Consider the following 72,089-nt stretch of genomic DNA (forward strand, 5'->3'; position numbering starts at 1 on the left):
CTCCCCCAGTCCCGTCCATATTGTTACTAAAGTTGGGTATACATTCTTTCTGATGGAGGCATAATATTCCACTGCATATACAGACCATACCTTCTTTATTCATTCATGCTTCTTAAGAGTCTTCAGGTATTCTTTTAAATGTTGATGTAACCCTGCATTTTGTTGTTGGCTCACTTCTCCACACTACCCACCTGATATTTCCAGGGCACAGTTGGTGTGGAGTGACCTTAGCCAATTTCTTGATTTAAACTATCATTTATAAGTGGTCATATCAAAATCTAGTCCTACAGTTCTAACTTGAATTTCATACTTTAAAAAAAAAAAAAAAAAGTGCCTACTGAAGATTTTCACGCATATATTCCTTGACTACTTAACTGTGTTTCAAGCTATTCTCATTGCTTTACTATTAATTCTGAACTCCTCAACCTGAGATACCATTGCTAGCCATTAGAAATTCCCTTCATTATCATTTTCCAGTCCTTCCTGGTTTTGAGTTTAGGCTGGTGTCAGGAGGATGTGAGGAGTGAGGAAAAGCTATGAAAAAAGAGAATCAGGAGCACATGGTGGCTCAGTGGTTTAGCCTCTGCCTTAGGCTCAGGTCATGCTCCCATTCTTGGGATTGAACCTCACATTGGGCTCTCTGCTCAGCAGGGATCCTGCTTCCTCCTCTCTCTGCCTGCCTCTCTGCCTAGTTGTGAACTCTATCTGTTAAATAAGTAAAATCTTTTATTTTTTTTTTTTTTTTTTTTTTTTTTATTTTTTTATTTTTTATTTTTTATAAACATATATTTTTTATATACATATATTTTAAAAAAAGGAAAAGAAAAAAGAGAATCATAAATACAGATCTCCACTCTGAACTTACTAAACATATAACCTGACAAACTGCTTAACTTTCATGAGTTTTAGTGTTTGTTTTGTTTTTTCATCTGAAATGTCATTTTTAACACCTAATTCATGGAGTATTTATGTGAATGAAATGATATAACTTAAAGAAAGTGATAAAAAGTTTATAAAAGGCATTTAATAAATATTGGTGTAATAAAATTATTTCAATAAAATGAATTCCTTAACAGGTGTCTTTACTAATATTAGTTGACAAAACAAATGGAAGTGGATTTGAAAAATATGAGGATATATATTCAGTACACATACTAATCTTTAGATCACTTGCTACAAATCTGTGGTTCTTTGGCGGTGGGCTCAGCTATAACACAGAGAACAGAACCTCTGGTTTTGGAACACTATACTGCTTTCCCTGGATTGTTCTTGCAAATAAATTACCAGAACTAGAGTAGCTTGTCACCAAAAGCATAGATATTAACTTAGGGCACTGGGCCAGGGATCAGAGTAGTTTCTCAGAGAACCACATCCTCTTTTGCCAAAGACACTGTTTTTCCTTCCTCATGTCCTCAAGAATCTATATTTTCCTTTTTCTCCTGTATCTTTGGTCGTCCAAAGGTACCAAATACCAGCAAGGCACAAAGAATCACCAAACCTGACTCTGAAGAGGGTTAACTTATTCTAGTGTGTTAGAACCAAAAGTTAAACATATTACAACATCTGGGATATTTCTGATTAATAAAGAAGGGAAAACTTTAGGGAATAATATTCTCTAAGGTGCTAATATTTTATATCATTATTTCTTAAAATATTCCCTCCAGGATGCAGAAAAAGGCATTTCTTTTTTTTTCTGTGTTCCATGGGAAGGCTGCTTTCAAAAATGGATGGAAATGTTTGGCACTAATTTATGGTGTTCTAACAGGTAAGTGACAGGTTGCTTACACCTTTGTACTCAGAGAGGCATCATTATAAAATAATTCAATATATTTAATTGTGTCTTGTGACTATTGCTCTCATATTGTCTGAGAAGGGAACACGAGAAAAATAATTTTTCAAAAGTTTACTGTTTATATAGTAAAGAAATAAAATGAAATGTAAGATTTGGAGGAAAATAATCTTTTGCACTCAGTAAATATTTTATGAGTACCAGGTAAGTGAAAATCTTTTTGTGCCTTTCTATTGTTGTATGGGGGTGGAAGGATGGATTTCATGTTGTAAGGTTTATTATAGTTTCTTGAGATAGTAGAATGTGTAAGGTTCACAAATGCTTTCCATATAAGATAGCGGAGGAGGATAGGTTCTCAGTATGGATACTAAAATTAGAAGAATTTAAGCCTGGTGATAATCTGAAGAAAGGGTCAATAGAGACAGTGACTTTTACAGCTTTGTGAGAATGCTAACTTTCTTATCTCCAAGTGACGGTTTCAAATAGAAAGTTGTGTGGTACCTTGGTGACTCAGCTGGTTGAGTATCTGACTCTTGATTTCAGCTCTGGTCATAACACCGGGCCCCTCATTGAGTGCCACATGCAGCTCTATGCTCAGTAGTCAAGGTCTCAAGGTCTGCTTGATATTCTCTTTCTCTGCCTTACAACTCCCCCCTGCTTTTTCTTTCTTTCTCTCTAAAACAAATCAATAAATCTAAAAAATAAATAAAAAGTGGTACATCACAGCATGAAGTTATTATTCTTTGTATGTTTCCAAAATAATATTGTAAGAATTTAGTTTGCATTTGACCCACATTTGAGACGTAGTCTGATTGCTGAACAACTGCTTCTCATGGAAATTTGGGGGAAACATGACAATGTGGAGGCAACATGACATCATGAGATTGAAAAGTGCCACCGTATATGTGGGATGGTTTCTTTTTTAGTCCTTCTTTTGTTTAGGCTTTTAAGGGATAAAGAATCTGGAGACAGTTTATTAACCTTCACAGGTGGATTTTGCATAGAAATGAGTATAGGGGTTCTGCCAGAAATGGAAGTCTAGTGTAACCAATCAGGGAGGGTTAGGTAGTTGAAGGAAGCCCTTCAGCAAGCACTGTGGGTGCTGCAGAAAAACAGATTTATGGGGTAGAATTATTCACCTGACACTATATTCCACTCGCATCTATTCTCCACTTTTTTTTCTGTGTGCTTTTCTTTCAGGTCTTCTCTGTTACCTCCAAAACCAACATGTAGTTTGTTTGTTACTGTGCTGACAGTTTTAGACATTCCAAAGTTGGCTACACTTGTTTGAAAAGTTGAGGTAAGAGCAATACATTTTTAGAAGATGTGTTATTATTCTAGGGCTATTTGTCCCTAGGTCATTGCAACTAATTTTTATATCATATTTTGTGGAGAACCAGATGAAAGTATTAACATGTCCTTGAAAAAAAAAATGGACCTGTGGTCATACACTAAGATTTGGACAAAAACATACCTCAGTTACAAGAACATAAGAAAAGAGCCAGGCTGTCCTTGCATTCTTTGTGGGTTAAAGAGTCTTGTAGAAAATCCTAATGTTTAAGACAATGATTTTTATGGGTGTCAGTGTTCCCAAAATCTTACATGGCTGTGTGATGCTCTTCATGGAACTCTTTCTGCTCCATGTTACTACATTGTTTAAAATCCAGCTCACTTCTTAGATTTATAAGTTAGGATAATATTTGTCTGTCGGCCACACATAATAGAAACAGGGGATTAATGATGTGGATGTATTCTGTAATCCGAATATTGCTAAAACCACCAGATAACTATATTTTAAGAAGCAATTGAGAAAATTTAATTAGGATCTACTAAGTACCTATGTGATACAAGGCGTTGTGGTTGGAACTTTGGAGAATAAAATCCTGAGAATAAATAGTTTTCAAAAATTCCTACTCAATATATGATCTTACAAGAAAGGCTATAAAGGATGGCATTGGAAAATAGGAGTGAGAATTTTTGTGTGTTTGTTTGTTTGTTTTTTATCATAATGTAAATACTGAAGGCCTCCAGAGGAAAATTCTTTGAATTGCATCCTAAAGTTTAGCGACAACTGAAGAAGGTAGAAATGTTGGAGGAATGGAGGAGATTATTGATTAATGATTACAGATTAAATATTTGATGAGAACTCACAGTTACTAACAAGTTAATGAAAACATATGTATTTATGTTAAATTATCTTAAAAATATATGCCCACATGTATATATAACTTCACTTCAGGAATGAATAGTCTAAAGTGTTGATATCATAGAAACCTAAACCATACACTCAAAAAAGTGGTCACAATCAAGTAATATAGTTCCAAGTTTAAATATTTTGTGATGGATCATGCTTTCAAATGAACTAGGAAATAATGAACTTATTATACTGATTAAGACACCAACTAATTTCTTTGTAGTTTAAAATCTTTGACAAAGATTACACTATCCAAAGAAAATTAAACAACAACAACAAAAAAATGGAATTCTGAGGTAAATAACCTCAACAGACACTTTCCCAAGAGTGGTTTTTGCTTTGGAGGAAGATAAGGTTCAGTTCCAGTATGTTGTGGAGAAGAAATTTTATGAAGGGAGAGGAGAAGATATATAAGGAAAATTTTCTGTCTGTTTAGTTTATCTGTGCTATGGCTACTCACAGCTTTCAAGACAGACATCAAAGGTATAGATGACTTTGAGAAGGAACACAATGGGATAAGTAAATCTTCCAAGTTACATTTCAACCCATCACATTTCAGGTTTTTTTTTTTTTTTTTTTTTTTTTTTTTTTTTTTTTTTTTAAATTTTTTATTTTTTATAAACATATATTTTTTATATACATATATTTTTATCCCCAGGTCTGTGAATCACCAGGTTTACACACTTCACAGCACTCACCAAATCACATACCCTCCCCAATGTCCATAATCCCACCCCCTTCTCCCCAACCCCCTCCCCCCGGCAACCCTCAGTTTGTTTTGTGAGATTAAGAGTCACTTATGGTTTGTCTCCCTCCCAATCCCATCTTGTTTCATTTATTCTTCTACCCACTTAAGCCTCCATGTTGCATCACCACTTCCTCATATCAGGGAGATCATATGATAGTTGTCTTTCTCTGCTTGACTTCAGGTTTTATTTTTACTTGCAGGTAGTGCACTTTCAACATCATCTTGACAGTAAGATCTAGAGAAAAGATTTTGTTCTTGGAAGTGAAGTCAGTGGTCATTTTTTCCCCAAAATTTGAAAAAAGGAAATCTTCATTTGAAAGGAATGAAATTTGAAACTTGGATGATCATTGACTTTGCCAGGTTAGAAAACAAACTGAATGAAGTCAGTTCTGACTCTTCCTCTTGTCTAAAACTGTATCTGACTCACTCTTCTGAATTTCTGCTCTGTTACAAGGATGTGGGATTTGGGGTACCTAGATAATACAGACCCTACTGGGAATTATGATCATAATGATCTGGTCCTACATGAACTATCTGGTGACATCTCCCCAAATGACCTCAGACCCAAAGTGCTGAAACTAAAATTTGGATTAGTGAAAGCATGAGCTGTCGAGTGATCATATCCCCTTTTCATTTATACATAACCTCAGGGATTTGGGGTCCACTAAGGAGTGTTTTATAGAAATGGGAGGGAGAAATTTAGAAATGCAGATATTTGAGATATAACCCACTATCAAAGAACATTCATTCACTTATCTGCATTAGTGTCTGTCAAATACTAAGTATCATAAATGTGTATCAAGGTAATAGCATATTATTTAGAAGGTGAGATATTTCCTGTTCCTCTTTTCTAGCTGTAATATCAGGGAGAAAATATTTAGTTAAAGAGGGCATGGTATATAGTTATAAAATTATATATTTTTAATGTATGTATATAATATATAAAATATACAAAAATATTCTCCATAAATATGTATAATAAATACAGGCTGATAAACATATGCATAAAGAAGATATTCTTTATAGGATGAAAACCAGGTGTGATATTTTTTATTTATACCATGAACTCTAAGGGCAGTCAAATATATCCAAAATGCCAACTAATACACCATCAAAACATGAGCCCAAAGATATGTTAAATACATAAAAATAATGACATTAGTAATAAAATGGAGTCATATCTTTTAAACATATTCATCAAATTGGAAAAATTAATGAGAATCACTTAAATGCTACAAGTTTGTATGCAAAGAGTGCTCTAGGGAGATATAACCTTCACAAGATTGTTAAGACTCATAATGACCTTATGAATTGATCATTAAAAATGAAGGAAAAAAACTATTGCCGTGACTTGTAGAAACTCATTCCTAAAATATTAATGATGAGGAATATTTAGTTTGCTGGAAATATTCCATAAAATCACACATCACACCATGAATTAATTCCTTTATTTTTTGCAGATCAACACATTTGTACTCAAGCATCTCCTAATTGAAGAAATCATGCGGCTGAATAATGTGACTGAGTTCATTCTGCTTGGCTTAACCCAGGATCCTGTTAGAAAGAAAATAGTGTTTGTCACTTTCTTGCTTTTCTATTTGGGGACGTTGCTGGGTAACTTTCTGATTATTACTACTATCAAGACCAGCCAGACACTCGGGAGTCCAATGTACTTCTTCCTTTTCCATCTATCTTTATCTGACACCTGCTTCTCTACTTGCATAGCCCCTAGAATGATTGTGGATGCCCTTTTGAGGAATACCACTATCTCATTTAGTGAGTGCATGATACAAGTCTTTTCACTACATTTCTTTGGCTGCTTGGGGATCTTCATCCTTATCCTCATGGCTGCTGACCGCTATGTGGCCATCTGTAAGCCTCTGCACTACACAACCATCATGAGTCGAAGGGTCTGTACTGTTCTAGTGGCTATGGCCTGGGTGGGGTCCTGTGTGCATTCTTTAGCTCAGATTTTTCTTGCCTTGAGTTTACCTTTCTGTGGTCCCAATGTGATTGATCACTATTTTTGTGACTTGCAGCCCTTGTTGAAACTTGCCTGTGCGGACACCTATGTGGTCAACCTACTGTTGGTGTCCAATAGCGGGGCCATTTGTACAGTGAGTTTTGTCATGCTGATGTGCTCCTATGTTATTATCTTGTATTCTCTGAGAAACTACAGTGCTGAAGGGAGGAGAAAAGCCTTCTCCACCTGCATCTCTCACATCATTGTGGTCATCTTGTTCTTTGGTCCTTGCATATTCATATACACACGCCCGGCAACCACCTTCCCCATGGATAAGATGATAGCTGTGTTTTATACACTTGGAACACCTTTGATCAATCCTTTAATTTACACATTGAGGAATGCAGAGGTGAAAGATGCCATGAGGAAGTTATGGAGAAAGAAGTTAATCTTAGATGACAAAAGATAATATGGTATTGCAAAGTTTTCTTCATAGTTTGGATTTTTCTAGAAGTCCATTGAGAATCCTATCTTTTTACTGTGGTGTTAACATCATCAGGGGTCATGAGAATTCATTTCTTCAAGAATGAACATGTAGGGGCACCTGAGTGGCTCAGTCAGTTAAAGCCTCTGCCTTCAGCTCAGGTCATAATCCCAGGTTCCTGTGATCTATCCCCACATCAGGCTCTCTGATCAGCAAGGAGCATGCTTCCTCCTCTCCCTGACTACTTGTGATCTCTGTCTGTCAAATAAATAAATAAATAAATAAATAAATAAATAAAATCTTTAAAAACAAAAAACAAAACAAAAGATGAATGAACATGTACACTGGTTAGTGTTGAGCCATTTTCATATGCAGAAGAGACAGCACCGGGTACGGACATGTCAACACACATGGCTTAGATATTCACTGCTGTGTCTCTAACTCTCTTGCCTGTCTAGCATGGTTCTGGTTTTGACCTAGTGTTTTCCCTGCCCTTCTTCATGTTGTTTTGTGGTGTCTCTGTTTATAAGTTGTGTTTTATTTGCTTATATCCACAGCTTGGCAGGCTTTTCCTCCTTCAAATGACTTCTTTTGTATTAGACACTTCAGTCACATCAAGTCTGATCATGGAGCTTCAACTTGGTTGTTCTTTTTGGTTGACTGAGCAGAAAGCACCAGATTCAAATGATTGTAAAATCTTCAAGTTTTAAGGGACAAGCTATTACTTAGGTAATTCTCTTTTATTTCTTGGGGTCATACTTCAAATTCTTCTAATATTTATTTAGGTTCTTCTAGAAGAGTGGCAGAATGTAGTGTAAATATTTACCATTCTGAAGAGATATTTTTACCTTGGGTTGTTTCTCATGGTTGGGGTGGTACTCTTTGTATTCTTTTTGTAAAAACTTTTTGCTTCTTCAATGAGCACTTCTAATTTGGGGGAAGCATTAAGTTTTTCTTGGGTCATACAAATTATAAAATTTTATTTATACTTTTGGGTTATTATGATTGGAGCTTACATGTCCCAAATTAAGTAGATATATTTATGTGGGCTATAGGTAAAGCATACAAGAAGCCAATGATTTAAATAGGGAATTTGGATGTGATAACTGATAATATTAAAACTCACCAGGGACTTTTTAGGCTTTGAAACAAACACATTGCAGATTTGGGTTATCTTAGTGAGTTTTAATGTAATCTAGAAAAGAGGGTGACTTGAGAAAGATCAAGGTATTTGGATAAAAACTATATTTATGCAGTGGTGAGGGATATCACCTTTAGTCACCGTTGATCAACATAGCAGTATTGAATTACATGATCCCTAAGAATCTTTCTGATTTCAATCTATTTTATTATTTGCACTTCTAAAAATTTATTTTAATTTGTTTTCAATGTTCCAAACTTCATTGTTTATGCACCACTACCAGTGCTCTGTGCAATACATGCCTTCCTTAATAATTACCACCAGGTTCACCCCTCCCCTCCAAAATCTTCAGTTTGTTTCTCAGAGTCTTCCGTCTCTCATGGTTTATCTCCACTTCTGATTTCCCTCAACTCATTTCTCCTCTCCATCTCCCAATGTCCTCCGTGTTATTCCTGATGCTCCACAAGTTAGTGAAACCATATGATAATTGACTTTCTCTGCTTGATTTATTTCACTCAGCATAATCTTTTCCAGTCCCATCCATGTTGATACAAAAGTTGGGTATTCATTCTTTCTGATAGAGGCACAGTAGTCCACTGTATCTATGGACCATATCTTCTTTATCCATTCATCTGATGACGGGCATATTGGTTCTTTCCACAGTTGGTGATTATGGTCATTGCTGCTGTGAACATTGGAGTAGAGATGGTGCTTCTTTTCACTACATCTGTATCTTTGGGATAAATACCCAGTAGTGCAATTGCAGGTCATAGGGTAGCTCTATTTTTTTTTTTCAAAGATTTTATTTATTTATTTGACAGAGATCACAACTAGGCAGAAAGGCAGGAAGAAAGAGGAAGAAGCAGGCTCCCCACTTAACAGAGAGCCTGATGTGGGGCTCAATCCCAGGACCCTGAGATCATGACCTGAACCAAACGCAGGGGCTTTAACCCACTGGGACACCTAGGTGCCCCAGTAGTTCTATTTTTAATTTCTCAAGGAATTTCCACACTGTTTTCCAAAGTGGCTGCACCGGCTTGCATTCCCACCAACAGTGTAAGAGGGTTCCCCTTTCTCCTCATCCTCTCCAACACTTGTTTACTGTCTTGTTGATTTTGGCCATTCTATCTGGTCTAAGGTCATATCTCAATGTGGTTTTGATTTGAATATTCCTGATGGCTAATGATGATGAACATTTTTTATGTGTCTGTTAGCCATATAAAAAATTTAAATGAATATTTTTCTTTACCTTGAACATGTCTTTTATTTATAAATTACTAAACTATATCAAAATTGCTAAGTTTGTATTAACTTTATTGTACAAGGAATATTAGAACTTCTTAATTTGAGGGGCACCTGGCTGGCTCAGGAGTAGAGCATATGACTCTTTATCTCAGACTTGTGATTTTGACCCCTGTACTGGGTGTGGAGCCTACTTAAAATAAAAATTAAAAAGAAAAAAAAGAACTTTTTACCTTGAAAAAATCATCATCTATTTATCTCTGTGGGAATGGAATATTATAAATTGCACAATGAACACTAGTGACATACAAGCATCATTTTTTTTTTTCAGATTCAGAATTTATCCATCTCAAGCAGTTTATCATTGATCGCATTTGGTGATTTTCTTCTTGCAACGGTCACACTTCAGTAGATCTTAGTTGGCAGGGTTTTAGTTGATGTCCTCTTCTATTTCAAGACAAGGCATATATGAAAAGGAGCGTATGTTGGATCTAATTTAGGTACCTCCCCAGAGACATTATATTCAAAATACATCCTAGATATGCTTCTGATATGGAGTTCCTGTGGTTGCTGTTACCATGTGTATTGTCAATAGAGATTATGGTCTAATTTTAGCTCAGAATTTTGTGATAAAGATAGTGGAACTGCCAACGTGATGGAATGTGCAAACTCACCAGGATTTTTTTTTTTTTTTAATGTCAGTATCTTGATAGGGAAAGAGTAGGACTCTGACATCTACAGTAGACATATTTGTGTGGGTAAGAGAGAGAACAATGAATTCACAGATGAACTTGCAAACTTGTAGTTGTCATAAGTAACTCTCCCTTAAAAGATGGCAACAACAGTCTTCTCTTGCCTAGACACCTTGTGATTACCTCATTTGAACAAACTGTCAGACAATGATATCTGGTTTCTTCCTGAGATTCCTCCCACACCCTTCATTGCTTCTAACCAGATGCACTTCACAAAGGAAGGCCAAACAAGAAAGTCAAATCTTTCTCTATGAGGACATGTCATACATGAGGAAATTGTAGGATTCTATGGCTACTATGTGCAAATGTGACCTTGGGGAACACTTAATGATGGGGTGTTTTCAGTGTAGTAAAATAGAAGTTTGGGGTTGAGGTCTATCCTGATCAACCTTTTCTGCAGACCCATATCATTGGAGATGACCTTGTTGTTTGCTTACTCACAGAACAATTTGTTAGATCTGTGGAAAGAACTGTAAAAGAGAGTTGCCAAAAGTATGAAAGACCTGATTGTCCATTTTTTTTTTTTAATCTTATGTATTGGCATGTCTTCAAAGTCTGTATTATTCTTGGGTTTGCTAGTTTAGGAGTGAATATGATTTAAACTCAATTCTTATTCAAAGGGCCCTAATGTAAATTGCTTGAAATAATTAGATCCAAAGTTTCTAGGCAGAAAAGTATCCCATCAGGAAGTCATCAGTGTGTCCATATTCACAAAAAATATTCAGAGAAAATAAGCTCAACTGAAAGAATTGAAATGGCATGACAACTGAGGATTAAGCATAGGGTGTGTGTGTATGTGTGTGTATGTGTATATATGTGTATATATATACACATAGATATATATGTGGGTTTCTTTATTTTTATACCTCTTGGCATTCTTAGAAACATCTTTACTACAAGTTTTCTTGAACACTTCCTCATATGCATTGCAGAATGGTATAACTTCTATTACTGATACTACACTGTTCTCAAGACAGCTTGCAAGTTCTTATTTTTCTTAATGGCAATCATACTACAATATTATAATGTATCAGATAAACATGCTGTACACCATAAATTTACACAAGCTATTTCAATTTCTTAAAAAGCAGATACTCATTTTGAAAAGGCTATCTTGAAGATAAATTTTGATTCAAACATTGGAGGAACTAAGGAAACCTTAGTGGGCCATGAACATAATAATATGTGAGATCCCTTATGTAAAAATGTACTGACTTTAAATAATTTTGCCTATTGCTGCATGTAATGCATATGAACATACAATCTTTTGAGATGAAAAACTTACTTAGGACTTGAAAGTTGATATTAGGAGTTGAATTGTGTCCCCTAAGGAAAGAATATTTTGGATTCTTAATCTTCACAATGTGACCCTATTAGGAATAGTGTATGCGCCTGACAATTACACTTTTTATTTTAAAGATTTTATTTATGAGAGAGAGAGAAAGTGAGAGAGAGAGAGCACAAGTAGAGGAGCTGTGGACAGAGGGAGAAGCAGACTTCCCTTGAGCATGGAGCCTGATGAGGGAGCTGGATTCCAGAACTCTAGGATCATGACCTGAGCCAAAGGCAGACACTTAACTGACTGAGCCACCCAGGAGTCCTGAATTTTTTTAAATTATAATTTAAAGTACTAACATTAAGCTTTGATGGCTGGAGCATCCATTTCAAAGACTTCTCATCTGCAGTGAACACAGTGCCAGGGACACAACTAGGTGAGGGGTCAGGCTACCCCACCAGTGAAGTCCCTTTTTTGGAAAGCCCTGGGTGACCTCTAAGTGATCATTTGGTGACTCTGTGTTTTTCTTCCTGGATATTTTAAATTCACAAGTAGTAAACCCGCAAATAGTTGTACTCTTGATCCCAATAAAGACAGAATATCAGATTGGCAAGCTTTTACTGTCTCTCCCTGACTCTGCATACCTGTGGGGCCCCAGGCCTGTAATGTACCCTCTGTGACTTGGGAGTAATAAATCCTGTTTTTTCAGTGCCCCCTCATTGTTTCATGTGAGAAAAGGAGGAGAAACTGAAAAAGAAAACAGGCCACTATTTGGGGTCTCAGAATTGCAATTTGGGAAGCATCGATTTGGTGTAAGCAGGAAAAGTGTCGTGCTTATGTGGGGAAAGCAAAGGGTTTTTTAAGAGAGAGAAGAAAGGAGTAATCAGATGATTTAGATAAAGGAGAGAGAGAGAAAGAAACAAACAATTTCATTTGGTACTGACAAATGGTCCTGTTCTTGATTACTATCCTTTCATATCTTTCTTTCTTTCTTTCTTTCTAGAGAGAGAGAGAGTTCAGGGAGGTGGAGATTGTCAGAGAAGGAGGTAGGGAGTGAGTTCCAAGCAGGCTCCACACCCAACACAGGGCTGGATCTTACAACCCTGAGATCATGACCCTAGGTGAAGTTACGAGTCTATGGCCTTACCCACTGAGCTACCCAGGCACCCTGTCTTTAATTACTATCTAATTGATTATTATATTGATGCTGTCAAACAAATGTATTCCTGGTATGGAGTAGTTAACTTTTCTGTCCTCATGAAGTTCATTAGTATTATGGTCCTTACGATAGTTGTTCTTTTGGATTTTATGAGTAATTGCTTGTAAAAATAATTAGTGTTCTGTCCTAGTTCAAGAGTTTATTCGTTAGAAAGGAAAATAGATCCATTCATCTGTTGATGGACATCTAGGTTCTTTCCATAGTTTGGCTATTGTGGACATCAAGAAGATGTGGTATATATACACAATGGAATACTATGCAGCCATCAAAAGAAATGAAATCTTGCCATTTGCAACAACATGGATGGAACTAGAGCGTATCATGCTTAGCGAAATAAGTCAAGCAGAGAAAGACAACTATCATATGATCTCCCTGATATGAGGAAGTGGTGATGCAACATGGAGGCTTAAGTGGGTAGAAGAATAAATGAAACAAGATGGGATTGGGAGGGAGACAAACCATAAGTGACTCTTAATCTCACAAAACAAACTGAGGGTTGCCGGGGGGAGGGGGTTGGGGAGAAGGGGGTGGGATTATGGACATTGGGGAGGGTATGTGATTTGGTGAGTGCTGTGAAGTGTGTAAACCTGGTGATTCACAGACCTGGGGATAAAAATATATGTATATAAAAAATATATGTTTATAAAAAATAAAAAATAATAAAAAAAAAAAAAAAAAAAAAAAAAAAAAAAAAAAAAGAAAGGAAAATAGAGCTTCAAGATGGGGTCTCCTGTTTCTAAAAACTTCCTAGCTGGCAGTCAGGGAGAAGGGGGGAAGGTCAGCTCTCAGCTCCCAGAGGGCTTTTCATGTGGCCTCTCATCTTCAAAACCAGGGGTGGTGCATTTTAGTCAAACTGTACTTTGAATCTCTCCTACGTACTTTTCTGTTGCCAGTCAGGAAAAATTCTCTTCTTTTAAAGAGCTCATGGGATTCGATAGGATTGAAACATGTAACTTAAAGTCAACATGCCAGTAACCAATTACATTGTTGGAATGCCTTTAGACAAGTAATTCTGCATTAATATGTGCTATAATATCTAGTCCCCGGGCCTAGGGCAGGAAATTCTGAGGGATTTTTTGGAATTATTTCTACCACAGTGTAAAAGAAGTTTTAAAAATCATAGCTTTAACTTGGGAACTGAAGAATTAATAAGTCAATATTTATAAAACGAGGATTGTTCTATCCCTCTGAAATGTGCCACTTTTGCATCCTCTTCCAAATGTTATCTATGTGGAAATTGAGGAAATATACATAACATTTTATATTAACTTAATCCTTGAATCCAACTAAATGTATGATCTTCATCAAGTAGCTTACACAATCACTTCAGCTATCACAAATTGTCTGCATGCATGAACACGTCAGTGTCATGGATGAGGCCTTGGAGTGTGGAGTTTATATTTCAGTGTCATAGAGTTTTGGGCAGTGAGCAGTTGTCTTATTTTGTCCTTGAATAACAGTGACTTAGGTCTAAGGGTTGTGACTGGAATGCTTTGTCCTGGAGATATTTCCAAGTTTCTTTACAAACTGTGTCAGAAAATTTCTAATAACAATAGTTAATAATAGCACTACTACTACTACTACTACAACTACTACTACTAATATTGATTATGTATTTCTAAAGTATGATAAAATAGAGAAGAATCTAAATTCCAGTGATATAAGTGTCTTACCCGAAGCCACATTGCCTGTGAAAGGTACACCTGGGATTTAAATTCAGACTCTCTGGCTTCAACGTCTGAGGTGGTAACATGAATCATCCTGGACATCTGGCAAATGCATCTCACATAAAACTGCCTTTTCTACTAAATATTTAAGCTGCATATCTAATTAGATTTTTGACACTGTTACCATGGTGCATCCTTCTGCTATTTTCTGTGTCCATTTACATGCACATACACGTTGTGTACACATAAAAGTAATCAGTCTTCCTTGCAGTGTTTGTAACATCAAAAGCAAAGAAATTAAATTGTTTAGACAGTGAAACAGACTCATATGTGTGTTTCAGTAAAAAATGAAAAAAAAATCCTTTAAATATTATGTTACTTTGCCATCCTAAAATCAAAACTATAAAAATTAGAAATTTATTTTGTTAGTGCAATTGAGGTTCTACTATAAGTAGACTGTATATGTTGGAAAATAAAAGTATGTATCTTAAGTACTACAATTCAAAAATTAAAGAGTTATTTTGAACTATTCAGTACATTATTATTTTAATAAAAATTCAAATACACTTATTAACGCCTTACTCTGTATAAAGTGTAGAATTACTGGTCACAGTCATTGTAGGGTCAGTAAAGCATCTTAGCAAGGTCAAATTCTACTATACTAGTTACTAGCTGCCTAGTCTTATCAATTATCTCTTTGTGTCTCTGGGGAATATTAAAATATCATCTCATGAGGTCATTATGTGCATTACATTTTAAAAATCCCTTTAACATCCTTAGCACAATTGCTAGTGCTTTGTAATGACTTTTCAATTACTGCTATTGCTCTTGCCATGATCTAAATTTAAATTATTAAATAAGGTCTGCAAATCATTAGAGCCTATTTTCATTGAGTTAATAGTTTATTGAGAAAATGAGAGAAGAACACCAATATTTAAAGAAAACACATAAAACCTCCCAAAACAAAACAAACCAACCAACAAAAAAAAAAAACCTTTCAGACTATCTATGAAAGGGAAATAAAATGATCTGGTGAAATTAGGTATTGTGAGTGTAATGGGATAACTTGGAGCATGACATTAGGTTTCAGAAAGGTGTATATTGTGGCTAAACTTTGTGGGAATGGGGACATTTGAGTTTGACCTTAATTATTTTCACAAAAAGCTGAAACCTTCAATATTAGTAAATAATTAGCCTCGATGGTGGAAGCAGTGGAAGACCTGTAATAAATATAATGGACGCATTAGGGCTCATTCCTTGTGTAGAGAAGAATAAGGCCACTTTAAAAATTTTATCACTGACCATGAAAACTGTATTCGATGTTTAACATCATATATTTGATATTTGAAACAAATTTGATATTTTCTTTTGAAAAACCAAAGAAATGCAAATTAAAATCATCTGAGTTTATTTTTACCAGCTTTGTCCAAGAATTCCATTCCCATAGGGATTGCCATGGACAGGTCCAGTGCCTTTAAATACTCTTCCTGACTGTTCCCCTGTAGCTTCTCCAAGAGTCCCCAACCCTGTATATTTAGGGAAGTAGACACTAAGGCTCATTACTGCACCAAAGGGGAAAAAAGGACAAGACAGAAAGGGCCAGATTCAGTTGAGATTTTCCTTCCAGTTTTATGATATACTTCTCATTCTTATTTGAGTATTCATAGTTAGTTTTTAAGAAATTTTTTTTCTTATTTTTTTTATTTTTTGTAATTTCAAGTTTTTATTTATATGCCAGCTGCTTTACATATAGTGCAATATTAATTTCAGGAGTAGAATTCAGTGATTGATTACATTTTAAATATAATTTGACTATCCACAAAGTATGGGACTTTTTCTCATTACCTTTTTTTGTCCCAAGAGATCTACTATCTTTAGATTTTGGAGGTGTTTTTTTTTTTTTTTTTTTTTTTTTTTCATTGTCATGAGTTCAAGAAGACAAGGATATCCCTTTCACTATTAATTGGAATTGGCTGATACTAAAACTGTGAATTCGTTTTTTTCTTCTCCATCTTTTCTTTATTCTTACCTTTATTATTGTTGAATGCCTGCACCTAAGTCATCTCTTTGAGAAGCTACAGAATCATCCATCCGTTTTCATTTGTTTTCTAAGGTAATTGTTTGTTTGCTTATTTTGCATGAATAATCTAGAAATATATCTTCTTGGTAACGATTTCTTTTATAAATTTTAGGCTTCTAATTCATGTAACAATTTGGCATTTTAATAGTTTACAAAACATCTTTAAAAAGTCCATTGTAGTAAAAACTGAAAAATGAGAATGCTATTTTGAAATCCTGGTTTCAAACATGGGACTCTTTAGCTGTCACTTCAGGAGGCTAGGAGAAATTGTGGAATGTTCTGTACTCTTCTTTGGACAGAAAAGCAATGATAAAAACAAACAGACAAAGGTTTGGAAAAATAATATAAATAATATAAACAATATAATAGAGAGAATAATGAATGTAAGAAAATGATGGAAATTAATAGATAATTATGATAAATCAGTAAATAAGTTAGAAAATCAATTGATTAAAAAATATTTATACTTTGCAAGTGTAAGGATCCATGAAAGCTACAATTTCTTATTTTCTTAAGAGGAAATAGATACCAAGTGGATGTGAGGAACTTTTTCCTAAGTCCCATAATCAGGGAGCAGCAGATCAGGACAACAACCTCCATGTCTTGCCTCACTGTCCCACAAGTCTGTAATTCTGAGTCATAATCCCTGATATTTGAAATGAATAAGGATTATATGGAAGAAAATATTAGGGACAACAGGTAGAGAAGTTCAAATTATATAACTGATGACTATTTCTCTAACAAAGATAGATGTGATATATACTAAATTTTTTTTTTAAACCTGCAGAAAACTAGAAAATGACCTAAGTAAAATAGAGGGATAAAATATTTATTTTCTTGAAGTGTTTGCTTCACTTATTCTAAATAATAAGAGAGAGATTATCTTTTGTAGGTTGTTGAAGGTCGTCATGAATAAATTTTTACTTTTATTTCAGTTCTTCCATCTGTGAAATTGGAAATCCTGTGTCTTATCACAAGTCTTGGAGATTAGTTTGGGATTTTCAATAGTGGTTACTTGTCAAAATACTTGTATAACTTCTATAGAAATCTATATTTAGTGGTAAGTTAAACTCATTGAAGAAAATGTGTTCCCAGAGCTCCCTTTGTCCTATGAGTTGTGAAGCATTTACAGAATATTAGTCATTTTTAAATTAATAAGAGTTCATAGTTATTCTTATGATGTATTATATGCACATATCTGTAGCTCATTGTTTTATATGAATATTTTAATTTGATCCCCACAAGATTCCTATGTGATAAGTACTATTATCACTGTTTTACAGATTAAAAAAAAAAAGACTCAGCAGGTATATAAATTGCCTAAGATTATTCAGTTTTAGTGGACCATATATTGGAATGAATTCATCCTTATTCAAGCACTCTCTCCCACCATGATAACCTGCCTCTCTCGCAAATACGGTTGCCAATTTCACTTTAGGAATTGAAGATGAGCTAGACAGTGTTGTGTCCTAAAAAATATTTTCTGTGAGACAAAGACACCAAAATGATCCTGAAAATCAGGGGTTATTTGTTTTCCTCCTTTTAATGCCTTTTTGGAAGTTGTGGTGAGGGAGAGTGAACACCAGTGTCCTGCCCCTTTGAAAATGCTGCCTGGTGTAGATTTCCTTAATGAGCTTGTTGCAGCAGAGAGGAAGATTGCAGGTAAGTAGAAGTTTGCAAATGACAGCATTTCTACTCATTCCGTACATATCAGAAGTTGTTAACCTTTTGCACAACATATCCTGGTATTCAGCAATCTGTGTTGCAGATTTGTTGTTTCCTTCTGTTAAAATAAAAATAAGGGCTAGAGTTAGTTCAGCAAAATAAGGAACCATGAAAAGAGCAAATTACTAAATTGAGTCCTAAGTAATAACAGCTAGAGATTTAACCAATCACCTCGAAATTTCTTTAAATCCTATCAGGATTATAAATGTATAGCTAGAGGTACTAGTGCTGAAATAAAGACCAAATCCATATAGAGGTTTAAAAGAGATACAGATATAGGTGTGTTGCCTTATATCAAATGTGTCCTTGTGAAGGTGTGCGGGAGTTGGGTTTATGTACCTGTCCAGTTATATTTACATTTCTATGACAGTTGATGACATATGCTTGAGGAAGAGCAACTATGTATAAACTTGATAAAATCATTGAGGAAAAAACATAATTAGTGATTAAAAAGAAGTTATTTAATTTTACTGACTTCCCATAAAGGTTCACTTTTTATTGTGCCTCCTTTCATTTTTTGTGTGTTGTGTTCCTCTTAAAATGTACTATAAAATTATGACTTTTAAAATTAACTTTAATTACAGAAGTAATAATGAAATGTAGTCTCTTTAATACAGAACTTAAAATATTGAATATCCCTTAAATCTACTTTGGCCAGAACCTCCTCTATTTCTGAGGAGGTTCTTTCCTTCCACATGTTTTTCTATTAATTTATAAAAGCAGAGGTTCTCATAGAAACTACATGATATTCTGTGGGGTGATTGTTTTTAACATGCATGTTTTCATACTGTGATTATTTTTGTGCACTTTATTACGTTTTTTACACTAACGTGTATCATAGTGTTTTCTATCATGGTATATGTTTCACAAGGATCAAACATTAAATTTGTCTAGTTTTCAGTAAAGAACATACCATCCCTTATTTCCATTCTATGGTCAGGTTTTAGATAAGCTTCTCTTTTCCAAATTTGAAAGAGTCTGTGAAGAATATTCTTTTGTATGTTTTCTGGGGTGTTTTTGTTGGGCTGCTCATTAAAATTTTAATGGACAACCTTGTTTAATTTATTTTTATTTTTTGTTTATTTTTTAAAGATTTCATTTATATATTTGAGAGAGAGAGAGAGAGGGGGTGAGCAAGCGAGAGAGAGAGCACAAGCCAGGGAGAGAGGCAGAGGGAGAAACAGACTGCCCGCTTAGCAGGTAGCTGGACATGGGGCTCAATCCCAGGACCTGGGGATCATGACCTGATCTGAAGGCAGACACTTAACTGACTGAGCCATCCAGGCTCCCAATAGACAGCCTTTTATATTTTATTTTTATGAAGTTGATTAGTGGGACTATACTATCTCATTCTTGTGAATCTGCATTTCAATGATTGTAATGAGGTTGAATAGTTTTATATATGCTTTTGGACAGTTCTGATTTCCTTTCTGCACATTGCCCTGTCAAATACTTTGCTTTTTCAGAAAATTGGACTATTTGCCTTATGTGATTGATTTTAAAGGATTTATAAATATTTATTCCCATTTTCCACTTTAAAAAAAATGTTTGGTGTATATGAAGTTGTGTCATATAGCAGGTTTAAAAATAGATTTTACATTTTTTAAAAATTTTCCTTTTGTGTTTGCTTTAAAAAATTCTTACATAAGATAGAAACCTATTATAATTATTTCTCAAATCTTTTTATACTTTTGTTCCACACATTTGTATCTTTCACCCATCTGGATTATAATGTTTTGTGCCTTGTGAGGTACATTATATTCAGATAGAGATTCAAATTCTTAACATCAGCTACTAAAATTCACATCAATTTGAATTATGTAGAGTTCATATCAATATAAACTTCAACTTCAATATGAAATAAATTCCCATATATATGTGTTAATTGTTGACTATCTTTAAACCCAGCCATGGGGCGCCTGGGTGGCTCAGTGGGTTAAGCCGCTGCCTTCGGCTCAGGTCATGATCTCAGGGTCCTGGGATCCAGTCCCATATCAGACTCTGCTCAGCAGGGAGCCTGCTTCCTCCTTTCTCTCTCTGCCTGCCTCTCTGCCTACTTGTGATCTCTCTCTGTCAAATAAAAAAATAAAATCTTTAAAAAAATTAAAAAATAAACCCAGCAATGTCTTTACCTACAATTTGTTTCTGATATTTATTTATTTTTGAGAGAGAGAGAGAAGAGCAAGAGCAAGAGGGGTAAAAGAGGGAGACAGAATGTCAGACTCTTTGAATGTGAAGCCAAACACAGGGCTTGATCTCAGCACCCTGAGAGAGTGACATGAGCCATAATCAAGAGTTGGACACTCAACTTACTGAGCCACCCAAGCACCCCTACATACAACGTTTTAATTGCCATAGTTTGATAATATACTTCAATTCTGGAAGGTATATCTATTTTCTTTGTTCTTCCTTTGAAAAAGTTAGCTTAACTACTCTGCGTTTTAATTCTTTCTGAATTTTGAAATCAGCTTTTCATGAAAAAGTTTTTCAGAAACTTTAATTATTGCATGTACTGATTAATTTGGGAAGAACTGACATCTTTCTTATAGTGACCTATCCTAACTATAAACATGGTATAATCTTTTAACTTCTTATAATCTTTTTATATATTTTAGTACAATTCTGTATTCAATGAAGGAATTCTATTTTTAAGGACAGAATAGATAAATCACATATAAAATGATCTTGAACTGTTTATTTAAAAAAGTTGACGCCATAATCCAGAATTATTATGACTGGTTTTGATTATGTGACAGTAATATTTTCAGAGATTTTTGCAAAAAATTAGGCTATAGTTTGTTAATCTGTGGTTCATGTATGGAATTCAACCCAAAAAGCCTACAAACTCCCTAAGACTCAATTTTTTATGCTTAATGTTCATTTTTCTAAAATAATCTCATAGGAACTCACATTATAAAATCAAAAGTAAAAAAGCATTGTTCAGTTGCTGTTATAACCTTTCAGAACAGACTGGCACATTTTATCAGTGTGTAGAGTTCATGTTTTGTCCACGTGGGCACTGAGTTTAACAGTTTTTTTTTTTGTTTTTTTGGTTTTTTTTTTGTTTGTTTGTTTGTTTTTAAGATTCTATTTGTTTATTTGACAGACAGAGATCACAAGTAGGCAGAGAGGCAGAGAGGGGAAAGCGGGCTAAACCAAGTAGAGATCCTGATATGGGGCTTGTTCCCAGAACCCCAAGATCATGATATGAACTGAACAGAGGCTTTAACCCAATGAGTCACTCAGGTGCCCTGAGTTTAACAGTTTTGTGATACTTTATTTATTTATTTATTTATTTATTTTGCAAAATAAGGTATGAGATACAGTTTAATACTTTGCACCGAAAAGCCTGTCCTTTTTAATTAAAATATTTCAGGATTGGGATCCCTGTGCCTATAGTGAGCCTGTTAAGGTGAGAAAGTGGCTCAGTTCAAAGAAATACAAGCTGGTAAAACACATCTAGTGAAAAAGAATCTTTGGAGGCAGTTTGCCCCTCCAAGCGTGCTGTCCTACCGGTAAGTTCCAGAAAGTGGGGCATGAAAGGATGAAAACTCCTGCTTTAGGCTGGAAAGTGAGCAGAGAAATGGGGTCAATTATAGGAAACCACAAATATGGTAGAACCCTGTACAGTACAGCAACCCTTTTCCCCAAAGATCTGATCGTGAAAAGGTGGTAAAAGCACTTTCTGAAATTGGCACCTGAAGATCTAACATTTAAAGCTCAGGGCACCAGGGCACTCAGGGCACCAGGGTGGCACAGTTGGTTAAGCAGCTGCCTCTGGCTCAGGGCATGATTCCAGGGTCCTGGTATGGAGCCCTACATTGGGCTCCCTGCTCAGCAGGGAGCCTGCTTCTCCCTCTCCCACTCCTCCTGCCTGTGCTGTCTCTCTGTCAAATAAAAATAAACTCTTTAAAAAAGATAAAATTATGAGCTTACTGATGTCTAAAGACATTACTGAACTTCCAGGATTTAGCACAAATTTAGTCACTGGGGAACAATTGAGAACAATAAGACTGCCCTTGAAGAACAGATAACCTCAATATTGTTTTGAACCAGAGATTCAAAAATCACTCTTAAGGTATACTACTGCAATTACACCTCAAGATTGACAAAAAACAAAACAAAACAAAACAAAACAAAAAAAAACAAACAAAAACAAAACACAAAAAAAACAACATTTCATCTCCTAAATTATTCATCTTCTTGTTCATATTAAGTATGAGTCTTTGGCATTTATTATTTTTACAATTAATTATTTGTATTATTATTGTTAGTATATGTCTACTCTAATGAACTTTATCTACTTAGAGGGTGAAGATTGTGTGTATTTTGCACACTGCTTTCTGTAACTCTAGCACTCACCATGGTGTTTGTATTATAATAAATTTTCAATATGTATCTGTTGGATACATGAATGAGTTTTAAAATAAATCAATAGTTTTAGAAGTTGACTGTTTTCAGTACATTAACTTTCTCTTCTACGTGATCAAACCCACAGAAGCAATGGGACATGAAAACATCACAGAATTTATCCTCTTGGGACTTTTTAGTGACGAGGATGCAAAGGTCACCTGCTTTGTGGTGTTCTCACTTTGCTACATTGTGATTCTGTCAGGAAACCTGTTCATTCTTCTCACCATCAGAGGCAGCCGCCTTCGTGAACAGCCCATGTACTTTTTCCTGAGCTACCTGTCATTCATGGACGTCTGCTTCACTTCCACAGTGGCTCCCAGACTGATCACAGACCTATTGGCTGAGCAGAACACCATCTCCTACGACAGCTGCCTGGCCCAGATGTTTTATGCCCACTTCTTTGGTGCCACTGAGATGTTCATCTTGGTGGCCATGGCCTATGACCGTTATGCAGCCATCTGCAGACCCCTTCACTACATGGTCATCATGAACAGACAAGTATGCTATGTCCTTTTGATGGCCTCGATTCTTGGGGCATTTCTCCATTCAATCCTACAGGTATTGATTATTATTGAACTTCCCTTCTGTGGACCCAATCAGATAGACCACTATTTCTGTGATATTTTCCCTTTGCTGAAGCTGGCTTGCACGGACACTAGTCTGTTGGTTCTTGTGGTCATTACCACCACAGGAATGATATCCGTTGTGACCTTTATTGCCTTGGTAATTTCTTACATCATCATCCTGTCCACCCTGAGGACACGCTCATCCCAGAGCTGCCGCAAAGCTCTCTCCACCTGCAGCTCACACATCACTGTTGTGTTCTTGTTCTTCCTGCCCCTCATCTTCACGTATGTCCCCACAGCTGATTCTGTCAGTAACGACAAAGTTTTTGCCCTATTTTACACCATGTTTGCTCCCATGTTCAATCCTTTCATCTACACGCTGAGAAACACAGACATGAAGAATGCCATGAGGAAAATGTGGTGCCGAGACACACGGTTTGAAGGGAAATGAAGTCTCTGGATTTCAAACCATTGGCTGCATCTCATTCTAGCCACAGGATCCTAATGTCAGCAAATGCAGCAAGTAGAGAGGTGGTTTGCTGTCATCAAACGTTGTCAGATGTGAAGGAAGAAGGCCCCTCAACTACTTCTTCCTGTTTCTTTAGTTTTCTGACCCCGTATAAGGGGAACAAATGGCATGAGCTCCAGGTCCCTTTCAGCTTTGATATTGTAGAACTCATGTATTCTGGAACTTGGTGTTCTGGAACATTCTGTCCTTCATGATCCTAGACATAGTGGAAGTTATAGCACTTTTATCAGGGCACACTCTAAACATTGTGGGGTTTAACAGTTATGCCCTGCTTTAGGATACAGATTATTAAAAGACCTCTTATGGAGAGAGAGAAAGTGTTCTTAAGTACTCTATTTTTCAGTGGTGTCCATTGCAATAAAATAAGGAAGCCATGCTTAAAAATTTAGCTTCTTTTTTATATTTTAAGTCTTTTTGCATAAACAATGCTGCAAAAATAATGTAATGCAATGGAATCACATTTTTCACACTGTCCTTATAAATGTTATTAACATTAACTCTTAGTACCCTATTGATGGTGTATTCCAGAAATTACAACTTTCAAATTAGATAATGAACATCACTTTTCAGTCATTTAAATGTAATTCCACGGTGTATTTATAACCTCATTTTAAATATCCCTCATGAGTATAAAAATTGATGGTTTTTTTGTAAATGTGTGAAGTGGAAAATCTCCCATTCTGTAAAGGATCCTGAGTTTAAGAAGTCACATAGCTTAGTGTGTCTGGATTGCTCAGTAGGTTAAATGGTTAACCAACCATTAAAGCATCTAAAGCTGGCTCAGATCCTGATCTCAGGGTCCTGAGATTGAGCCTGTGATCTACTCCCTGTTCAGAGGGAGTCTTCCTGTCCCTCTTCCTCTCCCGTCCCCCCTCCCCAACTCTTGCTCTTACTCTTTCTTTCTCTCAAATAAATAAACAAAAAAATAAATAAAAATAAATAAAATCTTTAAAGAAAAAAGTAAGCAGGCACCTAGTTGAATAGATGGCCATTTAAATACTTGGAGTGCATTTTGTTAATCCTCACTGCTCTTTATGGAAACAGTATATTTTGACATTTTTCCCCCACCATTTACACTATGCAAAACTGTCTCCGTTCTACTCAGGCAGGCTCTTATAGTAGTGGAACAGACTTGAAAGGCACAGACTTGCTATATTCTGGTGCTCCATCCTCTTTATCACAGTCCCCACGAAGAAGCTGTGTTGTATTTACTTGAAGTGAGTGTCCTTTGTGCAACAGAAATCTGGTTTGGGCTTTTGTTGGAGAGTATAGTCAGTACATAATGTTGCATTATTTTCAGGAGTACGGCCTAGTGATTCCACAAATCTCTATGTTTTGCTGTGCTCACCACAAGTATAGCTGCCATCTTTCCCCATGCACTGCTACCATGATAACACAGACTATATTCAATATGCGATGCCTTCTATTGCCTTGACTTATTCATTCCATAACTGGAAACCTGTCTCTTCTACTTCTCCTCACCCATTTTTTCCAACCTCCTCAACCCACCTGCCCTCTGGGGATCATCATTTTGTTTTCTATATTTATGAGTCTGCCTGGTATCTGAGTTTTAAGGTGAGGAGTACATTTATAGAAATTAGCCATAGTTGATTATTTCAGCAATAGATTTTCTCTTCCCAAAGACACTTACATGTGTATTTCATGCAAGATAGGGAACTTAGAGCATAAGGGGAGGCCAAAAAATAATGAAGTGTATTTAAAAGGTGATAATAAAGGCAATAACAGATTAAATCAGGATTTTGTTTTGATGTTGATCTAGTGACAATTACATCCTGGTGGGATTCTCCAATTCAGAGATGTAAGGGTAAACAGAAATGTCTATAGCTGCATGGGCTAGTGCCAAATTCTGGTGGTTTTGTTTTTGTTTGTTTGTTTGTTTTTAAATACTCTATTATTGATGCATATGTAGGCTGAATTCTCTGATAATGGAATAAATTTGCTTATTGTAACAAATTTCTGTTTCGTTTTTCCTCAGGAAGACAGGGTTTAAGAGTCCATGTGAACCTGGCTCTTATGCATCTTTTGTTCACTGTCTACTTATAACATACCAAAAAATTAAGGGTGGAAAGGAACATACCCAAGAGTAATAAATATGTCCCTCTTTTCCAGTGTGTTATCCATGGATGACATAGTGAAGAGGAAGGTTGCCTGCATGCTTAGGTATTTAGAATTTGACTAATTTAACCATCTGGAAAATAAGAAGGTTGCCATTTATTTTTGTCAATGAGGGCTCTAATCAAAGTGCTATCTGGCATCTTTTAACAGTAAGGTTGTAAAATTACAAAAACTAAAACTCCAGTGGATGACAGCCAGTGCTGTGATCATACGTCTATGAAATAAAATTGTATAAACCACATTCACCCTTACTGTAATGTAACTGAGGATAGTCTAGGTTCTAATGAAATAAATGATCTCTTTCCAGGGAACCAAGAGTAGACTCTCTGAGCGCCTCTGATTGGGATTGGCCCTGAGGACCTTGGTGAACAGGAATAAATGTATGAAGTTATTGGTAGAAACCTGAATACTATTCCATATGTCTTGTTCTTGGTCTTTGAGAATAATGAATCCCTCATCTTTTGCCTTTTTAGGGATGTCAGAACATCAGTAGAACTAATGTCTCTTGGTAGTCATAGAAGACATAGAAGAAAGAGTATTGTGGAAAAAAGTTACAAATGGCTAATATTTATTAATTCCTGTTCACTCTTCAAGAGTGTAGTTTGAGCTCTACTGGTTGTTTTAATGCAGTGGTTGTTTCTCAAAAACAAAACCTTCAAGGCCTCTGAAGCCAAACTTGAGGGATTATACAAGATCACCTTTACCATCTTCTGTTCATGTGGTTAAAGGTTACATGAGAGACGTCTCACAAGACAAGATGTCTTATCTGGGCAGCTTAGTGACTGCACAGTACATCAACCAGTAAGCTTCATAATATTGCCCCCTCCCAAAAGTAGTGAGAACACTGAAAACATGATATTTAAATGAATTTATTTTAAGATAAACTTTGACAGAAGGAAACTATTTTTATTGAAAGGTTTTCCAGGTAAGTAATTGGGAACAGCATTAAAAATGAAACGGAATCTTGTCACAGTTACTAAGGTTATGGTAAAACCAAATACACTGAAATCATTTATTTTTTTTATTTCTATTTAAATTCTAATTAGCTAACATACTGTTTAATGGAAGTTCCAGGCATACAATTTAGTGATTACACACTTACATAACACACACAACACTTATCAAAACAAATGTACTCATATTCCCATCACCTTATTAATCTGTCGTCCTATTAACCTCCCCTCTGGTGACCATTAGTTTAATCTCTACAGTTAAGAGTCTGTTTCTCGGTTCATCCCTCTCTCATTGGGTGTACCTATATTCATTTGTTTTGTGTCTTAAATTCCACGTGAGTGGAATCATATACTAGTTTCCGTTCTCTGAATGCCTTGTTTTGCTTAGCATAATACTCTCTAGTTCCATCCTTGTCATTAACAATGACAATATCTCATTCCTTTTGAAGACTGAGTAAGAATACATTTTCATCTCCCAGAAAATATCCATTCATCATTCAGTGGACACTTAGGGTGTTTCCATAATTTGGCCATTATAGGTAATGCCGATATAAACACTGGGAGGCATGCATCCCTTTGAAGAAATGTTTTTGTACTCTCCGAAATCAATGAATTTTATAAAGTTCATTATATAACTAATGCCATGCACATTTTCAAGCATGACTGCTAATCTGGTCTACTCAGTATCAACACCAAAATTCTATTGGAAATTCATTTTTTTTTAAAGATTTTATTTATTTGACACAGAGAGTGATCACAAGTAGGAGGAGGCAGAGAGAGGGGGGAAAGCAGGCTATCTGCAGAGCAGAGAGCGTGATGTGGGCCTCCATCCCAGGACCCTGAAATCATGACCTGAGCCAAAGACAAAGGCTTAACCCACTGAGCAACCCAGGCGCCCTCTATTGGCAATTCTAAAGAGTGAATAGGCTCTAATCCTTTTCTAGGAAAGCACAAAAAGCAAAGTGGCTTCCTGCTTCAAATGTAGTTTCTCTCTAAAACTAGAGACAAGTATCCTGAGTACTTCTCAATGCCTTAGATGCTATCTCTTATTCCATTGATATGACTCAACTGTAAGTAAAATAATACACATTTTCCTTCAAATCTTTCTGTACCTCAATCTCAGAAAATATGTCAAATCTATGTTGTATTTAAATTCTCATTCAGTCTTGACAACAAACGTTATTTTACTTCCTTCTTAGCATTGTAGAGAACTCTTGTAGCACCTATATCTCAGTCCAACAAATGAGCTGAATATCATGAGGTCTTTGTAATACTACATTTAAAAAATCCCATACATAATGTCTTAGTTATCTTAATAGTCAAAGGAACCATACAAAAAATTACATAATAAAGAAACTACACATTTTTATATATACAGCCTTTCAGCTTTTAGTTTGCTAGTATGGAACTTTTTAAGGATAAACTAATCATATAATGAAAGGAATTTCTTGACACATCAAGTTAGTTCCTTTGCTGTTTGTGTTCAGCAGAAAGCAGGATACATTATATAGAATGTGCAATAGAGAGAACTTTAAGTCATAGACAACAAGCTCTACTTTATTTATGTATACTCACTATTTGAACAGATGTGATTATAAAATTTCTTTCTTCTTATCAAACCAGAGTGCAAAGTGAGATGTGAGGAGTAATTCATAATCAGTAATATCAGAATTGAGCTCTCAGGAAAAGTAAGAACCAGACCAGAATTTTGAGGGAAACTACTAGTTTGAGGGCATAAGTACAGAGAAAAGTAAGGAAATCAGCGGCACTATCTTAGGGTGTGTTGGGCAAGTGAAGATATTCACCATAATATTTTAATAATCTATAGGGATTAAGTAATCAGACATATGCCTCAATTCATCTTTTGCTTTCTGTGGATATTTTGATATACCATAGCTTTCTCATGGCCTTTTTAACTTCTGCACTCTTTAGTGTGTAGTAGAGTGGTTTAGAAAGGGGTCCCAATAGTATGAAATATGGACACCATCTTGCCCATGGGGAAAGTGGTTGGGGGGAATGTATATATGAATATACATGGACCAAAGAATAAGAGTACTACAATGATGTGAGAATGCAAGTAGAAAGAGCTTTTTCCCTCCCCTTTGCACCGTGGTTCCACAGTGAATGCAAGATGACAATATATGAGATCATCAGACTCACAAACCTGCTTCTGCAAATGACCGACAGCAGGTTGATCACATATGTGTCCATGCAAGCAAGTTGTAGCAAGGGCTGCAAATCACAGCAGTAATGATCAAACAAATTGAATTCACAGAAAGGCAGTCACAAAGCCAGGATAATCTGGATGATAGAATGGATAAGAGCCTCTACCCATGCAAGAACAACCTGGATGGTGCAGTCCTGCCATCTTGTGATGGTTGAGTAATGGAAGTGGTTACAGATTGCCACATGGTGGTCGACAGCCATGAGGATGAGGATAAAGATCTCCATGCAGCTAAGGAAATGTAGGGCAAAGACTTGAGTCCTGCACTCATTGTAAGATATGGTTCTTTTTGCAGAGTGTGAATCCACAATTAGTCTGGGGAATGTGGACATTGCGAAACAGGAATCAGCAAGGGACAAATAAAATAGGAAAAATTCAAGGGGCTCCCAAGGGTCCAGCTGAACTTGATGGTCACAATAATCAGCAAATTCCCTACCATGGTTCCCACGTATAAAATGAAGAAGATTACAAGTACCATCTTCTGTTTCATAGGATCTTGGGTCAATCCGAACAGTATGAACTCAGTTACACTGTTATTTTGTTGCCTAATTTCAGGCAAAGTGGAGAAAGTAGGTAGCAGGTAGGAAATAATCTGCAAAGAAAGAGATATTAGGAAATGAATACTCCATTTGGAGGTCAAATCCATATGCTTGATCATGGAAGGGCCACTTACCAGTGTGTAACCACTGACCTCCCATGTTGTTTTCTTCTGAATAAAGTGGAAATCATAATATCTATTCACCATCTATTCAGCTGATTGCTTATGGAAACAATGAAATACATCAATAATGAAAGAGTATGTGTTTCTTCAGGCATAATAAACATTAATTTAGGTGATTTGGTATGAGAGGGTATCTTTCTGAGCTGAATGTCTTTCTTTAGTTTATAGCAAAATCCTTTTAGGACAGGATGTTGCCAAATGAAGAAAACTCATGTATGATTTCCAAAATGCCTTTCACACTACTTGAACCTGGTAGTTCAGTTATAAAGTGTCTTCTAGTAAATATTATGAACACTCAAGGAAGGATGTAGAAACATTTGATATCCTTTCCTTTACTGAAGCCTGAGAGGGAGAAAGAGAGAGAATGGACAAAGGAGAAACAAACCATATTTATGCAGTGAACATTCAGTCAATTGGTTCAGTCCATCGTGAAATTATTTTTAATCTGTTAGCTTGACTAAGTTTATTTCCTGTTACTTTAACTCTCTATAATTTCTAGTTGCTTGTAGTTTAAATTCGGCTTCTAAATAAAGCTTTGTACTCTTGAAATTATACCATGTTGTCCAAAGTTAAATTATTTACCTTGTTCAGCATTTTAATGAGACTTTCAACATGTTTTCATAAGATATAAGGAAAGACTGAGACTAAAATAAATGATAAATAGTGAACATTTGACATAAATCAAAATATTCTTTCAAAATTTCATGTTATTTTCAACACAGGGATTTTTTGAAAAATTTGTATTTTATTTTTTAAATTTTTATTTATCTTTTTAATTTCTTTTTAGTGTTCCAAAATTCATTGTTTATGCACCACACCCAGTGTTCCATGCCATACGTGTCTTCCATAATACCCACCACCAGGCTCACCCAACCTCCCGTACCCCGCCCCTTCAAAACTAGATTGTTTTTCAGAGTCCACAGTCTCTAATGGTTCATCCCCTTCTCCAGTTTTCCCCGACTCCATTCTTTCCATCTCCCCATGTCCTCCATGTTATTTCTTATGCTCTACAAATATGCAAAACCATGCGATAATTAACTCTCTATTCTTGACTTATTTCATTCAGCATAATCTCTTCCAGTCCTGTCCATGTTGCTACAAAAGTTGGGTATTCATCCTTTCTGATGGAGGCATAATACTCCATAGCGTATATGGACCACATACATCTTCCTTATCCATTCTTCCATTGAAGGGCATCTTGGTTCTTTCCACAATTTGGCAACTGTGGCCATTGCTGTTATGAACTTTGAGGTACAGATGGCCCTTCTTTCACTACATCTGTATCTTTGGGGTAAATACTCAGTAGTGCAATTGCAGGGTCATAGGGTAGTCTATTTTTAATTTCTTAAGAAACCTCCACACTGTTTTCCAAAGTGGCTGTACCATCTTGCATTCCTACCAACAGTGTAAGATGTTTCCCCTTTCTCCACATCCTCTCCAACACACATTGTTTACTGTTTTGTTAATTTTGGCCATTCTAACTGGTATAAGGTGGTATCTCAATGTGGTTTTGATTTGAACCTCCCTGATGGCTAATGATAATGAACATTATTTCATGTGTCTGTTAACCATTTGTATGTCTTCATTGGAGACGTGTCTGTTTATGTCTTCTGCCCATTTTTGACATGAATGTCTGTTTTTTTGTTGTCTGTTTGTTTGTTTTTACGTTTTGAATTTGAGGAGTTCTTTATAGATCCTGGATATCAGCCCTTTGTCTGTATTGTCATTTGCGAATATCTTCTCCCATTCCATGGGTTGCCTCTTTGTTTTGTTGACTGCTTCCTTTGCTGTGCAGAAGATTTTGATCTTCATGAAGTCCCCAAAATTCACTTTTGTTTTTGTTTCCTTTGCCTTTGGAGACATATCTTGAAAGAAGTTGCTGTGGCTGATATTGAAGATGTTACTGGCTATGTTCTCCTCTAGGATTCTGATGAATTCCTGTCTCATGTTGAGGTCTTTTATTCATTTAGAGTTTATCTTTGTATATGGTGTAAGAGAATGGTCGAGTTTCATTCTTCTACATATAGCTGTCCAATTTTCCCAGCACCATTTATTGAAGAGACTATCTTTTTTCAACTGTATATTTTTCCCTACTTTGTCGAAGATTATTTGACCATAGAGTTGAGGGTCCATATCTGGGCTCTCTACTCTGTTCCACTGGTCTATGTGTCTGTTTATTGTCAGTAAAATGAAGTCTTGGTGATCACAGCTTTGTAGTAAAACTTGAAATCAGGCAACGTGATGCCCCCAGTTCTGTTTCTCTTTATTAACATTTCCTTAGCAATTCAGGGTCTCTTCTGATTCCATACAAATGTTAGGATTGTTTGCTCTAACTCTTTGAAAATGCCAGTGGAATTTTGATTGGAATGGCATTGAAAATATAGATTGCTGTAGGCAGTATAGACATTTTAACAACGTTTATTTTTCTGATACATGAGCATGGAATGGTATTTCCACCTTTTTGTCTCTTTGGAGCTATCTTTTTTAATTACTCCCTTGACTTAAGAGGTAGCCATAATTAGCCACTATGTCAATTTTATCTTCCTTGGAACTGAATCAGGCAAAGGGAGAAGCAGTTTCCTCACTGAGCAAGGGGCCTGAAACTGGACTTGATTCTAGGACCTTGGGATCATGACCTGAGCTGAAAGCAGATGCTTAGCCAACCAGCCACATGGGAATCCTGTTATTTTTACCTTTATAGATAAATTTTTGGATGAACTTATTTTTATAACACATAAAAGATTAGTGGGATTTTGTTGAGAGTTGCATTGAATCAATATATCATTTTGAGGAGATCTGAGATTTTAGCCGTAATGAGCCTTCCAATTCCTGACTGTGTTATATCTCTCCAAATACTTACTTTTCCTTTGACATTTTTCATTAATATTTTGTAGTTTAAGTATACTACAGCATATATTTATGCATTTTATGCCTAAGGAGGTCATGATTTTTATTATTAGTTTAAATGGCACATTTTAAAATATCAATTTCAAGTTGTTTTTTTGTTTGTTTATAGATACATGATTAATTTTTTTTGGATCATGCATGTATCTTATGACCTTACTAAACTCACTAATTAATTCTAGTAACTCTTTTTATAGATCCTTTGAGATTTTCTAGGTATGAAACTATTTTGTCTTTCAATAGGGAAATTTTAGACGATTGGTCTGATTATTGTTCTTGTGATGTTCTTGTTTCCAAGTGTAAGGGTTATGTTGGATGAATAAGATGAGTCAGGGAGTATTTTAATTTCTCCTTATTCTTGAACATATTTATTTAAGATTGGTACTATGGTTTGATTAATTTTTATATAGGATAATTGATAAATTTGTATGGGAGTGAAATTTTTTGTTTTAGGAGGGGGGATTTTAAAGAATTAATTAATTAATTAACTTAACAATGTTAGATTACTCAGTTTAAAAAATATATATACTTTTTAAGTAATCTCTATACCCAACATGAGGCTTGAACTGAAGAGTTCAAGATCAAGAGTCACATGCTCCACTGATGAGCCAGCCAGGCACCCCAGATTATTTCAGTTTTTAATTATTTTTCTGTGTCTCTTTAGAAAGTTGTAACTTTCATAACAGAGCTCCACTTTCTTAGGTGGCATAAATTCATTTATGATGCTTTTTTGTTATCCTTTTCAGATCAGTAGAATGGAGGGATATAGCTCTCTTCATTCTTGATTCTTATGCTTTGTTCTTTCTCTTAGTTTTTTTTTTAATCCATTTTGCTAGGAAGGTATCAGTTTTATGAATCTTTGAAAGAACAATCCTGGATTTATATATTTTCTCTATTCTATGTTACATTCCAGTTTTTATTCAATTAATTTCTCACTTCATGGTTTTTATCTTTTATTTAGTATTTCCATTCTACCCAATGTTCTTTGGGTTTATTTTGGTTTTCCTTGCTCAGGTTCTTAAGATAGAGGCTTGAATTCATTTCATGTAATGTCTCTTGGTTCCTAATACTTCTATTTACAGCTATCCATTTCTTTCTAAGCACTCCTTTAACCGCAACCAGTAGACACACACACACACACACACACACACACACACACCCTTTTAATTATCTTTCTGTTGAAACTTTATTTTAAAAACTATTCACTGAGATGTCAGGGTGCCTCAGTCAGTTAAGCATCTGCCTTTGGTTCAGGTCATGATCTCAGGGTCCTGGGATCTAGTCCCTCACTGGGCTCCTTGTTCAGTGAAGATTCTGCTTCTACCTCTACCTGCTGCTCCCTCTGCTTGTGCATGCTCTCTCTCTCTCTCTGGCAAATAAATAAATAAAATCTTAAAAAATAAAAATAAATAAAAACTATTCACTGATATTTCTTCTTTAACTCATGGTAATTTAAATTTATGTTGTTTAATTTGTAAATAATTGGGAAACAGTGTTATATTTCTGTTGAATTTCATTATATATATCCTGTATGGTTTAAGCCCTTTAAAATGCATTGCGGTTTGTTTTTCGGCCAAGTGTAGTGTGTATTTTGGTGAACATTCTCTGAGCACTCTGAGAAAAGTGGACTCCTCCCACAGTGTTTTCTCCCTCCCCACTCCCATACTAACACAGGCTCTATCAAATTGTGTGCTCTATGTGACAAATTCAAGACTCTTCCCTTAGGAGATAATCTTGCTTTATCCACATTTGAGACAACTTTTAAATGGGTCATACACAATTTACTTTTGTGATGCCCTGGAAGTCAGTTTAGGTGTCTGTGTAAAAAGACATAGCTTAAGTGTAACCAGAACAGCTATGCCTATTTTGAAAGTCATGCTTGAAAGAATAGAGTTTTTACATATTTCATTTATGTCCACACTGGACATTTCTCTTTTGGTGATTCAATCTCAAGTTCTTTTGTGATTTCTCGCCAAGAGGAAAAGATTAAGTTCTGTTGTACATGACTATTATCCTCGTAGCATCTCTGGAGATGCAGGTCTACCTTCACAATTATGATGAAGGTCCCAATGAATTTAATTAGGGAAGAATCAGTCTTAGAAATGTACCAGTTCAATGACTCAACAATCTGTGTTGTAGTTCAAATGCAGATAAACTGTGTACACACCATTGTCTCGACCTAGGAGTATTTGGATTAGTGTTCAATGACCGGCTTTATCAGGAATTGAAAGGAAGGACTCAAAGCATAAATGAAGTATGTATATGAAATTATTCTCCATACAGGGAATCCAAGGTTTAACTATGCTTTGTGAAGACAGACCAGTATAACTGACTACATGACCACATAAACTTTTCTAACAATTCACAACTTTCTGTCCTGCAAAGTTAAACTTTTTGTTTTTTAATATATTTTTTAAAAAATTTGTTTGAGATGGGGCACCTGGGTGGCTCAGTGGATTAAAGCCTTCACCTTCTTTTCCACTGCTCTTGCTAAACTGTCTGCCAGCTTACACTCAGTTGCACAAAATAGAACAGTGTGAATTTGCCTTATGAGATATAAAGTCAAATGAACAAAGGTATGAAAGCAAAAAGAAAGAAGGCTAAATTAAGGGTTTCATGGCTCACTAAACACATACACACACATACATTTTACCAGTGGAAGGTCCTTCACAAGAAAGTGGTTTGGGAAAACGTGGAAAGCTTTGCTGAGGAGGTGGCATCTGAACTGGATACTCTGTGCAGGTAGTGATGGAGAGCGGAGGTTGTATCAGAGAAATGTCATTTAGCCACTAAGAAATACTGAAAACTTGGTGAATGAGATGGTGTGGGCATATTTATGAGGGACAGGAAGTGCCATGCATGGCTGGAACATTCATGCCCAGAGGCACTGGGAGGAAAGATGGTAAGGAAGATTGTGGCACAGTGTTGGAGGGCTGTGAGTGTCATGGTGAGTATTTTCAGCCATTGCATTTGAAAATCATAGTAACTACATTATCATATTTATCATTCAACATACTTTCAGAATGCTCAATTTTCCTTTTCATTTAAAGCAAGGTGGTAAAAAGAAGGAGAAGATGGAGAGAGAAGAGAAGAAAGAACATTGGAAATCGTGTCCTTTCTTTGGTTTAAAAACACAGAAGGTCCACTTAAAGAATTCTAGGGCTGCCCCCTTGTAATACTGATATTTATGAAATATCAGACTGATTTTGTCGTATGTATGAACTCATAATGTTTACAGTGAAAACTTGTACAGATGTTTCACTCAACATCTTATTTTTCTTTCACAAAAAGGTATGATACATATTATTCAGTATTGAATGAGTCTTAGACATTGTGAAAATAATTATTGTCTTCTGTGTTTTGGGAATCTATATGATCCTGCTTCTAGGGCAGTGGAAATACTTTGTATAATATTATAATGATGGATGCATGTTCTTTTTTTTTTTTTTCTAAAGATTTTATTTATGTATTTGACAGAGATTACAAGTAGGCAGAGAGGCAGGTAGAGGGGGGGGGGGAGCAAGCTCCTTGCTGAGCAGAGGGCCTGATGCAGGGCTCTATCCTAGGACCCTGGGATCATGACCTGAGCCGAAGGCAGAGGTTTTAACCCACTAGGCCACCCAGGCACCACTGGATGCATGTTCTTGATATTTATCCAAATCCATAGAATGTACCACACCAAGAGTGAACCTTGGGGTAAACTCTGGCCTCTGAGTGACGGTGATGTGTCATGGTTGACTCATCAGTTCTGACAAATGTGCCATTCTGGTGGAACACATTAATGACAATGGGATGACATTTGCGTGGGGGCAGAAACTAAAAGGGGAATCTGTACCTTTCTCTGGGTTTTCCTATGAATCTGAGATGCTCTGAAAAAAATAAAGTCTTGGGGTGCCTGGGTGGCTTAGTGGGTTAAAGCCCTGCCTTTGGCTCGGATCATGATCCCAGGGTCCTTGGATCGAGCCAGGAATCCAGCTCTCTGTTAGGCAGGGAGCCTGCTTCCTACACTCTCTCGGCCTGCCTCTCTGCCTACTTGTGATCTCTGTCAAATAAATGTATTAAATCTTTAAAAAAAAATGAAGTCTTAACAACAACAACAACAACAAAGACAAAAGCAACAACAAAATAATCCTCTTAAAGCTGAGGAGAGGTATATAATTTTGCTATTCCTCCCCTCAGAGAATTATCTGAGAGTGAGCACTGCTGGTCCTTCAGTATGAGGGGATGTGACCGGTCTGAAGCCACCACAGATTCCTTTCATTGAGGATACAGCAAATGCACTTGAATGCTTTCCCCTGAGTGTAGGGGATAAAAAGATAGGTGTCTTCAGTGCAACTCAGACATCTTGAAGGAGGTGGGCATTTCATTACAGATAAGCTCCAAGTCTGACAGGACTCAAGTTAGAAAAAAGAGATGACTAAATTTTCTTGAACAACTGAGTAAGAGGTGCTGAATAAATCTTAATACAATCAGCTCTCATTTTTTATATGTGTCTAAATTTTATATTTGACCACAAGAATATATTCAAACTTCATAATCTGGCTTTCATGGCCTTTGGCTAGGAGGAAAAGTGTAACTTTAGAATCTCTCTCAACTAGAGGTTTCATATTAATCTCTTCTATTTGCCCTATCATCTCCATTAATACTTTGATTTGATTTCTTTCATCTCAAATGCTCTCTCATCCCTCTGATTTTCATTTCTTTGCATCACAAACTCTTAACAACCAAGGGCTTATTTCTACTTTTGTCTCATCATGGGAGCCACATAGTCAAGTTGTTATGTATCTTTTTCCTGTTTTTTAGTATTTATTCAAGATACCTGGCGTTCTCAGTCCCAGCTTCATAGCACCATGAGCAAATCAGCATGATCCAGAATGCCGATATGATTTCAGCCAGTCAGCAAAGGAAATTTGCATGTAAAACAGTTGTGCATCTCTATTATGGATAAATGAACAAAGTAGATTAACAACTTTGAAAGTGAATATTAATAATCTTAGTGGAAAGTTAATACTAACAATAATCATGAAAGTAATCATTCCGATTGCAGGGAGTACAGACCTGGGTCTCCCATGCTTTGTGCAGGCTGAATTCTTTAGCCTCCATAGAAACCCTATAGAGTGGGTTATTTCACTCTCAATGTTTATAGGTGAAGAAAATGAAGCACAGAGATACCAAGGGACTTGTTAAACATTGTATCATAGTGGGCAGCTGTGTGGGGTATGAATCTAAGCTGTGTGGCTTCAGTCTTTATGCACTAGGTGCTAACAGAGGCGCTCACCTCCCTCTCTGCTCTGCTCTACAATATCTGCATCTCAGAGAATCTGGCTTAGAACCTGTCTTTCTTCAGTTAATGTTACAGTTCATTTCTTAACCTAATTCTGAATTTTTTACTGCCAGTATATCCTTTAAGATTTTGTACTCTTCTCTCTCCAGATGGTTCGTATTCTTCTTATACCAATCATGAAGTGCCTTACATAATGAATAATTTCATCTACATTTATCTTAAAATTCATGTTAAATTATTACAAACAGGGGAGCATTTTGTCCATTCCTTACAGTAACTCCAGAGACTTGTAATTCAATGTTTAAAATAAAATACAATTATTGAATTATGAGTGAAGTGAATAGATGGTATAATCTTGAAATGTTTTGAAGATAGACTTAATTAGAATGATGAAATTGGCAGCTTGGAGTATATGAAAAGAAATAGGTCACAGAAAAAGAGCAAAAGTAAAATCCTAATAGTAAAAGAAGCAGAAGCTGGCACTTATGCAGTTCTTAATTATTATTACAAGCGAGATCTTTTTCTCATTTTATCTGCAGAAGTACGTGACTGTATTTAAAGGGGCTTTCCCAAGCGAGTAAATAGTAGAACTTGGATTTGGAATCAAGACATTTGACTCTAGCAACTGCGTTCCTGGCTGAGAAAAGTAATTATTTTGCTAGATTAATAGTGATCTGATCCCAGATAAAATATCAAGATTGTAAAATATAAACTGACAAAACATAAAAAATTCTCAGAAGAGCAATATTTTTATTAAAAGGTAATAAAAATGTAAAATGTGGCTTGTACAAAAAAGTCTATGAACATAATATGATATAATTTTTTCCTATTAACCAAGACAGAAAAGATAGTATCACAAAATAACCTTTTTCTGTTTTTCTGTATGTGCATCAGCTTTCCTGCAGATTAATCATCAATCTTGTAATTATGGCCATATTTGTATATCAAAAACAGTTGTATGGATACACATATACAAATTTACTGATAGAATGTTTCTAAAAGCACACATAAAAAGACAAAAGTAGTTATTTCTGTAGAATAGGATAAGGGATTCAATAATTTGGAGTCAGGTTTTAATTTTCTTCTCTAATTCTTCCTTGTACTTTGAAGAACTAATGATAATCATGAATTACTCCATAATAAAATATAGTTACTTAATGGACACAAAATATTGACAGAGTTTTTAATAAATATCAGTAGTAGTGATACTCTCTAACATTTGAGGCAGCAGTAGAATACTTGGGAAATTACTCTAAATTGTTATTTGTGAGAGTATAAATTGGAAGCAACATCAATCTCTCAGGAGACAAAGGATCAAATAAATGGCACTTAGAAAAAATTATACAATGTTGCATAATTAAATATACAAACTATGGAAAGTATAGTTATAGATGAAAAAGTGTTATAATAATTTAAAGTCTAAATCAAAGCACAAAATTATACATAGTGATTTCAATGACAAACTATACATGCTATGAACAAGAACTTGAAAGAGACAACTCATACTATATTCAAAATTATGGAATATTTTTAAATGACATTTTTAGAAGGAATTATCCTGGGAAGTCAGGGTAAAAAGGAATGTATATAAGAAAAAAACACACTTAGATTATAGGCATTTTTAGGAATTTTAAACCACATTGAATTCATATGCACATACACTCAATATTCTAATGAGTTCAATTTAAGACTGTAGTAAAGATAGCAAACAGTAGATTTCCTGAGTTATTCAACCTCAACATTCCCCAGACATTTGTGATATAATGACCATCAGTGAAACTGTCATTGAGCACAACAAATATAAGTAAAAGACTATCAAAATAGATTCTTGTAAAGCATATTTAAACCAAGATACTGATAGGGTCAGTGATGAAGGGATGAGGGATCCAAAAATTAATGAACTAAACTAGGAATATTATCTTCAGGAGGAATTCTCCAATAATATGAGTGCTTAATTATAATAAGATAGTGTATTTTTAGACTTCAAAGCACATAGATAAAATGTAGTATATGTGTGTGTATGTGAGCATAAAAATCTTTTTTTTTTTTTTCAATTCTTAGGGAAACTCAGGGTCCATGTTTCATATGAAGGCTAAATTCCAAGGCAGTTAAGTCCCTTGCCCAAGGAAACTACAAATTCTGCTATGCTTAACCTTGGTAGGAATCAAAATTTTTAAAAGACATTTAATGTTTATTCCTCAAATGCAAAGGCTTTAATGAAATGCAGTTAATTTCTGAATCAACAGATGGATCTGGGAGAGGCTTGAACTTCTGCAGATTCACAAAAATTAATAGAGGATGAAAAGCAGCTGGAGATAACATGGAACAAAAAGAAGGAATTCAGAGATCAGTTCACTGGCCTTCCCCTGAAACCACTTCTTTTCTTCTCTTTGCAGATTAAACATTTTACCTGGAGTCACTAGCATGGCATTGAATAGCAGTGTGACTGAATTCATTCTGTTTGGGTTGACACAGGATGCAGGAAAGCAGAAAGCAATATTTGGGGTCTTCTTGATGTTTTACCTTGCCACACTGTTGGGGAACTTTCTTATTGTAGTGACTATTAAAACAAGCAGGACCCTTGGTAGTCCTATGTACTTCTTCCTATTCTATCTGTCCTTTGCTGATGCCTGCCTCTCTACAACCACAGCCCCCAGATTGATTGTGGATGCCCTTTCTCAGAAGAAGACCATTTCCTACAGTGAATGCATGACTCAGGTCTTTGCATCCCACTTCTTTGGGTGCATGGGAGTCTTTGTGCTCATCCTCATGGCTTTTGATCGCTATGTAGCCATTTGTAAGCCCTTGCGATACACAACCATCATGAGCCACCATGTCTGCCGTGTGCTGGTGATTCTAAGCTGGGTGGCATCCTGTATCCACGCCTCAGCACAACTTCTCCTGGCTTTGAGATCGCCTTTCTGTGGCCCAAATGTGATTGACCACTATTTCTGTGACGTGCAGCCCTTATTGAAACTAGCCTGCATGGACACTTATGTGATAAACTTGCTAGATGTTTCCAACAGTGGAGCCGTATGCATGGTAGGTTTCATAATTCTACTTATCTCCTATGTTGTCATCTTGTACTCTCTGAGAAACCACAGTGCAGAAGGAAGGCGAAAAGCTCTTTCCACCTGCACCACCCATTTTATTGTGGTTGTCCTATTTTTTGGTCCATGTATATTCATGTACACACGCCCAGCAACCACATTTACAATAGATAAAATGGTGGCTGTGTTTTACACAATTGGGACACCTTTGCTCAACCCTCTGATCTATACACTGAGGAATGCGGAAGTGAAAAATGCCATGAAAAAGTTATGGTGTAGCCAAGTGTGATTCTGTTGATATATGGTATTCAGGGATTCTATTGTATATTTCCTTAACAGTTTGGTTTTGCTTTGTGGACAGGAAATATAAAATACTCTCTTTGGGGGGAGATTAATACATTTTAATTACACTAATATTTTGTATATTTGTTTTAATATAAATAAATATTTAGAAATATATATTCCTTATTCTGAGAGGATTGCATTAGAATAGGATTGCCTATATCCATAACCATCTTGAACAACATATAATGGCCCTTAGTTGAATGCTATTAATATCTGATCATGTTCACATGATAATTTATCTTACTATACAAATTTGTCTTTAGAAGGGAATCTACTAACTCATGACAGAATGACCATGTATGTGTGTGTGTGTACACCAATTCCTTTTCTAGACTTTATTCTAGTCTTTATGAATGTGGTCATAAAAGCTAAATCATATGTGTCTGGAACTTAGAGATTGGAGATTGCCATCTTGAGAACATGGGACTTGGAGAAGGTGTTCTGAGAAAATTCTGCTCTGGAATTTGTACATGAACCTGCTTCACTACAGAATCTTCATGGATAAACCCTCAAACTCCAATCATAGCTAGAAATCTCAGTGAAAACCTGGACTGTCACTGGAGAACCTTTAAACATTCTGTGAATCGTGAGAGAAAGAGAGTCTCATACTTGGCAGTGATGGGTGGTATCAGCCATCAGCTGCCTTTTGGTGGAGTCCTTCCCCTAGCTCTTCACAATGGAGAAGGGAGAGGCAGTGAGGGTGTTTGGCAGCAGGAATATGCAGAAGGGAGGATAAAGGGTACAAAGGAGACTAGAGAACCATGCACACGGAAGACCAAGAAAAGGTAAAAGTGAAGTGGCAACTTTGTGTATGTTGGGAAAAGAAGCTTTGCCTTTCTTACATTTTAAGAATCATTTCTGGGTATATCAACATTTGTAGGAAAAGAAAAAAAGTTTCAGAGTATCTCTAGATTATTGACCTAGTATAGCTTAGCTTCCTTGACTGCCATATTTGTTCAGATATCAGGAGAAAGCTTTTTGTTGTTGTTGTCGTCGTTGTTCCTAATAGTTTCACAAAATCAATTCAGATTCCTTGGGAGAACCCAGGATTGGAAAGTCTACTTTAGAGCTTTCCAGGTTTGGTCTTTTGGTTTTATATGAGAATGTTTGAAACTATGTCTTTTCATTTCTTAATATAACCCACTTGATATGTGTAATACTTACCTACCACTACCAGGACCACATCGTAATCTCATAATCAAGCACTGTCATATGATGCTCTTTCAGTTCCTGGGTTTATAGTTCCCATCAAATTGGCACCATGAAGTTTTAGTTTAGGTGATAGAGGCTAATGACAAAAGAATACAATGAGCTTCATTAGTATGTGAAAAATTTGTGCCAATGGAAGACACAATGTTATCATGTCCCAGCAAAGATTCCCAGAATTCTTAAGTAAGAAGTGGTGGTGAAATACATATTTAAGTCCCCAGGAGGACGTTTGTCAGAGAATAAATGAGAATATTTGAGAAGTGCTTGTTTACACTTACGTAAAGGATACATTTTTATGGACCAAAGTTTGTCTAAGTAAACCTTATCTGTGAACGGGGACTATTTCAAAGTAAATTGGGTGGAAGTTGACACTAGGAGGTAGTAATGACAAAAGGGGAAAAGGAATCACTCCAAGCACTGGAAAAGGAGAAAGGAAAAGAAGTCTGAGAATCAATCTTTGAGAGTCACGGGAAAATAAAAAGAAATAGGTAAAATAACCCCATAAGAGATCCAACAGAGTTCTTATAAAACCCTTTCATGATTTCAGTGGTGAGGGGAGCCACATCTAGTTCCCCTCATTTCTACATTCAGGTGGAGTCTTCTTGTGCAGCTGTGGCTGTCCTAACACTCACCTGATTTCTTTCCTTTCTCTAAGGGCTCCAAGTACTACATTGCCATTCATTCAATATTGAAAACAATGTTTTATATCTTTTGTGCAGCTTTTAGTTACTTAACAGCAATAGGGAACTCCAGTGACTGCATTATGTCCAGAAATTTAAGACACTACATTTTCTTTAAATGAATCAGTTTTGTTTTTATTTTTAAAATAATTATTAGTTATGGAAAATGGAAACAAGTGCATTTCCTTGCTTAAAAAATAGTATAATATTACAAGGGAGTATTTAATTCACTTTAAATATGACTTTTCCTTACATCTCATCTACCATGTTCCCATTCCTAGTTTAACCAGATTTAAAATGTATTTTTAGCTTATTCTGCATCATTTTCCTCTTTGTTTTTAATGTCTCCCATACACATACAATTCTACTGGAATTTTTTTTTTTTTTTTTTTTTTTTTTTGACAGAGAGAGATCACAAGTAGACAGAGAGGCAGGCAGAGAGAGAGAGGGAAGCAGGCCCCCTGCTGAGCAGAGAGCTCAACGTGGGACTCGATCCCAGGACCCCGAGATCATGACCCCAGCTGAAGGCAGTGGCTCAACCCACTGAGCCACCCAGGCGCCCCCTATTGGAATTTTTTAATTCATTTTATTAGATAGGTTCTATTTTTTTTTTCCAAATTGATAGTCATTTATCTTAATATAATTTATTTGCATGTGACTAACACTTTCAAACTCATCATATGTTAAATTACCAAATATATACAATTGAATATCTTTGCTTGATACTGTGTTCTATTAGCATATTTGTTTATTCTATGGGCATACACTATTTAAAAACATTGCTAAAGCTTTATGATATATTTGTTGTTTTTTCTTCTCCCCTGTTTCCCCCCACACACAAAAAAACACCTTTGATAATTGTCAACTATATACTTAACAATGTGGAGTTTAGAATCATTTTAGGTTTCCATAAAAGTCTCCTCCAGAGATTTTTTTTTTTTTTTTTTTGCCAAACTATGAAAAGAACCTAAATGTCTATCAACAGATGAATGGATAAAAAAGATGTGATATATATACAAAATGGAATACTATGCAGCCATCAAAAGACATAAAATCCTGCCATTTGCGACGATGTGGATGGAACTAGAGGGTATCATGCTTAGTGAATTAAGTCAATCGGAGAAAGACAACTATCATATGATCTCCCTGATATGAGGAAGTGGAGATGCAACATGGGGGGTTAAGGGGGTAGGAGAAAAATGAATGAAACAAGATGGGATTGGGAGGGAGACAAACCATAAGTGACTCTTAATCTGACAAAACAAACTGAGGGTTGCTGGGGGGAGGGGGTTTGGGAGAGGGGGGTCGGGTTATGTCCTCCAGAGATTTTGATTAGGAATTCACTCTATGTGTTAATTACTTAGGAAAAATTAACAACTTTAAAATGGGAGTTCTTCTCATTGTGAATTGTATAACTTATTTGATTCAGTTGTTGCACATCTTTTGTGAAAATGTTTGGTGTTTTTCATGAAGATTGTTCATATTTTTGTTATGTCTCTTAGTCTTATTATTTTGTGAGGGAGATTTATTTCTTTTTATAATTGTTTTATTCTTACATTTGGAAGTATGCAGATTTTTGATTATGCTGATTTTTTACTAAGCTCTTTTAATAAACACTATAATCTGTCAGCTGGTTGTTTTGGTTTGGTGAACTAGATGAACACACCAGCCAGTAATGAGTTGTGTTGTTTGATGTTTGGTTCTGGTTGTTTTATTTCCTTCTACTCTTATCTCATTAGTTGACACAGAATGTCCAAAGTGACAGGCTGTTGGACCTAATTTACCTGAAAATCTGTAAATTTGTTTAATCCAATAATCGTTGAACACAAAGTTTTATAAACATAATCAGTTATCATTATATTGAAGTCATTAAGACTTACATAAAATATGAATGCCTGATTTCTCCTGAAAATCTGAATATGGGACAGATTCGGATATATGCTCCTCATAAGGCAACAACACACCAGAGATTAGTCTTTGCAGACTCTTAAAATGGACAAGATTTATTCCCTTTCTACAGGGAACAAATGTCTTAAATTTTTTTCTTAAATGTCTTTGTGTAGTCTTGGCTCTATTCAATTTTTTAAATTTCCTTGAATCCATAAGCATATGAGTTTGAGAACTTGGCCTTAAAACTCTTAGTAAAATATATAATGATAGCAGCTATAAAAGGTGGCCTCTCTTATTCCTGAATTTAATGGATCTCTCTTGGAATTGAGTGTGACATTCCTTTAGGTTTCTGGAATATACCTCTGGTCAAAGCAAAGAACCTCATTTTACTTTTAGTTTAGTCTGTTTTAATTGTAATTGGATGAAATTTTATCAAATCCCATTTTGGCATCTCAGAAATAGCTCTTCTATTTAACAATGTAATTTGTTTATCAGAAAATCTTGGAACAGGAATCAACAAACTAAGGTTTGTGTTGGAAAGCGGAATATGTAAAAAAAATTCTAAGCCTTATCTGAGAAAATGTATTTAATGGGAAATAGAGGCGAGCTATTACCTGAGAACTAATGTAATCCTCTATGAAAAGATTTGATCAAACTGGCAGTTGACCTTATATTCTAGGATGGCACAGTCACAAAAATTTCACAATAATAGAGTGAGAAACATGAAGCTACAGCTAGCATCACACTATTCCCTTGATGGGCTTTTATCAAGTTCTAAAACCTCACATATTACGCAGATATAAAGACATGGACCTCATTTTGAGGTCTTCCCAGTTCAGGAATCCAGTGTTTATATTATGTGATAAAATAAAGATTATCCCAAGGGTTTTCAAAAAAACCCAAGTCATCACATTGTTATTAATTTTTTCTTCTGTATTGATACATGGAAAAAAATCTTAAAATATAAAAAGAAGTATTTTTTTTTAAATTTTTTTATTTTTTATAAACATATATTTTTATCCCCAGGGGTACAGGTCTGTGAATCACCAGGTTTACACACTTCACAGCACTCACCAAATCACATACGCTCCCCAATGTCCATAATCCCACCCCCTTCTCCCAAACCCCCTCCCCCCGGCAACCCTCAGTTTGTTTTGTGAGATTAAAAGTCACTTATGGTTTGTCTCCCTCCCAATCCCATCTTGTTTCATTTATTCTTCTTCTACCCACTTAAGCCTCCATGTTGCATCACCACTTCCTCATATCAGGGAGATCATATGATAGTTGCCTTTCTCTGCTTGACTTATTTCGCTAAGCATGATACGCTCTAGTTCCATCCATGTTGTTGCAAATGGCAAGATTTCATTTCTTTTGATGGCTGCATAGTATTCCATTGTGTATATATACCACATCTTCTTGATCCATTCATCTGTTGATGGACATCTAGGTTCTTTCCATAGTTTGGCTATTGTGGACATTGCTGCTATAAACATTCGGGCGCATGTGTCCCTTTGGATCACTACATTTGTATCTTTAGGGTAAATACCCAATAGTGCAATTGCTGGGTCATAGGGCAGTTCTATTTTCAACATTTTGAGGAACCTCCATGCTGTTTTCCAGAGTGGCTGCACCAGCTTGCATTCCCACCAACAGTGTAGGAGGGTTCCCCTTTCTCCGCATCCTCGCCAGCATCTGTCATTTCCTGACTTGTTGATTTTAGCCATTCTGACTGGTGTGAGGTGATATCTCATTGTGGTTTTGATTTGTATTTCCCTGATGCCGAGTGATATGGAGCACTTTTTCATGTATCTGTTCGCCATCTGGATGTCTTCTTTGCAGAAATGTCTGTTCATGTCTTCTGCCCATTTCTTGATTGGATTATTTGTTCTTTGGGTGTTGAGTTTGCTAAGTTCTTTATAGATTCTGGACACTAGTCCTTTATCTGATATGTCGTTTGCAAATATCTTCTCCCATTCTATCAGTTGTCTTTTGATTTTGTTAACTGTTTCCTTTGCTGTGCAAAAGCTTTTGATCTTGATGAAATCCCAGTAGTTCATTTTTTCCCTTGCTTCCCTTGCCTTTTGCGTTGTTCCTAGGAAGATGTTGCTGCGGCAGAGGTCGAAGAGGTTGCTGCCCGTGTTCTCCTCAAGGATTTTGATGGATTCCTTTCGTACATTGAGGTCCTTCATCCATTTTGAGTCTATTTTTGTGTGTGGTGTAAGGAAATGGTCCAATTTCATTTTTCTGCATGTGGCTGTCCAATTTTCCCAGCACCATTTATTGAAAAGGCTGTCTTTTTTCCATTGGACATTCTTTCCTGTTTTGTCGAAGATTAGTTGACCATAGATTTTAGGGTCTATTTCTGGGCTCTCTAATCTGTTCCATTGATCTATGGGTCTGTTTTTGTGCCAGTACCATGCTGTCTTGATGATGACAGCTTTGTAATAGAGCTTGAAGTCCGGAATTGTGATGCCACCAACGTTGGCTTTCTTTTTCAATATCCCTTTGGCTATTCGAGGCCTTTTCTGGTTCCATATAAATTTTAGAATTATTTTTTCCATTTCTTTGAAAAAGATGGATGGTACTTTGATAGGAATTGCATTTAAAAAGAAGTATTTTACTGTCAAATATTTTCAAATGCTGTTATAAATTTCCTTCTATAATAAAAAATTAAAGGACAAATAGAAGCTAGCTGCAAATGCTTTTCCACCTATTCCCCCAACTCCCCTAAACACAAAAGTTAGTGTCAGTCAGCATTTATAAAGACTCCTTGAGGCTTGGTTATTTTTAAGAAACACTAACAACATTCATGCCCTTTGTGGTTTCAGGGAGTGTTGGTTATCTCAGCACTACATAAGCTGACCCTGTGGGCATTTCTGATCTTGCTTCTTGCCACTCTCTTCCTGGACCATTATGTTCCCGGTCTTTCACAGTTCCTTGAAAATACCACAGTAGTCCTGCTTTAGAGTGACCCTTTCCAGAATATTGACCCCACTAATTCTCATAAGGCTGTTTCCTTCTGATCACATTTTGTTTTTTATTGGTGCTCATCATCATTAAATATACTGATTACTATGTTTCAGCACTTTTCCTCACAAAATCTCAACAGAATTCAAAATCAGCTGAAATGGTACCTGGTAATGGAGTCTTCTTCTGCCTATCCAACATGAAGTACCCTCCATAAAATAATCAGAGCCCTCCACTTACACCAATGTTGTTCTAATGATTGCTCTCTGCCTTTTGTTTATTTAGTTTTTATTTAAATTCAATTAGCCCACATATATTACATCACTTGTTTCAGATGTAGAGTTCAGTAACTCATCAGTTGCCTGTAACTCCCAGTGCTCATCACATCACATGCCCTCCTTAATGCCATCACCCAGTTATCCCATTCCTACCCCCACCTCCCCTCAAGCAATCCTCAGTTTCTTTCCTATAGTTAAGAGTCTTTCAGGATTTGTCTCCCTCTCTGATTTCTTCCCATTCCATTTTCCCTCCCGTCCCCTCTGATCTTCTGTGATGGTTTTTACATTTGTCTTATGGATGAAACCATATGATAATTGCTGTTCTCTGACTGTCTTGTTTCATTCAGCCTAATACCCTCCAATTTCATCCAAGTTGATGTAAATGGTAAGATTCTATGTTTTGATGGCTTAGTAATATTCCATTATTTATATATACCACACCTTCCTTATCCATTCATCTGTTGATTGATGTCTCAGGTCTTTTCATTGTTTGGCTATTGTGGACATTGTGGCTATAAACATTGGGGTGCAGGTCCTGCTTTGGATCACTAGTTTGTACCTTTGGTGAAAATACCTAGTAACACATATTTGGGTCATAGGGTAGCTGTATTTTTAATTTCTTGAGGAACCTCCATACTGTTTTCCAGAGTGGCTGCACCAGCTTCCATCCCACCAGCAGTGTAAGAGGGTTGCCCTATCTCTGCATCCTTACCAACATTCGTTGTTTCCTGAATTGTTATTTTAAGCCATTCTGAGTGGTGTGAGGTGGTATCTCATTGTGTTTTTGATTTGCATTTACCTGATGCCAAGTGCTATGGAGCATTTTTTATGTGTCTGTTGGCCATTTGTATGTCTTCTTTGGAGAAATGTCGGTTCATATCTCTGCCCATCTCTTGACTGAATTGTTTGTTTTTTGGGTGTTGAGTTTGAGAAGTTCCTTATAGATTTGGCTACTAGTCTTTTATCTAATAACATTTTCAAATATCTTCTTCCATTCTGTAGGTTGCTTTTTAAAAAATTTATTTATTTTCAGCATAACAGTATCATTATTTTTTCACCACACCCAGTGCTCCATGCAATCCGTGCCCTCTATAATACCCACCACCTGGTACCCCAACCTCCCAACCCCCTGCCACTTCAAACCCCTCAGACTGTTTTTCAGAGTCCATAGTCTCTCATGATTCACCTCCCTTTCCAATTTACCCCAACTCCCTTCTCTCTAACTCCCCTTGTCCTCCATGCTTTCTATTATGCTCCACAAATAAGTGAAACCATATGATAATTGACTCTCTCTGCTTGACTTATTTCATTAAGCATAATCTCTTCCAGTCCCATCCATGTTGCTACAAAAGTTGGGTATTTGTCCTTTCTAATGAAGGCATAATACTCCATAGTGTATATGGACCACATCTTCCTTATCCATTCAACCACTGAAGGGCATCTTAGCTCTTTCCACAGTTTGGCGACCGTGGCCATTGCTGCTATAAACATTGGGGTACAGAAGGCCCTTCTTTTCACAACATCTGTATCTTTGGGGTAAATACCCAGGAGTGCAATGGCAGGGTCATAGAGAAGTTCTATTTTTAATTTCTTGAGGAATCTCCACACTGTTCTCCAAAGAGGCTGCACCAACTTGCATTCCCACCAACAGTGAAAGAGGGTTCCCCTTTCTCCACAACCTCTCCAACACATGTTATTTCCTTTCTTGCTAATTTTGGCCATTTTAACTGGTGTAAGGTGATATCTCAATGTGGTTTTAATTTGAATCTCCGTGATGGCTAGTGATGATGAACATTTTTTCATGTGTCTGATAGCCAATTGTATGTCTTTATTGGAGAAGTGTCTGTCCATATCTTCTGCCCATTTTTTGATACGATAGTCTGTTTTGTGTGTGTTGAGTTGGAGGAGTTCATTATAGATCCTGGATATCAACCTTTTGTCTGTACTGTCATTTGCAAATATTTTCTCCCCTTCCGTGGGTTGCCTCTTTGTTTTCTTGACTGTTTCCTTTGCTGTGCAGAAGCTTTTGATTTTGATGAAGTCCCAAAAGTTTATTTTTGCTTTTGTTTCCTTTGCCTTTGGAGACATATCTTGAAAGAAGTTGCTGTGGCTGATATCGAAGAGATTACTGCTTATGTTCTCCTCTAGGATTCTGATGGATTCCTGTCTCACATTGAGGTCTTTTATCCATTTTGAGTTTATTTTTGTGTACAGTGTAAGAGAATGGTCGAATTTCATTCTTCTACATATAGCTGCCCAGTTTTCCCAGCACCATTTATTGAAGAGACTGTCTTTTTTCCACTGCATATTTTTTCCTGTAGGTTGCTTTTTAGTTTTCTTGATTCCTTTGCTGTGGAGAAGCTTTTATCTTGATGAAGTCAGAATAGATCATGTTCCTCTTTATTTCCCTTGCCTTCAGAGAATGGATGCTAAAATTCTCACCAGGATACTAGCCAATAAGATTGAATGGTATGTTAAAAGGATTATTCACCAGCACAAAGTAGGGTTTACTCTTGTGCAGCAAGGTGACTCAACATCCATGACTCAATCAATGTGATACATCACATTAATAAAAGAATGGACAATAATGATATGATCCTTTCAATTGATGCAGAGAAAGCATTTAACAAAATTTAGCATCTTTTCGTGGTTATTTGTTTTTTAATATTTATTGACTTTTTTCGTCCAACCATCTGAATTAGGCTATTTCTAGGGACAAGTTTCTTGCCTTCTATAATCATTCAACAGAACTTTATGGAAACTTAATAGATGCCAATCATAAATAGACAAAAGTCTTTTTGTCAAGATGTCTGGTATATTAGAGAGATGGCAAGTGGCAAAAGTCAAATGATAAAGATATAAAAGTAATTATACATTTGATCAATTTTACAATGAAAATAAAGAAGTCACTTGCCTACAAAAGTCCTTCTTTTTCCCAGTTTCCTCATGGCATTTTTCACCTCAGTGTTCCTCAGAGTATAGATCAAGGGATTCAACATGGGTGTGATGATGGAATCAGACACAGCCATTGCTTTGTCTATGGGGTAAGTGGCCACAGGTCGCACATACAGGAAAATGCATGGCACAAAGAACAAGATGACTACAGTGAGATGGGAGCCACAGGTGGAGAGGGCTTTGCGCCGTCCTTCAGAGCTGCAAGACCTCAGGGAGCAGAGGATGACCATGTAGGAGGTGATGAGGATAAGGAAGATGGTCACACACATCACCCCACTGTTGAGGATGACTAAGAGACCCAGGGTGTGGGTATCCACGCAGGCAAGTTTCAACAAGGGAAACAAATCACATATAAAGTGGTCGATGACATTGGGGCCACAGAAGGGTATTTGATACATGAAGAGAAGCTGTATTGCTGCATGGATAAACCCTCCCACCCAAGCCCCTCCCAGCAACAGGCAGCATACCCGAGGGCTCATAATAATTGTGTAGTACAAGGGCTTACAGATGGCCACATAGCGGTCATAGGCCATAACAATGAGAATGATGATCCCCACACCACCAAAGAAATGCTCTGCAAAGAGCTGGGTCAGGCAGCCTTCTAAGGAGATAGTAGTGGTCTTGGAGAGGGAATCCACAATCATCTTGGGGGCAATAACAGAAGAGTAAGTAATGTCCAAAAGGGACAAGGAAATAAGGAAAAAATACATTGGTGATCTCAGACTCTGACTTGTGATCACAGTTACCACAATGAGTAGGTTTCCCAAAACTGTGGACACATACATGATTAGGAACACAACAGAAAGCACTTTCCGCAGCTCTGGGTTCTCTGCAATACCCAAAAGAATGAATTCAGTCACATTACTTGGATTTCCCATTTTATTAGTTGATATGAGTTCCAGCTGAGAGCTAGAAATCCTATAAAAGCAACATGTGATTTATAATTAGTGGTGATTTGACCTCATGTATTTCCAGGATCTTATAGATGTTGTTATTTGTTTTTATTCATTTATTCATCATACACGCATTTGAATCTTAATAATATGCTGCAAAAAGTGTTTAGCAGGTAGATACTTCATTAATGCTAACTTCTCCCATGACATTTCTTCTCTTTCTTTAAATGATTCTTCCATATGAAATACAGTTTTCTTCCCTTTACTACTACTACTACTATTACTACTGCTGCTGCTGCTGCTGCTACTACTACTACTACTACTACTACTATTAGCCAACATTTTGAACACCTGCTTTGCTCCAGGTACTGTATCTACCCATGATTGACTCATTTTACTGGAGGATAGAGCAGATCTTGATAGAGTTTATGAAACAATCAAGGTTGCACAGCTCATGATTGGGGAGGCCAGAAAATGAACCATATTTTTAAAATCCTGAATCAGTGTCCTCAAATATCAGCATTGTTTCTCTAGTAAATACTATGTGAGTTTATCATATACCAATCACTGTACTAATCACATAACATATATATTGTCCTGTTTTATCTTCCAAACAATCTGAAGTGGGTTATGCTTCCTATGCTCTTTTCCAGACATTACAATTTTGTTATATATTTTTTTCTTTACCTGTAACTATTAAATGATCAAAATATACCTAAACCTCATGATTATATGAACCTGTGTGATATATTGCTCCTTGATGAAAATTACAAACAGGAATGGTCCAGCAAAGATCCAAGTCCTACATACTGACTCAACCATGAATCATCTTAAGGTATTCATTTGATTTCCCCTGTTCCCTAACTAGAGCAAAGGATTCTGGAATATAGTAAAAACACCAATTAAGCAATTAAGTTTTGGGTTTACTAACTCTGTTGCTGGGCATTGTGGCAAATATGATATAATATTACCTCACTTAAGCCTCATGCAACCGAATGAAATTAAGTACCATTGGGACTTCCATTGTAAAGAAGAGCAATCAAGATCTTGGGAAGTTAAAACTCTTGCATAAGATTAGAAAACTGGTGTGCTGTGGACTGGCCTTTTTTTTTTTTAATTTATTTATTTTCAGAAAAACAGTATTCATTATTTTTTCACCACACCCAGTGCTCCATGCAATCCGTGTGCTCTATAATACCCACCACCTGGTACCCCAACCTTCCACCCCCCGCTACTTCAAACCCCTTAGATTGTTTTTCAGAGTCCATAGTCTCTCATGATTCATCTCCCCTTCCAATTTACCCCAACTCCCTTCTCCTCTCTAACACCCCTTGTCCTCCATGATATTTGTTATGCTCCACAAATAAGTGAAACCATATGATAATTGACTCTCTCTGCTTGACTTATTTCACTCAGCATAATCTCTTCCAATCCCTCCATGTTGCTACAAAAGTTGGGTATTCGTCCTTTCTGATGGAGGCATAATACTCCATAGTGTATATGGACCACATCTTCCTTATCCATTCGTCCATTGAAGGGCATCTTGGTTCTTTCCACAGTCTGGCGACCGTGGCCATTGCTTCTATAAATATTGGGGTACAGATGGCCATTCTTTTCAGGACATCTGTATCTTTGGGGTAAATACCCAGTAGTGCAATGGCAGGGTCATAGGGAAGTTCTATTTTTAATTTCTTGAGGAATCTCCACACTGTTCTCCAAAGAGGCTGCACCAACTTGCCTTCCCACCAACAGTGTAAGAGGGTTCCCCTTTCTCCACAACCTCTCCAACACATGTTGTTTCCTGTTTTGTTAATTTTGGCCATTCTAACTGGTGTAAGGTGATATCTCAATGGGGACTGGCCTTTTGATCCCACAGCTCAAACAGTTATCAACTCTGTTTGTCCACTACAGAAGAGAATAGACGATGTGATGTTTCACAATAAGAGAGTTCTTATTGTAACCCAGGAGGAAGCCTCCCAAGAAAACATGACTTGTGCTACCACTGGGAACTTTTAGGCAGAGGCTGGCTGTTGTATTTTAGGAATATTATAAAGCATAGCTTCAAGTGACATGTGGACACTACCATTCTGTGAAAGCTAAGAAGTTACTCTTAAAATCTAGCAACCTCACTCCTACCCCACCCTACACACAAAATGCATGTCTTCCACAGGAGATGGTTGAAGTGCCATTTCTTCCGACTGCTTAACTATATCACTTCCCTCCTGATGCTTGAACTGAGATTTTGCATGTAAGAAACCCTATGAATTACAAAGAGCACTGAATCCAGAGTCAGGAAAAGAGAAGTATCCTTTATCCAAACTGTGTCTCTAATGTGGTCTGCTCCTGGGCATGTAACTGGCAACTCCCAGCCTCAGTGTCCTCAGGTATAGTAAAAGGATGGCTTGCTAGCTAAGTAACAGCAGAAGGACTCAGTCTTACCATTCATCTCTCAGTTGCATTGATTCACAATCATTCATCTGTCAATTGCATTGATAGTTTATGCCTCTGAGTAGGGATTTCTTAGAGATGTACTTCATTGCATGTTAAACAAAATTGAGAAAGCTACTGCTCTAAGCAGCATCTAATGCTCCATCTGTCTTATGGCTTGGAGCTGGAGTGACTCCCTATTGATATAGTACATTGAATTTTTCAACCTAACATTCAACTTGATGAGGAGCACTCTATTCAACTTAATTTCTCTGTTCCCCTCACTTTATGTATTACACTGTCATTCCATCCAGTTCCTGCCAGACTCCTAGCACTGCTTTCCTCAGCTGCCTTTCTCTTTGCATGGGATGTTGCTGGATCCAGACACTACAAACCTACTGCTAAGTCACAGCCAGTCCACTTCCTGACTTCATTATCACAGTCTCTGTAAGCCTCAATTTCTGCAGTAGCAGTTAGGAATAGAGAAACACAGATGCATACTCACAGAATGAGAGAGGGGACAGACAGAAAGAGGGCAGAAGGATGGAGAAAGGGAGATTAAAAAGAGAGAGTGAAAAGGAAGGAAAGTGAGAACTGAAATTGGAAGAAAGGTCATGGGACAATCTCCTAGTAATTCTTTGCAGGTATATTGTCTACCCCTTTTCTTGCTGCTTGTGAGCATTTTCTTGATTTCTACTGATTTGCAATTCCAAGGACACACTCATTAATTTAGTTTTTTTTGTTTTTAAGATTTTATTTATTTATTTGACAGACGGAGATCACAAGTAGGCAGAGAAGCAGGCAGAGGATGGAGAATGCAGGCTCCCTGCTGAGCAGACATCCCCTTATGGGGCTCGATCCCAGGACCCTGGGATCAAGACCTGAGCCAAGGGCAGAGGCTTTAACCCACTGAGCCACCCAGGCGCCCCTCATTTAGTTTTTAAAAATTTGCAAAAAAAGACACAAAAATAGATCAAGTGAAAAAATCTAATCTTACTCAAGTTAGAAATCAAGTTCAAAATCAGGCTTCCTTACTTAGACAGAGTGTTGCTTACATATAAAGCAAACAGCTCTTGAGCATGAATTACTCACATACTTTAAGAGTAATAAATATGTACATACTTATTCAATATAATTGATTCATTTAATGTTATATTTTGAAATTAAGTTCTAAGCTACAATTCTATAAATAAGTAAAATCTACATATTATATATTTAAATGAAATAATTGAGGTGAGTTGTAGAGCCAAGTTTTTACAGTTGGCCAACAATGGAAAGTCATAAAAATAAAGATTATAAAGCTATTTAACACAAGATCTTACCGAACTGAAGATTTGATCATATGATGTACCTTCAGAGAGTCCAAGAACCAGGTGCAATTTTTCTAACTTGGTTTTTCTGACTGTGGAGGCAAGTTGTCTGGGGTATAAATGAAGTAAGAGTCATCCAATTATTACATCTTGGCCAAATTCAGAGAACTAAGATTTGTATTGCTTTCAAAGAGAGATTTAAAACACAAGATTTAAGCATTTATGATCCTGAGGAGGAAATAACCTTTCTGGTTTACCAAGGGATTTACATTCCCTGTAATTAAGGGTGATTGCTACAAGTTATCCAAGTAGAGTGTTTATCAAATCATTCAGTTGTCTTTTTGAACCCTAGTTGATTGTATTCCTAGATCGAAGTAGAAAAGACTCTCATTCACCTTCTTAAAAGATACATTATGAAATTAATGTTCTTTTTGGTGGTGGTCTTATGCTATGGAAGCCCAGAGAGCCAAAGTTCATCCCCTGAGGCTGGAACTCCACTGATGGAGGAGCTATTCCCTGACTCAGTGAATTTGCATCCATCTGCTTTAATAACAGGGTGTTCCCAAGGGGCAAGAACCTCACATGGGTGAGACCCAGAGCAGCTTCACAGCAGAGAACTAGATCAGTGTTAACCATTTAATCTTTTGTTTCTGTACAGTGACCTGTACCACAGTTACAGAGTGGTCACGTGTGTAATCATCCAACAGAGCCACATGCTCCTTCTTAATTTTTTAAAAAAGATTTTATTTATTTATTTGACACAGGGAGAGAGAGATCACAAGTAGTCAGAGAGGCAGGCAGGAGGGGAAAGGGGAAGTAGGCTCTCTGCTGAGCGGAGAGCCCAATGCGGGGCTCAGTCACAGGACCCCAAGGTCATGACCTGAGCTGAAGGCAGAAGCTTAACCCACTGAGGCACCCAGGTGCCCTGAGCCACATGCTTCTTAACAGGCATTTTTCCTCCCTTCAGCAAATCATGTTTTAAGTCTCAAGAAATTATTCAGTGGCCATTGGTATCCCTGAGTAGCTCCAACACAGAAATGGAAAGCAACACTTGGTTCTTTAAAAGAATTCCTAAGTTGACAAGATTCTCTACCCTGATGTAGTCAAACTGACTTACAACATTTCCTAGAGTTTTCTATTAGTTTCTTATTTGCTGTTGCCAATTTTTAATTTTTGCGTCTCATTCATAATCATTTTAGCACCTCCCTCATTGAGCTCTTGGTGTCCTTCAGACAGCCTCTCATTCCTTTATTCCTTTATTCACTACTATGTCCTGGGTGAAATTCTATTTTTTTAATACTTTTCCAGTGCTGAGCCTCAACTTATCCTTTTGTGTATTCCAGCCTCCCAGGCAGGACATGAAGTAAATAACAGACGGAAACAGAAGGAAACCAGCAGTCTTTTATTCTTACTGAATTTCCACTACTTCTAATTTTTAGAAACCTTGACATTTTTAGTAGATAAATATTGTGTGTAATATTCCTCGGGAATTAGACTTTATGGAAGCAAGTGTAGTAGTTCAAAAATCAAAGTAGCAAAGGGATTCTTAGAAGTGCAGTTGCCCAGCATTGGGAAGGTCAAACTCTAGAGTTAACAGATTTTCAGCAGATTCAAAGAAGGTAGGAGGTTGAGAGATAGACAACTGTTTACAAACAGAAAAGTTTTGTGAAGCTTTAACACAAAGTATCATATTCAGAGAATCTTTACATGTTTCTCTGTCAGGTATGTATTTTGCATTTTCTTGGAGGATCTTTTTTTTTTTTTTAAGATTTTATTTATTTATTTGGCAGAGATCACAAGTAGGCAGAGAAGCAGGCAGAGAGAGGAGAAAGCATGCTTTCTGCTCAGCAGAGAGACTGGTGCGGGGCTCAATCCCAGGACCCTGGGATCATGACTTGAGCCAAAGGCAGAGGCTTTAACCCACTGAGCCACCCAGGAGCCCCATTGGAGGATCTTTATTGCTAAAAGTTACAGGTAATGAAGTATGGTGGCAACTCTGTCATAATTTCCCCAATAGTCAAATCAATCAATCTTTCTTTCTTTCTTTTTTTTTTTTTTTTTCATGCACATGTTTGTGTTAGAAAGAGAGAGAAAGAAAATGTGTGATAGAGTGAGAATGAGTGGGGATTAGGGGAATGCTGGGTGAAGGAGAGACAGAGAATCTTAAACAGGCTCCAACACCAGTGGGGAGTATGTGGGGCTTAATCTTATGACCCCAAGATCACGACCTGACCTGTAATCAAGAGTTGGATTCTAATCCAAATGGGTCACTCAGGTATCCTGTGAGTCAATTATTTTTCAATGACTGAAGGTGGAATTGAAATATAATTAACAAAAATTAAAGTAAAAATCAAACAAACAAAATTTAAATTCATCTATAGGAATTTACACACCAAATAAAGCTATATTTTAGTACATAAAACTTTGAACTAGCAAAATTCTGTGTCAGGTTGCACAGTTAGGCAGTTAGGTAACATATAAAGCTATGGGATTGTATGCATTTACTGCAGCAGTGTGTATTAGCAAAGGAAAAGAGGACCTAGGGCATACGACCTTAGTAGTCAGAGAGAAAAAGTAGAATAGACAGGAGAAAGAAATAGACCCCCTTCTCTCTAACTCCCCATGTCCTCCTTGCTTTTTGTATTTTTTTCCTTCTGCTAAACTTTTAACTTTTACCCTTTCCTTAGCAAAGCAAAAGGAAAACCAAGAACCAAGGTAAATAGGGATCTGGGTGGACAAAGTACAGAATTCTCTAGGACTAGGTGAAACTTGGATCCAGGATTTAGCCTACTTCTTGGCTTGATTGCCACCTTGTGGAAAAATCTTGTAAGAGTCAAGTTAACCAAAGTGTTGTAGAAGCCACAGAAATTACCATTAAGCAATCAGGTCACCCTCACCTGAGCAGGATGTGGGGTGTGGCTTTTTCCTTTATCTGTTTAAGAAATTGTCTTTCAATTTGGTCTTTATCCAAGCTCTGGATTATATTGTTTTAGTTTATCTGTCCACATGTCTGACAAATCTCTACTTAAAAAATATATTGTCAATTATTTTTAAAGAAGCCTTTCCCTTTTCCTCTTGGTTTAGAATGCTGTCTCTATTTTTTTCTCTGAAAGATCTCAACAATGCTAAGAGTTCTATAAATGGACTCTTAATTAAAGTACAGCATTGTTGAGATCTTTTAAAAAAATATATGTTTATAAAAAATAAAAAATTTAAAAAAAGAAAAAAATAAAACTATTTCTATTAATAAAAAAAAAAGAGTCCTATAAATGATCTATCTGGCACCTTCTCCAAATAGATTTCAAAATACCTCAAATCTGGCAGCAGTCCCAATGTGAACCCTGCTATTGATACCCACCAGTAATCTGGGAGAGTGTTGACTACTGCTCATTTTATCTCAAATACATGTTTCTACCTCTTCCAGGAATTAACGAGATTCTTCCACTTCATTATACTTATTGTTGTAAATGTTAAAATCAATTTTCATGAGTTAGATTATTAAAGTCACTTTACTCACACAGTTTCATTTACTACTAGAGCATGTAATTCCAGGACACTATGGCTGGTTCATTTAGCTTCTGTTCATTGGATGACTATTTCCAATCTCAGAGGGCAGGAGGTTATCTAAGTTGATAGATACCTGACAAAGCAGTATAGAACCATTCTTTTAATCTCTTTTTAAAAAAAAATTATTAATTTATTTGACAGACAAAGAAAGGGGAGTGGGAGAGTGAGAAGCAGTCTACCCACTGAGCAGGGAGCCCAATGTGGGCCTCAATCCCAGGACTCTGGGATCATGACCTGAGCTAAAGGCAGGCACTTAACAACTAAGCCATCCAGGTACCCTGAGCCATTCTTTAAAATCTCCTGGTTCAGGGGAGGAGTCAAGATGGTGGAGAAGTAACAGGCTGAGATGACATCAGGTAGCAGAGGATCAGCTAGATAGATTATCAAACCATTCCGAACACCTATAAATCCAATAGGAAACTGAAGAGAAGAAGAGCAACAATTCTAGAAGCAGAAAATCAACCATTTTCTGAAAGGTAGAACCCGTGGAGAAGTGACTCCAAAGCGATGGGAAGATAGCCCGTGGGGGGAGTGGCTGGTCCCGGTAAGTGGTGGAGCAATGGGGCACAAAATCAGAACTTTTAAAAGTCTGCACCCCTGAGGGACATCACTCCAGAGGCTAAACGGGAGTGAGGCCCATGTGGGGACAGCATGGCCTCAGGTCTCATGGGGTCACAGAAGGATTGGGGGTGCAAAGGGCTGCAGCTTGCAGGTATTAGAGCAGGGAAGCCAGCTACAGAAATGGAACTGAGGAGTGAGCTCTCAACTTGGGGTTACCTTGAACCATAATCCATGGCACAGGCCACAGTTCTATAAGTGGGGACCCACAAGATCCAGGGAGACCTCCCCTGGAAGAGCTCAGGGATCTGCAGGGTTCTGAGTTTCCAGGTGGAGCTGTGTGCCAGAGACAGAGACTCTTGGTCAGAGCCTGGGTGAGCTAGGAATGCAGCTGGAGGCCAGGGAGACAGGAGTGACTGAGTGCTTTTTTCTGAGGGTGCACTGAGTAGTGGGTCCCTGAGTTCTTGGCTCCTCCACGCTGGAGATTGGGAGGCCGCCATTTTAATTCCTATCCTCTGGAACCCTACGGAAAGCGTTCAGGGAACAAAAGCTCCTAAAAATGTACCGGAACAGATTACTTAGCCTGGCCCGGGGTAAGGGTGATGCAATTCTGCCTCAGGCAAAGACACTTGAGAGTCACTACAACAGGCCCCTCCCCAAGAAGATCAACAAGAAATCCAGCCAAGACCAAGTTCAGTTACCAAGAAAAACAGCAGAATTCCAGAGGAGAAGAAAGCAAAGGATGAAATGCATGGCTTACTCCCCATGATTCTTTAGTCTTACAAAATTAATTATTATTTTTTTATACAAATAACATTTTATTACAAAGAATGTTACTGAAAGAACAAAGACCACAAGAAGCCCCCAAAAGAACTATTTTCATTATGTGGGACAGGGTTCCCTTTTCCTTTTTTTCTTTTTTTGAATTCTATATAAATTTTTTTAATTTATTTATTTTCAGCATAACAGTATCATTATTTTTTCACCACACCCAGTGCTCCATGTAATCCGTGCCCTCTATAATACCCACCACCTGGGACCCCAACCTCCCACCCCCCTGCCACTTCAAACCCCTCAGATTATTTTTCAGAGTCCATAGTCTCTCATAATTCACCTCCCCTTCCAATTTACCCCAACCCCCTTCTCTCTAACTCCCCATGTCCTCCTTGCTTTTTGTATTTTTTTCCTTCTGCTAAACTTTTAACTTTTACCCTTTCCTTTATTTTAAACTAGTTTATCTTAATAATACCTTTCATTTAAAAAAAAAAAAAAACTTTTTTGAAACTTCATTCCTATATTTTATCCTTCATTGTATCTAATTTTATTTTTTATACAATCATAGGGATTTTTTCTGCTAAAAAATTTGGGGTACAACTTCTTCTAATCAATCAAAATACATGCTAATCTAACACTGTGCTTTTTCCAGTCACCAGCCCGAGCAAATTATCTCCACTTTCTTTTTCTTTATTCTCCCACCAACTTATCTTATCAACTCCATTTTTAGGAAAATAAAAAATCATCTTTATAGTCTTATTCCACCCTTTCATTGTGTTTACCCTTATATATGTTTTTCATTCTTTAAAACTTTGGGAGGTAGTTTCTTTGAAGAGACCAAAATACTCCTAAAATTAAGTGGGTGACCCTGTTCTAGTCACCAGTCATAAATAAATAAATAAATAAATAAACAAATATATATATGTAATATATTTTTTATATTTTTGTATTTATATTTTTTCTTTATCTGTTTTCTTTTTTAATTTTTTTTTCTTTTCTGAACTTCTTTTTACCCCCTTTATCACCCCCATAATTTGGGGTCTCTTCTGATTTGGTTAAAGCACATTTTCCTGGGGTCTTTGCCACCCTTCTAGCATTCTATTCACTCCTTCATATATTCTTATCTGGACAAAGTGACAAAGCAGAAAAACTCACCACAAAAAAAAAAAAAAAAAAAAAAAAAAAAAAGAACAAGAGGCAGTACTGAAGGCTAGGAACTTAATCCACATGGACATTGGTAATATGTCAGATCTAGAGTTAGGATGACGATTCTCAAGGTGCTAGCCTGGCTTGAAAAAGGCATGGAAGATATTAGAGAAACACTGTCTGGAGAAATAAAAGCCCTTCTGGAAAAATAAAAGAACTAAAATCTAACCAAGTTGAAATTAATAAATGCCATTAATGAGGTGCAATAAAAAAATGGAGGCTCTTCCTATGAGGATAAATGAGGCAGAAGAAAGAATTAGTGATATAGAAGACCAAATGACAGAGAATAAAGAAGTTGAGCAAAAGAGAGACAAACGACTACTGGACCATGACGGGAGAATTTGAGAGATAAGTGACACCATAAGATGAAATATTAGAATTGAGATTCCAGAAAATGAAGAAAGAGAGAAAGGAGCAGAAGGTATATAGGAGAGAATTATTGTACAGTATTTCCTAATATGGCAAAGAGAACAAACATCAAAATCCAGGAGGTGCAGAGAACCCCCTTCAAAATCAGTAAGAATATGTCCACACCCCATTGTCTAACAATAAAATGTACAAGTCTTAGGGACAAAGAAAAAATCCTGAATGCAGCCCGAGACAAGAAGTATGTAACATACAATGGTAAAAATACGAGACTGGCAGTGGACTTACCCACAGAGACTTGACATGCCAGAAAGAACTGGCATGATATATTCAGAGCACTAAATGAGAAAATCATTCAGCCAGGAACACTATATCCAGCTAGGCTATCACTGAAAATAAAGGAGAGATAAAAAGCTTCTAAGACAAACAAAAACTAAAAGGATTTGCAAACACCAAACCATCTCTACAGAAAATATTTAAAGGTGTCCTCTAAGCAAAGAGAGAGCCTAAAAGAAGTAAACCAGGAAGGAACAGAGACAATATACAGTAACAGTCACCTTACAGACAATACAATGGCACTAAATTCATATCTCTCAATAGTTACCCCGAATGTTAATGCGCTAAGTGTTCCAATCAAAAGACACAGGGTATCAGAATGCATTAAAAAACCCCATAAATATGCTGTCTACAAGAAACTCTTTTTAGACCCAAGGCACCTCCAGATTTAAAGTCAGGAGGTGGAAAACAATTTACCATGCTAATGGACATCCAAAGAAAGCTGGGGTGGCAATCCTTATTTCAGATCAAATAGATTTTAAGGGAAAGACTATAATAAGAGATGAGGAAGGACACTATATCATAGTCAAAGGGTCTGTCCAACAAGAAGATCTAACAATTTTAAATATCTATGCCCTTAATATAGGAACAAACAATTACATAAACTAATTAATAACAAAATCAAAGAAACACATCAACAATAATACAATAATAGTAGGGAACTTTAACACTCCCCTCACTGAAAAGGAGATCATCCAAGCAAAAGATCAACAAGGAAATAAAGGCCTTAAATGACACACTGGACCAGATGGACATCACAGGTATATTCAGAACATTCCATCCCAAAGCAACAGAATACACATTCTTCTCTAGTGCAAACAGAACATTCTCCAGAATAGATCACATCCTGGGTCAGAAGTCAGGTCTCAAATGGTATCAAAAGATTGGGATAATTCCCTGGATATTTTCAGATAACAATGATCTGAAGCTAGAACTCAAGCACAAGAGAAAATTTGGAAAGAACCCAAATACATGGAGACTAAACAGCATCCTTCTAAAGAATGAATGGGTAAACCAGGAAATTAAAGAAGAATTGAAAAAAAATAACGGAAACAAATGATAATGAAAACACAATGGTTCAAAATCTGTGGCACACAACAAAGGCAGTACTAAGAGGAAAATATATAGCGCTACAAGACTTTCTCAAGAAACAAGAAAGGTCTTAAATACACATCTTAAGCCTACAGCTAAAGGAGCTGGAGACAAAACAACAAAGAAAGCCTAAATCCAGCAGGTGAAGAGAAATAATAAAGATCAGAGCAGAAATCAATGAAATACAAAACAAAACAAAAACAAAAACAAAAATCAATAGAACAAATCAACAAAACTAGGAGCTGGTTCTTTGAAAGAATTAATAAGATTGATAAACCCCCGTACAGACTTATTAAAAAGAAAAGAGACAGGACCCAAATAAATAAAATTGGGAATGAAAGAGAGATTACAACCAAAACCAAAGAAATATTAACAATTATAAGAACATTTTATGAGCAACTACACAACAGCAAATTTGACAATCTGGAAGAAATGGATGCATTACTGGAGACATAGAAAATACCACAACTGAACCAGGAAGAAATAGAAAACCTGAACATACCCATAGCCAGTAAGGAGATTGAAATAGTCATCAAAAATGTCCAAACAAACAAAAGCCCAGGACCAGACCGCTTCCCAGGGGAATTCTACCAAACTCTTAAAGAAGAATTAATTCCTATTCTCCTGAAACGGTTCCAAAAAATAGAAATGGAAGAAAAACTTCCAAACTCATTTCATGAGGCCAGCATCACCTTGATCCCAAAACCAGACAAGGATCCCATCAAAAAAGAGAATTACAGATAAATATCCTTGATGAACACAGATGCCAAAATTCTCACCAAAATACTAGCCAATAGAATCCAACAGTACATTAAAAGGATTATTCACCACGACCAAGTGGGATTTATTCCATGGCTGCAAGGTTGGTTCAACATCGGCAAGTCAATCAATGCGATAAAATACATTAATAAAAGAAATAACATGAACCATATGATACTCTCAATAGATGCTGAAAAAGCATTTGACAAAGTACAGCATCCCTTCCTGATCAAAACTCTTCAAAGCATAGGGATAGAGGCCACATACCTGAGTATCATCAAAGCCATCTGTGAAAAATCCCCCGCAAATATCATTCTCAATGGAGAAAAACTGAAAACTTTCCCACTAAGGTCAGGAGCACAGCAGGGATGTACATTATCACCACTGCTATTCAACATAGTACTAGAAGTCCTAGGCTCAGCAGTCAGACAACAAAAAGAAATTTAAAAAGAATTCAAACTAACTCTCTTTTCAGATGATATGATACTATATGTGAAAAACCCAAAGGACTCCACTCCAAATCTGCTAGAACATCTACAGGAATTGAATGAAGTGTCAGGATACAAAACCAATGCACAGAAATAAGTTGCATTTCTTTACAACAACAACAAGACAGAAGAAAGAGAAATTAAGGAGTCAGTCCCATTTACAATTGCACCCAAAACCATAAGATACCTAGGAATAAACCTAACCCAAGAGGCAAAGAACGTATACTCAGAAAACTATAACATACCCATGAAAGAAATTGAGGAAGACATAAAGAAATGGAAAAATGTTCCATGCTCATGGATTATAAGAACAAATGTTGTGAAAATGTCTATGCTACCTAAAGCAATCTACACATTTAATGCAATCTCTATCAAAATCCCATCCATTTTTTTCAAAGAAATGGAACAAGTAACCCTAAAATTTTTATGGAAACAGAAACGACCTCGAATAGCCAGAGGAATATTGAAAAAGAAAGCCAAAGTTTGTCACATCACAATTCCAGGCTTCAGGCTCTATTACAAAGTTGTCATCATCAAGATAGTATGGTACTGGCACAAAAACAGACACATAGATCAGTGGAACAGAATAGAGAGCCCAGAAATAGACCCTCAACTCTATGGTCAACTAATTTTCGACAAAGCAGGAAAGAATGTCCAATGGAAAAAAGAAAGCCTCTTCAACAAATGATGTTGGGAAAATTGGACAGTCACATGCAGAAAAATGAAATTGAACCATTTCCTTACACCACACATGAAAATAGTTTCAAAATGGTTGAATGACCTCAATGTGAGAAAGGAATCCATCAAAATCCTTGAGGAGAACACAGGCAGCAACCTATTTGACCTCAGCTGCAGCAACTTCTTCCTAGGAACATCGGCAAAGGCAAGGGAAGCAAGGTCAAAAATGATCTATTGGGACTTCCTCAAGATCAAAAGCTTTTGCACAGCAAAGGAAACAGTTAAAAAAACCAAAATACAACTGAAAGAATGGGATAAGATATTTGCAAACGACATATCAGAGAAAGGGCTAGTATCCAAAATCTATAAAGAGTTTAGCAAACTGAACACCCAAAGAACAAATAATCCAATCAAGAAATGGGCAGAGGACATGAACAGACATTTCTACAAAGAAGACATCCAGATGGCCAGCAGACACATGAAAAAGTGCTCCACATCACTCGGCATCAAGGAAATACAAATCAAAACCACAATGAGATGCCACCTCACACCAGTGAGAATGGCTAAAATTAACAAGTCAGGAAATGACAGATGCTGGCGAGGATGCAGAGAAAGGGGAACCCTTCTACACTGTTGGTGGGAATGCAAGCTGGTGCAACCACTCTGGAAAACAGGATGGAGGTTCCTCAAAAAGTTGAAAATAGAGCTACCCTACAACCCAGCAATTGCACTACTGGGTATTTACCCTAAAGATACAAATGTAGTGATCTGAAGGGCACGTGCACCTGAATGTTTATAGTAGCAATGTCCACAATAGACAAACTATGGAAAGAACCTAGATGTCCATCAACAGATGAATGGATAAAGAAGAAGTGGTATATATACACAACAGAATATTATGCAGTCATCAAAAGAAGTGAAATCTTGCTATTTGCAATGACATGGATGGAAATAGAGGGTATTATGTTTAGCAAAATTAGTCAATCAGAGAAAGACAGTCGTAATATGATCTACCTGATATGAGGAAGTGGAGATGCAATGTGCAGGGTTTGTGGGTAGGAAAAATATAAATGAAACAAGATGGGATCGGGAGGGAGACAAACCATAAGAGACTCTTAAAATCAAACTGAGGGTTGCTAAGGGAAGGGGGGTGGATAGAGGGCACTGGGGTTATGGACATATGTGTAAGTGATGTGAAGTGTGTAAACCTGGTGATTCACAGAGCCTTACCCCTGGAGCTAATAATGCATTATATGTTTATAAAAAATAAAATAATAATAATAAAAAATAATGAAATTAAAAGAAAAATCTCCTGGTTCTCTGCTGAAGATGAGAACATTTTTTGATACATTTATGATATTTTTTAGTCTACAAGGCTTTAAAAATTGTACCACATTCATCTTTTAGCCTGGTTTACAGCTTTTTTAGGGGATGCTAGCATAGTTTCAGAGATTTAGGAGGAACGTGGTGACTATATCAAGAGGACATTTTAATTAGGTTTTAATATTTGGTACCTGGATGGGAAAGTATTAAAATGGAAATTATCTTATTTGTGACAATACACACATTCTAGAGTAAGAAAATGAGTTAATGTGGGCTTTTGCTGATATAGCAATCATATGAGTTGTATTTGCACATATATTTGCCACTTCTGTTGGTCTTGATTTCTTTCAGATCTGGATTCCCAGTTGGTAGGATTTACCTGCTCTAAAGGATTTCCTTAGCACTCTTCATAGTGATTGATAACTGGTACTGATGAATTCCTTGAATTTTGTATGTCTGAAATTCTTTACTTCAGCTTTGTTTTTAAAGATATTTTTTGTGAGTATTGAATTTGAGGTGAACATTTTTTTTTTTTTTTTTGCAGATTTAAAAAATGTTGCTCCATTTTTTTTTTCTTCTCCACTGGTTTACAGTGTTTCTGATAGAAAGTTTGCCATGATTTTTATCTTTATTCTGGTGTATATAGAGTGTCTTTTCCCTTGAGGGTTTTCAACATTTTCATTTATCACTGTTTTTGATCCAGTGTATTATGATGTATCTGTTAGTTTGTATACATTATGATTTTGTGCCTTCTTTGAGTCTTGGCTTTGTGGATTACAGTTTTCATTAAATTTGGAAATAATTTGGCCATTGTTTCCATTTTCTGTCCTTTCTCATATCTTATTTTTTAAAGATTCCACTTGTTCATCTGTAAGGCTGTTTGAAGTGTTTTCTTAGCTCATGGAGGCTCTGTGCATTTGTTTTTCAGTCCTTTTATTTATTTATTTTTTTGTTGCTTTCATTTTGATGGTTTCTATTGTAGTATCTTCAAGTTTACTAATCTTTGCTGCTACAGTGGACAATCTGTTCATCTGCTATTCTAATCTAAGTTATATTTTTAATCACTAGAATTTTAACTTTGGCTCTTTCTCTGTGTGTTTTCCATGTCTCTACTTACCATATTCAATTATTTCTCTACTTTTTAAAAGATATTTAATGCAGTGATAATAAAAATTTTAATGTATTCATTTACTTATTATATTATCATTTTCATTTTGTGTGCATGTGTGTATGGAGCTAGGAGCTGAGTGGATTGCTTTTTCCCCTATATATTGGATGATACATTCCTGCCTCTTTACATGATTGTTAATTTTTGATTGGCTGTTAGACATTGCAACTTTTATCTCGGTTGCTGGATATTTTGCATTTCTATTACTCTTCTTGAACTTTGTTAAATGGGACTAGAACAGTGTTTAGATTATGTTTAATGATTCCTCCCTATTGAAGCAATGCACTTTTGAATATTTTACCTGGTGCTCTGTGAATTATGGGGTTCTCTATTCTGATGGGTTGGAAACCCAAACTTTTCAAGGTCCTGTGTGAGTGCCAGGGAGTGCTTCCTCTAATTCTTCCTGATATATGAGATACACACAATATCCAAATATCTCAACTCTCCACAAGTTGACCTATACATTAAAGAGTTCCCCAGTAAAATCATTAATAATATATATTTTAAGAAGAAAAATTGTTTCCTCTTGAAAAATAAATATGCAAAACATGGTCAGGTAATTTGGACAAAAAGTGAGGGGAAAGGTCTATCAGATAAAATAAAGCACTTGGCTACAAATGATTACAAATGTGTGTTATTAACAATGGGATAGACATATCACTGTGGATGAACACAAATTTATGAAATTGAACATAATAGGTATAAGATTTTGGAATAAGATTAATGTGATATTTAAATTACTGGGAAGTAATGATTAGAAAATATTTCTAAGACAGTGTACATGTGGCTATCTGGAAAAATATTCTTTATACCAATGGAAAATAGTTAAAAATTTAAATAGAAAATATTTATCAGTGTAATAAAAGAAACTATGGCAAAAGGGTATCTCAGCTTCATGGTGGAGAGAGTTTTCTAACAATGATGCAAGGGCAGCTGGAAGTGAGAAACTTTCCTAACAAGATTAAACAGGGGGGAAAGTTAAGGATTGAGGAGAAGCAAAAAGGAAAACAAGTAGAATAAAAGTGGTAATTTTCTTAAAATTAAAGGGAAGAGAAGATGGTGTGCTTTATATGCTGGGAACATCTAGTTTTAGGAGTATTTGTGGAAAGACATTAATGATTGAGAAAGTCTGGCTTCATGTCAGAAGAACTCAGCTTCCCATGGTCCAATGTGTTTGAGAATTTAATTATTCATTATACTTTTCATGCTCCAAGTTTATCAAAACACAGCAAGAATAAAAATTTCAGCATTAGTTAATTCTTCCGTCTTCTTTCAGTAGCTGGAATCTACAGGTCAATTCTGTGGTGGAATACTCTATGGGGAAGCAAGGCAGAGAGATCATTTTGGAGGTCTTTGTGGGTATCAGAAGTGGTACCTTGACCATTTACCATTCCCAGATGGTATCCCAAAAAGCTGATTTTCTTTCCTATCAAGGACTGTGTTTCTAACTTAACCCAGTATCCTGCATCTTAATATTTCTTTCTTTTCTTCCTCCTTTCTGCCCTATGCTGAAAACGTCCCTCAATGTCTCATTGAAGGAATTCAACAAGATCCTTTTCAGTGGTCATCATTCTGTGCAAATATCCAAAACAAACAAAAAGCAAACATATTTTTAAAAGATAAATTTCATTCTTCAAGAGATTTAAACATTTCAGAATTAAATATTATAATAAATATAGTACTATGCTAGCCCTAGTAGATAATTTTGGTGGTTTAGTTTGAAACGAGAATAAAAAATAGGATTCCTTTCTTTATCAATAAGTTGTTAGAGAAAAAAAAAAAAAAGAAAAAGAACTTATGCAATTTCATTTGCTTTGTGATCGAATTTGTGCCTGTTCCTGAAGTGATTTGCTGTCAGTTGCAGCTGTGGCTATCATGTGTGCGTTCACATTTTGGGAAAGAGGTTAGTATTCTAATTATTAGTATTAAAAGAATGATGATCCAAATCCTACCCAAAGTATTTTAAATCCACAAGAAAATCAGAATGAAAAAAAAAAAAAAAACGAACAAAACTACATAAGGAGGTATTTTCTCCAAGTCACACTTAGAATGTTCATTAATACTTGAAAGTAAATATTCATATATCAGCAGTGAATCTGAATGCCATGACTAATCTGTAATTATACCATTAAGCAGACTGGAAACAGAAGTAGCCTATGATGTCATGTCCCTGAAGAGTAGAGACAACCAGAAATGACACTGATGTAGGCCTTTGTCTCTTCAGTCTTTCAAATGTTGAGGTCTAAACCGATAAGTTATTTTGGCTGAATACCAAGGCTGAAGTTAAGCTTCAGAGCATCCCTATTTAAAAAGTCTTTTGCAAATTTGAGGAACAATAATCTACACATTATGAAGGTACACTTGATCAAGTATCAAGGTACTTGCCATGTGTGTAAAGAGTGGACACTTCAATGGATCACACAAGACTTGAATGTGTAGATGGCTCTGTGCCCATGCTCTGAGTGACAGGAAGCAGAAGAGTGATCTCAGGAATATGTTCCATGTAAAGGCAGAGAGTTGGCATTAGCTCATGGATAGGGAGACAGACAGGAGGCCTTAGTCACAGTTCATGACTGGGCAAGGCACTGGAGACACAGACACCATTCAAGGTGGCTGATGTAATGTCTTCAGAGAATCTTTCATTATGTTGGGGGAATTAGGGTGTACTTGTAGGAACCGTTTCAGTAGTTCAAGAGTAGGATTTGGCTCTGAAGCTTCTTGCCAAGAACATTGGCTGATGGAAGAAATTGTCACTGGGGAGTTGATAAACAAAAGTGCCTGTTAGTGTGGAGGTGGTTTTGGCATCACATATTCTGATAATTAAAGGATTGCATCAGCCTTGGAGACCAAGAGACCATGTTGGAAGGAGTTATTGACCACAGTTTGCTGCGTACCTCAGGGAATCTGTTTTTTCCTTCCCTGCATCATGAGCCAAAGGCTAATGGAGTTCCAAGGCATCTGACCCAAGGCTGACCCAAAAAACACATCATTGTCATAGCTTCAGGATAGATCATGACCCCAAGAAATTATACCTCAGAAACAAACCTGGCATATGTGTGTAAAAGTCTATACATCGGCTAGTAAATTATTTTATTAAAGACTTTATTTTTTATAGCACTGTTATGTTCACAGAGAAATTGAGAGAAAGGCATAGAAATTCCCCTACCTGCCCCCACACATGCACAGTCTCCTCATTATCAACATCCCCTACCAGAGTCATATGTTTGTTGCAATTGAACTTGCACTGACATGCCATAATCACCCATGGTCCATAGTTGTACATTCTATGCTGTTGTACATTCTGTGGTTTGGACAAATGTATAATGACATGCGTCCATCATTCTATTGTCACACAGATTATTTTTATTGCCCTAAAGATCCTCCATGCTTCGATTCATCTTCCTCCATTACCTCTTCAAATTGTTTTTTTAAATTATGAAATCAAATGAAGGTAAATTTTTTCTATCATTTTGACATCTTCACTTTTAAGAAGTTCTTTATAGGCTATAGTACTGGCAAGCAGTCTATTAGAAGGTACCAGGTACACTTAACACTCAAGGTTCTGGAAGTTCATCTATTTATAGAGCTCTGTATCCTATCAATAAGACAGTAAAGATCATATGTTTCATTATCATTTTCCAAACAGATCTTATTCTCCTTGACCAGGCTTTTGAGCCCAGGTTATATATTCTAGGGAACAAAGAACTTCATGCAATCATGCAATTCTCTATTCATTACCATGCTTCTCCTAACCTTTGCA

The 72,089-nt window shown here is 36.4% G+C and overlaps 4 protein-coding genes and 1 pseudogene across 4 annotated transcripts; 3 read left to right on the forward strand and 2 right to left on the reverse strand.

Annotated features, from left to right (window-relative positions):
• The first annotated feature begins 6,233 nt into the window (after nucleotides 1-6,233).
• Nucleotides 6,234-7,163, forward strand: LOC131822561 (olfactory receptor 4C16-like). The gene has a single exon (XM_059158851.1). It carries the CDS (start codon nucleotides 6,234-6,236, stop codon nucleotides 7,161-7,163), a length of 930 nt encoding a protein of 309 aa, XP_059014834.1.
• Nucleotides 7,164-22,783: 15,620 nt separating this feature from the next.
• Nucleotides 22,784-23,819, forward strand: LOC131822562 (olfactory receptor 4P4-like). Its single transcript, XM_059158852.1, has one exon. The coding sequence runs from the start codon at nucleotides 22,784-22,786 to the stop codon at nucleotides 23,708-23,710; it is 927 nt and encodes a 308-aa protein (XP_059014835.1). The 3' UTR covers nucleotides 23,711-23,819.
• A 5,006-nt stretch (nucleotides 23,820-28,825) lies between these two features.
• Nucleotides 28,826-32,696, reverse strand: LOC131808350 (olfactory receptor 4C11-like; annotated as a pseudogene).
• A 7,738-nt stretch (nucleotides 32,697-40,434) lies between these two features.
• LOC131822563 (olfactory receptor 4C11-like) lies at nucleotides 40,435-41,349 on the forward strand. Its single transcript, XM_059158853.1, has one exon. It carries the CDS (start codon nucleotides 40,435-40,437, stop codon nucleotides 41,347-41,349), a length of 915 nt encoding a protein of 304 aa, XP_059014836.1.
• A 9,986-nt stretch (nucleotides 41,350-51,335) lies between these two features.
• Nucleotides 51,336-52,262, reverse strand: LOC131822564 (olfactory receptor 4C6-like). The gene has a single exon (XM_059158854.1). It carries the CDS (start codon nucleotides 52,260-52,262, stop codon nucleotides 51,336-51,338), a length of 927 nt encoding a protein of 308 aa, XP_059014837.1.
• Nucleotides 52,263-72,089: the final 19,827 nt, after the last annotated feature.

This window comes from Mustela lutreola, chromosome 1, assembly GCF_030435805.1.
Source record: "Mustela lutreola isolate mMusLut2 chromosome 1, mMusLut2.pri, whole genome shotgun sequence".
Classification (NCBI taxonomy): Eukaryota; Metazoa; Chordata; class Mammalia; order Carnivora; family Mustelidae; genus Mustela; species Mustela lutreola.

Excerpts from the sequence above, each read along its gene's own strand:
- LOC131822561 (XM_059158851.1), top strand. The coding sequence starts at position 6,234 with ATGCGGCTGAATAATGTGACTGAGTTCATTCTGCTTGGCTTAACCCAG.
- LOC131822562 (XM_059158852.1), top strand. The coding sequence starts at position 22,784 with ATGGGACATGAAAACATCACAGAATTTATCCTCTTGGGACTTTTTAGT.
- LOC131822563 (XM_059158853.1), top strand. The coding sequence starts at position 40,435 with ATGGCATTGAATAGCAGTGTGACTGAATTCATTCTGTTTGGGTTGACA.
- LOC131822564 (XM_059158854.1), bottom strand. The coding sequence starts at position 52,262 with ATGGGAAATCCAAGTAATGTGACTGAATTCATTCTTTTGGGTATTGCA.